Genomic DNA, 60,948 nt, shown 5'->3' on the forward strand with positions numbered 1-60,948 from the left:
CCGGCAAAAGGACCCTAATTCCATTCCCTTTCCATTCCTCTTAACGTTGACGCCATTCCATTCCCATTCCATTCCGGGGTCGTGAAAATGTGGAATGATTCCGGGAATCATTCCAACTCCGGAGTGGCAACTCCGCAACACTGTATGGGAGGGTGCTTCGTACCTGGTTGTAACCATTGCGTGGAAAAAGATTCTTGCAGTTTCCATACATTTCCGCAAGACCCCAAAGCGCGAAAGAACTGGATAAAAACATAAGGTGAGTTTACTACAGATTGTACTCGCATCGCGGGTTCCACGGAGATCTTCACCAAAAGAGCACATCCACGGAATTTGATGTATACCAAGGGAAAAAAAAAAGGGAAGTGCTTCCTCCGACGGGCGTCGGAGCAGTGGGACCTGTGTGCAAATCGTTCCTCCGACGCCGGAAGTGACGTAGTCGCGTCGGAGGAAAGATGGCCGTGTGGAAATCGTTCCTTCGACGCCGGAAGTAACGTATCATCCCCGGCCCCGGATGTTGCCTTTGTTATGACATGTGGCCGACCATGTGCGTCTGCCGCTGTAGTCTTCTGTGGTCGGGTCTTGGCCGCGCTGCTGTCGGCTCCGGTCACGCAAGCTATTTTGACTGATTTTTCGCACTCTTTGAAGCGTTTTGTTTAGCATTGTCTTGTTCTTTTTAGCAATACATTTTTCCGTATCTAGTGCTACTCTTTGTATTTTAGCTTTGATCGCACCCCCAGCGTGCCTCGAGTTTTGGTAGCCGGCGATTCGATGGTGAAGTACTTGCCATTGAATAGTCGGTTGGCTGTTGAGGTTGCGCCGTTTAGTGGTACTAGAATCGAGCACTTGTTTTCCCGGGTGTCTGAGAAGCTACCCGATTTTGATGTTGTCATCCTACACGTTGGCACTAATAATTCCCATATTAGTGCCAGCGTGTACATCGACAAATATCGTCGTCTAGCTGCCCAGATCTGTGAACGCAATCCAATGATGCAGATCGCCTTTTCTGCCGTTCTTCCGAGACGGGAGAATAGGTTCTGCTCATTGGAATGGCAGCGTAGTCACGCTGCAGAGATCGAGGCTTCGAATGACCGTTACCGAGAGGTGAACTCGCTGCTGCGAGAGTTGTGTCGCAGGGAAGGGTTCACGTTCCTTGACGGGCTAGCTGACGAGTGGCACCAGTGGATCCACCGCGACGGCGTCCACCCAAACCGGATCGGCAACAAGGTATGCACACGTGCGTTAAGTCGCTGCACTAAAGAGCGCGAATATAGGGCGGCTACGATTGCAAGGCTCACCGTAAAAAGGGGAACTGAAAATTGACCTGCGCACGTGGCGAGCTAAATTACTGGTTGGATTCAACTGGTTGACAGAACGGTGCCAACTCCAGCAACGAAACACGGCACAACTTGGAAGGTTGACCAGTTTTTATTGTCAAAAACCGAGAATGAAAATAAATAGGTTCGGTGACGTTCACGTTTCCGGATTGAAGGAAGCACAGCGTAGCTCTAAGGACCGCTTCAGTTGCCTCGTTAGCTAATTGCGACGATTGAATCGCCCTTTCAGAGCTAGTATTCGTGCGAGGTGAAAGATTAGCCGCTGGCGTCTGTCAGCATCCGTGACGACGTCCCTAGCTTCTCTTCATCGCGTGAAGAAAGGTGCTCACCCGTGTTTCCGCGTTGCGCAGGTGAAGCCCTGATAGGATGCGGTTGCGCTCCCACCTTACAATCAAACAATTCCAATTGCTTGTGTCACAACAGCTGCCAGTTCGGGTAGACTTTCCGCCATTTTTACCATTGTGCTCTCCGCGGCTGTTTTCTCTTCCGTCTGGTTTCTCCCTGGGTGCCCTCCGGTCGTTGAACTGCATCTTTCTGCCCTCGAAGTTCACCGTTGGGTTGCAAGAAGCGCAGATATGGTTTTGACATTTTCATAACGACACGTTTATCAATACACCAACTTTGGCGATGGTTTCCCTTCTCTACCGACCACTGGATGGACGGATGGATGAATCCGGCTGAGCCCTTTGGATCGGGCGGTAGCGTACGCCACCTAGCCATTCTGTTTTACCATTTAAGCTTAGAATATTTAAAGGTGAAAGCTATATTCACTCCGCACTGCAAAGAAAGTGAGGCTATAAAACACCCTTGCCATCAGTTAATAAGAAAATACCTAGTTTTCTCTCGCCTTCGCCACCATTCACTTAATATTTGCTTGGTAATCTCTACTGTCTTGAAATCCACTGTTCCTTCGCTGTTTCTAAAACCCAATGACTTTATTAAATCTATGTTCTCTTCGTATCAAGTATCAAGTGCTCAGCCGTCTCGTCCTCCTCTCCACAAGCAGTGCACACTGTATCCATTTCCTGGTACTTCGCTCTGTGTGTTCTGGTTTGCAGTACACCCGTCCTCGCCTCAAACAACAATGAGCTTCCCCTAGAATGGTCATAAATGCTTTCCTTGGCAATAACTGTTTTGTTTAATTTATAGTTTTCCAGAGCCGTCTTTGTCTGCATTCTCTCTAGCCACCAATCTCTTTCTGTGGCCTTAACTGACACCTGCTCTTCCTAAGTCCACTATAGCCTCAAAAACTGTCCTCCTAACTCCCTAGTGCACTGTCTCCAGTTTGTATCTATACTCCTCATGTATAAATAGCTGAAAACCTTTTGTGCCCATTGCCACCGATCCATTTGCCTCAACCAATCCTCAAATTCTATCTTGCTCACCGCTTCCCTGCTCTCAAATGACGCCCATCCCATGTCTCCTTGTACTAGCTCCCTGGTTTGGTGTTTTGCAATGTGTCCCCAAAGCCAGCCTACCTACTCTGCACTGTTTTATTTCTAGTCTCGCATGCACTTCGGATTTCACGCATAGCACTGCATTTTCAAAAGTCAAGCCAGGCACCATGACCCCTTTCCAAATCTCTCTCACCACCTCATACCTGTTGTAATTTCAAAGTGCTCTATTTTTCATTACAGCTGCATTTCTGTTGCCCTTACCTATTATATACTTTTCATGCTCACTGAGATATTCTGCACCATCACATATCCATACTCCTAGGTACTTGTATTTACTAGCTTTCTCAACTGTAATATTCTGTACCTTCAGCCTCTCAACTTCATCATCGTTAAAAATCATGATTGGTGATTTTTCACTGTGTCACATGTGCCATCTGTCGACAACGCGCAAAACTAATCCGCATGCGTGTCACGACGGCCTGCTGGGTCCGATTTAAAAAAAAAAGGGAGTAAGTCTTTGCTTCAATGTTTAATACATTTTATACATGTACATAAATGTTGATTTAAGTAAATATTTTTTATGCCACTAATTATATTGCAATTTATAAAAGGATATGTACATTAAAATTTGACATACTTTTTTAAATACATAAATGTATACCTAGTAATTAAAGGTTTATCCATTTCTGTAAATCTATATATTTAAGTTTTTTTTTCCTTCACTAGCAAAGATCAATACACCCCCATCTTGTCGAAATGGACACGGCATGTGAACCCTAACAGGGAATGGGAAAACAATTGAAACTTCCCCTGGGAATCCCTCCAACCAGTTAACTCCTTAACTGGTCCCAGTTACCCCTACCCGTTCCCCATCTGGGCATAGTCAAGCCAGTTGACCCCTCAGCTAGTCCCAGTTGCACTCCTATTGATAACAGCCAATTCCAACTTGGGACCAGTTAGTTCCAGTTGTAACCAGTCGAGATGCCAACCGGTCCCAGTTAGACATTTTGGCATAGGTGCCTTGTATGTAAAGCTAAAGGCGCAGCACCTTTTCTGTGAAATCTTCAAGGCAACATCTTTAACAATTTGAACGAGTGAGGTGACTGCAGCTGACAATCAGCTTTGGTGCTAATGTCAAGTACCGTGTGCAGGTCCTCGCTGGGTTCATGGGCCAGCAAGTATGGAGCATCCTGGAGAAGATGGCCAGGGCCAAGATCCAGCAGGACCACAAGGAGGCAATGCCAGGGACCCGCTCGTGGGATGGCTGGACCATCAAGGGTGCCCTATTGACCGCGCCATGTTGTCTCTTCAGAATTCTCCGACTTTTCCAGCAAAGTTTTGTTAATCTGATGACATAGTCTTTCTAAGAGGCTGGGGAAATTATAGCAAAAAGTTTGTGGGCCTCACATCTGGTAGAAAGAAGGCTCCAAAAACAAGGCCCCTTGAAAACTGAGCAAGTTGCTACTTGTGTAAATTGGCTCTGAAGAAACCAACAACTAGGCGCTGCACAGTCCGATGATTCTTTCCGAGTCTGAAGTGCTTCGAGGGAATCGGAATTTTGTGTTATAATGTGAATAAACTGTTCTGCATTGCAAATCGAGTTTGATGTTGTTTACTTACATTTGGGGGGGTGCCAATTTGTCTTATACCTTAGTAGTTACATCAACACACTGCATTTGATATCAATCCTGCCCCAACAATAGCTAGTGCACATGGGCCCCTTTTTTCCTTTCTGATCACTCCACAAATAATGCCCGGTGCTTCTCTGCGTGCACCAGAGCAACGTACGAAAGCTAACTGCGAGAGCACTGGCTTTTCACATGCACCGGTGCGATGTGGGAAAACTTACAGCGAGAGCACGAGTGCTTCTCCGCGTGTACTGGTGCAACAAGGAAAAGCTTAACACGAGAGCATTGTCGCAAAGTATTAAGCTTGATACTAGCATTGTATTGAGAACACCACAGTTTGCAGAGACGTGGTTCATTACTCCGACAAGCTGGAAGTGCGCTGTGGAGGCATTTGTTTACAGCATTTTCAAAAAAATTTGTTTTACTGTCGAAGGATGTATGGCCATATCAGTAGATTATACAAAAACTTTCCAACACAAAGAATGGAAAGAAACTAGTGGACTGCTTCCTTCAACCAGCAATGACAGTGATGAATTTTGTTGCTGGTTGAAATAAGGAGTAGTCGTCTGGAGTTAGTATTCTATTCCTTTTATGTCCAAAAGTTTGAAACCAACACTTTATTCTTATTTTCCTGCTAATCCTTAAATGAATGCTTTTCAGAGGCTGCTGGCCCAGATAGCTAACAATTTCTTTCTTTGCATTGTTCGGCCAAGCATCACAGCTACCAGATAACTGGGTTCTAGTTGCCTGGTAGAAAAGCTGTTTTTCTACCAGGCAACTGCACATGCCGTCTCGATTTTCTTTCTTGAATGGCATGGGATTGGGCCTGGGTGCCATACTGCAGGAAACAAATGATCCGGAGCCCAGGTACCACTTCCACAAGATGCAAGGAAATTCCTTTTATTGGGAGTGACAATAATAAGACATTAATATTTGGCTCACAAATTCATTGCCGTGGTCGACACGGGAGCCACAAATTCCTGCACATCACATGCAGAGTAATTACTACGGGCAACGAACACCTATTGCACATGGGTAATAGCAAATAGTTACAGCCTATGCGATGTGGAATGATGTTACTGCTTCTTGCAGGCATGTCCACCCTATTTAAAGAAGGAGTCTGCGAAGATGTCCACCGATGCCTTTCTAAACAACTACAGGCAAACTAGAGCAGAACTGTTTCATGTTCCTTCATGTGTAACCAGACATTTCGTATGCTTTTATGTGTGCTCACTGTGAATACCTCACGTCTCTCGGATTCAGTCATATGATGCCATCGCTCCACCTCGCCTTTATATATCTGCACCTGTTGCAATGTACCATCGCCATTTGGATAATCTTACATTTATTTGTTTGTTAACTTTATTAGTGTGTTTAGGATTTTTTTTGTTTGCTGGTTTTATTGTTTGTTTTGGTGCACCACGGGGCATCCAAGATAAAGACTGATGACACCAAAATAAAGATGATTATTATTATAAACCTGTTGCTGACCCTCTAATTCGAGGGCCACAAATGACAGCCCTTTTTTGCCAGCACTATCTACTATCGCTGTAGCGCTGCCAAATCATTATTTGCAAAGAAAAGTGGTGTAAGATAATTCCTTGTGTCTCTGCGGTACAAGGCAGCGTTTGCCTTTGCCTGATTGACACCTACACAGAGTCGCAAATACTTTTCCAGAAGCTTTTGTCTCCACTATAATCAACTATATAAAGAACATGACATTGCCACTCTTTCTGAGCATTTGTGCTACCCACTTATCTACACACTTGAAGCATAAAAGCAGCAATATTACAATATTAGTAAGTTAGCTATAAAAAAATTAAACAGTTTGGTTCCTGCATGGGACGTCCTGATTCAATCGACTTATAGATTCAGTGTCCATCCGATCGATTCCAGAAAAGCAGACCGTACCGGATTTCACCTGCAGGATGCAAAGTTATCTAATAGTATATCAACAAAATGTTGGAAAAAAATTGTTCAGCCCATCTTCATCCCTTGGCCATCCCCCATTGCCCTCATATAAAGAATTGAGGGCTCAATGTCGCATGCTGCAAATGAAATGATTGGCAGTGGTCATGCACTGACACACATATACACAGGGTGGAGGATAAAAATCAAGTTGATTTAAATCGAAATCATGATTTAGACCACAACTTTAATCATACAGGTAAATTACTTTTAAAATGTAATTTAATTACAATTACTTTGCTCCAAAAGTAGTTTAACTACAGTTACAATTAGTACTACCTGAGAAATAACTCATTGCAATTACAAATTACTTTGCTGATGACATCATCAGTGATGATGACAATGCTAATGTCGGTGACGTCATCAGTGACGTCACTGATGTCATCATCAGTGTTGATGATGCAAGGATTTGCGGTTGGCACCGGAAATCCTTGCAAAAGTAGTTGTAATTGTGCCTCAAAGTTTGTAATTACTGATGCTAAAAAGCAAATAAAGTACAATTGCAGCTCCCTTTAGCAGGAAGTGATGAATTACAAATTACCAGAAAAGTAATTAAATTACAGTAATTTAATTACTGTAATTAAATAACTACCCAAGTATGATTTGAATACCGATGTTTCAAATCAAACATTTTGATATATTAAAAAAAAAACATTAATTTTACCACTGGAACCTCAACTATTTTATTGTTTTCAGGTGTATTTATATTTTCATTCCATGTAAAATAATTATCAAGTAATATTGATATGGGGATAACGAGCAAATATAAGACTTCTTCGAGGCACAAGTAAATTGTAGGATTGAACGCTCCCTCTACTTTTCAGCTCGTTCTTCAGGTATAGCAAAACAAGGGAAAGGGTAGAGTCAACAAAAGAACTGCGTGTGTCAACAAGCATACAAACTCAAATACCAGCAGAGAGGTATAGAATCAGGCAGACAGACTAAAGTATATGTCTCTTGTTGATCTTGCATATTCTAGTGTATTTATTATTTTCAGAGAAATTATATTTCTCTCGAAAAATTATTTTGAGAAAACAGTTTAAATCTAATCAATGATTTTTTCTTTTTTTAATTTCGCCAGTGAGAAATCTGTAATTTGGTTAGTTGTAAAGTCATGTTCAGTCAATCAATGTGGCCTATTGCCATAAGTGCTCTTCGGAGGATGAGATTCGCGTATGGATTTCTTGCAATAAATGTAGATAATGAAGAATTATTTCTAGGTCGCTTTTCCGCAGTACACAACTTCGTAAGGTGAAGCGCACTTGCGGGTTTTTTGCTTTCCTGCAAAACTCGGTGTTTAAGGGAGAAGCACGCTTATGGAACGTTAGGTCTACTGCTTTCCCATCTTACTGCAACTGACAAGTACATTTGCTGGTTCTGCGCTTTCCCACAAGGAAAATACGTGCAAGGGGAAGCGCACTTGCGAGTTACTTGGTCCGCCGCTTTCCCGCCGTACAGCAAATAGAAGGGGGAAACCCTCCTTCCAGGGTACAAGCTCTTTTCTGAGTTTCAAACTGTTCCACAAGGCACATTCTCGTAGGAAGAACCGCTTTTGCGGGTCGCGCTATTCTGGATAGCGTGCGTTTTTAATTAGAAGCACGCTTGTGGGCTTTTTACTGCACAGATGTCATAGAAAAATGTCCTTCCACTGGCAAGCAGACTTCCAAGTTAATTGTATTTGTTCCTTGAAACCTCTACTTCAGCAATGTTGCTATTGTGAGGAAGCACATGTTTCCTCCCAATTATAAGGTTAGTACAAATAAATGGTGTACAAAACACGTCTTAGCTTCAGCCAAAACTCTGTACTCAGCATACAATGTGTATGTAAAAGAAAACACATGGTGGTATAGATTTGAATGATTAAATCAATATAAAACAGTAATAATAATAAAACTTTGTGGTGGAGGAACACTTCAAATGTTAAAATGTAAAGTTGCATAAGTAACGATGTACTAGAATAATGCTTTCTTTTTATTTCTTGCCTGTTTAATAGTTCCTACACTTGGAGAGTTCCTTTAATAATTAATAATCGCCACAATTCAGTACCATCTAACCTCTGAAACAATAATTACATTCAGGAAGTCATCTCCAGCTATCCCATACTCACCAGTTCAATCGATCATTCCCTTGCACAGACACATAAGCTACCCTAGCCTCGCATAGGACTCCAGCTCGACTGACTCAGGCTTTGCCCTTTCATACATAATTTTTTCTGAATAATCATACAAAATTTAAGGTTTCATCAGCAAATTTTAATGAGAAGGAGATGGTGGTGTTTGTGTGAAATATGATTAATAAATGAAAGATTGTGGAGAGAAGGTAAAAAGAAAGGATCAACCAATCTGTGGGGGGATAGAGGTAAAAGAGATGGAAGAATAAGCAGAGAAGGTGCTTGGCCCCACAGCTTCATGAATTCTTTCAGAGGGGTCAAATGATGGTGTTCCCTTCGGTCATAATCTCAGACATAATCTCCTACACCCGCTGTAAATGGTTTGGCTCTTTGCCTATCATCTGTGTATTGCTTGCTGTGCTTCTGGTAATCAGCAATGCATTGGCGGAGTTGCTGCATCTCGATGTGAACGGGCTCGTCAAAACTTGGGAAGCCTCAGATGTCCATACGGGTATGCATTTTACGTCCGTGGATGAGCTCAGCGGGGGAGAGCTTCGTCGCTGCATGTGGTGTACTTCGGTAGACACCCGGAAACTCAAGGCCTGTACGAACGTTTGTTTGTTCCTGCAGGATAGTTTGGACGTACTGCTTAAGCACTCGGTTGAAGCGCTCAACCTGACCATTGGCTTGTGGATGGTATGTCGGAGACCGATGGTGGTAAATCCCTCTGGACTTCAGGAACTCCTGGAATATGCGGGATTCAAACTATGGGCCATGATCAGAAACAATCACCTTTGGATACCATTCTCGGTTGAAGATTCTAATGAGGAATTCACATACAGCTTCAGCAGTAACTTGGTTACAAAGAGCTACCTCTGGCCACTTACTGAAGTAGCCGACTAGGGCGACTGCAAATCTGAATTGCGATGGAAGTTTGTAAAAAGGTCCGACAATGTCTATTCCTATTTGTTTCCATGCACCCGATAGGAATGGAACTGGTTGTAAGGGTGCCGCTGCCGTCACAGCTGTCTTGTCGTTCGTCTGACAGGTGTTGCAGTCTCTAATGTAGGTGTCGACCTCGATGTCGACTCTGGGCCAACAGAAGTGCTCGTGTAGAAGCTGCTTCGTCCGCACAATTCCAGGGCGTGACTCATGAGCTAGATCAATGAGTCTATGCCGTAGCCAAATAGGTGGAACCAACACTTCACCACGTAGTAGTAAGTCATCCACGGAGGAAAGCTCTTCTCGCAACTTGTAGTATGTAGATAGTACTTTATCACATTGTTCCTCGTGACCCCATTCAGTGCAGATACACTGGATTACTCGAGGCAAATTAGGGTCTTGCCTGGTTTCTTTCTTGAGCTCTTCTTGATCGATTGTGCATAGATTGCGTACCGGCAAGTGAATTCTTCCTTGTCGTCACTAAACTTGCTGCAATCCGAAGGATTCGGAGTAGGCAGGCGTGACAGTGCGTCTGCTACGACACTCTTGTTTCCTTTCTGGTAATGTACCTCGTAGTCATACCTGAGGAGTCTCATAGTCCACCTGGTTATCCTCATTGGTTGTCGACCGGATCCTCGTGTAGAAAGCAAAGTAACGAGAGCCTGATGATCTGTCTTGAGCGTGAAATGGCGCCCGAAGAGAAAAAAGCGCCATTTCTCGCAGGCCCAAAGGCACGCCAATGCCTCTTTCTCCCCTGCAGAGTAGTTGCGTTCGACGCTTGAAAGTTTTCACGATGCGAAAGACACCGTTTGAATTCCTTCCGGATGTACTTGCTGCAGAACCACGCTTAATCCGTAATTACCGTATTTACTCGCATATTGGTCGATACGTCGTATAGGTCGACCCCCTAACTTCGGGACCCCCGAAAAAAAAAAAAAGTTGAAAAATATAATACCGGGATTCGCGTATTGGTCGACCCCCCAGTTTTGATGAGGCGATTTTTGAAAAACAGGTCGACCTATACGCGAGTAAATACGGTAGATGCATCGGTTGTGACGACGGTGGGCAGCACCACGTCAGTCAGTGGATTGCTGTTTCGTATCAGATCCTTCACAGCAGTGAATGCCTCTTTTTGTGCCTTTTTCCATTAAAAGGGAACATCCTTCCGCAGGAGCACGTGCAGAGGCTCCACGATGGTCGCAAAGTTTGGTACAAACTTGACGTAATATGCGAGCAGGCCGAGTAATGATTGTAGTGATGTTATGTTTGTGAAGGGTGAAGCCTGCATGATAGCCTCAATATTATCTTCGCATTGCTTGATTCCCTGCGGTGTCAGCTCGTGTCCTAGGAATTGAAGCTGCTGGACTGCAAAAAAAAACATTTGTGCTAGTTTAGTTTCAAGCCTGCATCTTGAAGGCGTGAAAGAACTTGCCTCAGGCGGGCATCATGCTCTTCTCTTGTGCGCCCGAAAATAAGTACATCATCCAGGTAGACGATGGTACCTGGAGTACCTCAGAGTATGCAGTCCATCATTTTTGAAAGGCAGGGGCGGCGGATGCCAGCCCGAAACATACTCTGGTGAACCTGAAGAGACATTCATGTGCCACAAATGCCGTTAGGTCTCTGCTTTCCTCTGCCAGGTCCAACTGGTGATATGCCAATGAGAGGTCTAGCTTGCTGAAGATGTGGGCACCGGAAAGCTGATGAAAAAGTTTGTCGGGGCACGGTAGAGGGTGGGAATCCAAAACTATTGCAGTGTTCGGCTTGCATAGGCCCACACAGAGCCGGATCTGCCCATTCTTTTTGCGGGCCACTACGATGGGAGACACACACTCCGAAGCATCGATGCGCTCGATAACCCCGGAGTGTTCCAGCTTCACCAGTTCCTCAGAAACTTTCTCCCGCACTGCGAAAGGTAGTCTTGGTAGCTTTTGTTGGAAAGGAGCGACGGAATCTTTTGTCTTTACCTTATGTACAAATCCTTTCGCATGACCTAATCCCTCGGAGAACAGATGGGGGAAGTCTTGTGTGATCTCTGGAAGGTTTCTCGCGGAGACCGTTGCCACCTGTCCTCCGGTGGGAGGAGCAAAGTTTAGTTGGATGTCCAATGCACAAAAGGCGTTTAGGCCCATGACAGCCACGCCTGTTCGTACGACGTGAAATGTGCAGGTGCTGCGTCTTTGAGCAAACTGTACCGGTGCGTCGAATTTCCCGAGAATGGGAATGTCTTTTCCGGAGTAGTCCAGAAGTGTTGTACTCAAACATTCCAGCTTGTAAGAGTGGAAGTGTCTTCGGTAGACGTCTTTTGGCAGGATTGAAACGGATGAACTTGTGTCGACTAAACGTTTGGTGGGAACATGTGCCAGATGTATCTCGCACGTAACCGATTGTTTGGTAAAGCTGGTAGTTAGCACCTGGACTTGGTCGTGCGCTTGTTCCACTCTTCGTACATGGGATTTTGCTTGTGAAACACCCTGCTTGCAAACGGAGGCGAAGTGTCCCTTCTTGTTGCATTTTCTGCAAGCTTCATTCTTTGCCAACACTTAGGATGGTCCGCCATGTGGTGCGGTGATCCACATCTGTAACAAGTGCCGGACGACTTGCTGGGACTTGCCCTCGAATTTTTGGCTTTTATTTTTGCCACTTGTGAACTGGATCCCTCTTCCGTCAAGAGCTTGGCCTCCTTCATCGCTTGCTCAACTGGAGAGGCGATGGCAAGAGCAGATTTTAGGGAAAGTTCAGACTCATGTAGGAGTCCTAGAGTCCTGTCGACTGCACCAATTGTGTTTTTAATACGAACGCCTATGTCAGACAGTACAGAAAAACCAGCTGCTCCATCTCGTGCTCCGTTCGTATCCCCCTTCCTCTTCGTCCTCGTCTACCAGCAGCCAGGATCAGCTTGTAGACACAACAGAGAGTATACGCTGCTATTTAATAGAGTTGCAGGACGGTGAGGGCGACGCGCTCACTGAATGAGTCGAGTATCACATTCATACATTCGTCCCCTTCTGTGTTCCTGGGTCTCGGGTTTTATTACCATGTATCACATTCTACTCTGATAACACTCTACGCATTCTACTGCAGTGACAGGGCCAGGCAACATATGTGACCGAGTGGTCCGGTCAGCTTTAACCGTGAGTGTCATATGCTGGGCACACCTTTTCAGTACTGCTCGGTTTGATCGAAGGCGCAAGTGTCAACACACCTACACAAAAATCAGCCTCAGAAGAAAAAACTAAATCTGGTTCTATATAAAAACAAACACAAAGAACAAATGCATAATATGTAAAATTAATATGCATGATTACAAATTGAGTTATATCTGCAGTTACAATTCTTTGCTTCAAGTTGATTCCCAGTTAGGTCTCCATTGGTTCCCAACTGGAACCGGCATATCTCAGTAGTAGTGAATCCAAGTGGACCCAGTTTTAAATCTAACTGGCGTACCCGCAACGACCCCCCTCCCCCCTCCCACCCCCGTTCCCTCCCGGGGTTCCGCGGGAGGTCCCGGGGGTCGCTCCTATCCGTTCAACCTTTTTGCAGCTGGGTTACACACACTTACCACCTGTAACTGAGAACCTTAACGTAACTCAGCTGTTGGCTCGTTGAAAACTACTCATTAGGTGCGATAATCGATGATAAGGTCTTTGCAACAGCGAACACCCATCTAAGCGCGCGGGCGCACTCGGCCGGCCGTCACTACCGCCGGTCACGCCGGTGCAAGAAAGCATTGAGCGTCGTGCTATGTTCCGCTCGCTGGCAGTGTAACGAAGGCTACGGGCACGAGATCAGCTGCGAGACGTTTTTTTCACAGGACGAGCGCCCGGGCTGGAGGAGCGTGCAATGCACAATGCAAGGGACAGCCGATTCGGAGCACACTACCGCACGCGACGCACGCGCTAGGGCCACGGCAGCCACGCCCACGATAATAACGTCACGTGACACAAAGACAATAAAAATGTATTTATATGCATTAATACTATTTTTATAACTCACAACTTTTGTCAGGCTGCGTTTAAAAAGTTGTAAATAAACAAATGTTGTGACAAAAATGTTTAGTCACGTGACCTTTTACTGTAAAGCTACATTGAAATCGAACGGGTTTATTTTTATTTGTACTTATTTTCAAAGGCGCATTATATTCTGTATGTAGTAATGATTTATATTAGTTATTAATAATTAACAAGGTGACGTCACTTCCGTTACGTCACTTCCGGCGTCGGAGGAGTGATTTGCACACAGATGTCACTCCTTCGACGGGCGTCGGAGGAAGTGCGGCCCAAAAAAAGAGCAAAATACTGCGAAATCGCGATAGACGTGCCATTCTTTAAAGGGATACTTCAACGAAATTTGAAATATTCCCCTCGTGTTCAAAAATAGGTTGAATATGATCCACAATATCTGTAAATGACAATCGCACGTTTGGATTTTGAGCCTGGGTAGCTGTATTTTTCGTTATAAACGGCCCACTCTGGCAAGCGCTCGGAGAAGGCCCAGCGGAGACCACGTGACATCCAATGCAATCGTGACGTAGGTCGTCTCGGGACGAGCAAAGCTACGGCGAGGTTGACGTCGAGAGGATGGCCTAGTCGTTCCAACCACCGAAGCGGCTGCTTTTGTACGAATTTTGAGTGACGGGTTAATCTTCTATAATCTTGCAGGGGGACAATAGCGACTTCTGCGACACACAAAAGGCATTCTCGGAAAGAGGGGAGTTACCCCTTCCCCTCTTCTCTCGTCGTAGCCGGAGGCGAGACACTCACCGTCACTAGCTGCCAAGGTTCCTAGACGGGCATTACAAGCGAGGCGTTAGCGACATCCACCAGGTGCTCTTTGCTAATCATTTAATTTGTTTTAAGATTCCTTTTCGAGACTTTTTTAACAAGATATTGGTATGTTCGATGTGATGCTGCTCCTTTGAACACATATAGGCCAAAAAATGAGCGCCTCAATTTCGTTGTAGTATCCCCTTAATAACCTCAAAACCTCAATAATGATAACAAACGACTTACCCTGACGGCATACGATTTGTTTCTCATCCTGGCCTGCACTACGCCGGTAATGCACTTCAGGTCGTCGTCGTAACTGATCTGCATGACGTGGTTTGATTTTACGGCATTTTCACCCCTTTGAACTAAGCTGGGTTCTTTACAGAAAAATAAAAAGCACATTGCGGAGGCTTCTACGGCTATGGCGATGCACTTGTTTTTGTCGCTCGTTTACCGACGCAATTCAATGAAGACGCCCGCTGCAACAGAGGCCAGTAAATCTATCGTGTTGTCTGCTACCGAAGCAAAGCGGAGTGCAATACTTCAGAAATGGCTTTCATCGTTGCAATACGACACTGAAACGACAAGAACATCCTCATAATTAGATATGAAGAAGTTAGGTAGCTTACAAAAGTGTTTACCTACTTGTAAGCAAAAATCTAGCCTCATGTGGAGTCTAAATGCATTAGTCCATAGCAACGTTCCTATCAATGGTTTGTTTGGACCCAGACGCCATGTTGTGACGTAGTCACTTACGGAGTCAATTTACTGTGGAAACGCAAGCTAAGGGCAGTGTTGCCAGATTGGGCTATATATAGCCAAATTGCTACTTTTTTTCTAGTTGGCGTTAAAATTCCGTGACTGGCTATGTGGCTATTTTTGGGCTATTTCTAAGAATGCGGCAAACTTTTGTCGGTCCTCAGTTCGACGTCGAACTTTGATGTTCGTCTAGTTAATTTTCGAACTTCTAATCAGTTTCAAAAACAAGTGTTTCTCTTTTGGCTAGTCGAGAGGAGAGTGAGAAAGGAGAAAGGCTTTAAACTTCTACAAACTTCGGGGTTCTCATAATGTGCAGTGAAGCAATGCTTGCCGAGTTCAAGCAGTCTTCCCATGGTGCAGTGGAGCAAGCCAAACAGATTGCTCTATTACCACAGGCACGGTAGCGCCTCTTCAACCCGGACGCATATGGCTCTGCCCGGACGTAGACTGAACTCTCCAAATGCTGCTTTCGTGCGCAATGTGAGAATCCTTACTCACCCCAGCTCGTAAAAATGAGAAGTCCGCAGCTTCACCACTTAACAATTCACTACCTTCCAGTTCCTAAGAAAGGAAAACACAATCAGAAATAGCGTGAACCAGAATGGGGGACACTCATATTTTACACAAAGAAAAAGAGACAGACGGGTGGGATATTGGTAAGGACCTCATATATTGGGGTTCTGGTTTGGAACTCCCAGTGTTCTTACTCTTCTGCTTCTGTATTCTGTTCTTTTACTGTATAATCATATCTCTCAGGTTTCACAATAAAGCTGTCTGTGTGTTTTGTACTTCTGAAAGCTGCGAAGGAAGGGTCAGCCTTGTATGGATTTTCATCCTTCCAAGCTTTTTTTTTTTTTTATTCACAAGTGTCAATGTACACAAAATGGGGCACATCTGAGGGTTGAAAAAGAGAATGTAAAGCGTTTTCTAGGCGTGTGAAAAATTGTCAATAAAAGGCCGCTCAAGTAGTCAGACATTGCCAGGCAGACGTAGAATCAATAATTCGAACACAAAAAAGAGCACGGGGACTCACACCGACGCCAACAACATCGCATTTCAATGGTTTGTTTATGGGCGACGGCGAGCTTCTTGCCCACACTCCACCGTGCATGCGCGGTGCCGGTGGCGTCCGCTAAGGGCACTCCGGTTTGTTTGGAAACATGAGTTGGTACATATAGAAAAATTCGACGGAAATCGAATTTTTGAATTTGTTAAACTAAGAAGTTAGACACTTTTCGAAATTTCGAACTTTGCACGTTCAGAAATGCAATGTTTTTCGAACCCTCAAACTTATCAGGCCCATACATCCCCAACTGAAAGGGCAGATGCTCGATAAATCAACACTTTATTCCAACAAGCTTGTTTCCGTCAAGGGCCACTGCAATACAGGCAACAGCCGGGGTAAAATTATGAAACCGCAGGCACCACTTCCTCCGGCACATTTGATAACATAAAGGAACAGCCCACAACTGCCCCATAAAACACTCGGATAAAGACCGGTAGAAAACAGGAACCCACCAATGAGCCCTATCTTTCAGGGCACTTACACAGGCTCCATTTTCACCCTCACCGGAGCACTTTCGTCCTCAACGAGACAATTTGGAACAACAAACTCGTTTTCTTGAGACACATTGTCCTCAAGCTTGAGCTCGATCTTGTCCAAATGCCCGAAGTTGCCAGGTGTCCGCACCAAACTCTTTGTGAGCAGAGCTGGAGCCGTTCCAGTCCCAACACAAGACACGAGAGAAGACTCGTTGTCCGCCTTGGATCCGCTTTCTGTGGCAAGTCCCACGAATTGAACGGGTATGGGAGTAGCACCCAGCTCTCTGCGCGTGATTGTGTCTACAGCGACGACTTCTTGCGGCTCTCTGCTTTCGCTAAGGAGGAGTGTGCTGGGTTCCACGGTTGGAAATCCGAGGGTGATGGCAAACGTGCCACGGCGGTGCGGACGACGGGTCTTGACTTGGGCCTTTTTTTGTCCGCGCTGGTGCAACGGCCTCTGCGAGACACCAGAGCGGAGCCTTGATGTCTGCTTGTTGACTCGCGCCCGTCTGCGACGGCTTTGACCGGCCGACGAGAGCGTCCGCTTGGCAACTTTGATGACACAGACACAAGGAGGCCCATTGGCGTCGTCATCGTCGATGTCACCTTCATGCACCTCTGAAAAGAGGACCAAAGGTGGTGCTCAAAACGCATGTCTGGGCAGGGTTCGCTAGCGTAACTTTATTCATATATTTATTACTCGACTCGCCGACCGCCTACACAAAGGCCATGAACATCAATAGCTTTGAAACAAAAAGAAATAGAACTGCTTAACACTCCCCAGAAAAAAAATTTTCTGCAAAAAAAGTTGATTTTGAAAAATGACATATTTACATCCACCAACATCTAGAGAGTATCCCCATAAAGTTTAATTAATTTCCATTGTATCATTAATTCAGGGGTCAGACAAGTGAAAAAGGTTTTGGAGCAATTTTTGGAGCAGAAAAATCTGGATTTTGAAGCAGCTTAGGAGCACAAAATTCTCGTTTCGGAGCAGCAGTTTATGCATTTTGGAGCAACTTCGAAGCACAAAAGTCTACAGTTCGGAGCAGATTAGGGGCAGAAAATGTTAGAGCAGCTCATCAGCAATTCAAATCATAAAAAATCTGACATAAATCACATAAATCTGACTTTTAGTTTTTAATCGTTATTTTTGTCCACCCTGGTTCCAATAAGTCATCAGTGCCGATATGCACCAAGATAAAATATAGAAGAAAAAAAAAGAAACGGAAAAGGCAAACGCAAATTTAATGTGCACAGATGAGGACAGGAAACACAGGCTTGCTGCGAAGTTAGGGGGGGCACCAGGTACCTCAAGCTTCTACGAACTGGTGCCAAAGCGCAATTGTAGTCCAAAACATTTTAAAGCTGTGATTCGAGAGCATGAACAGGGAAGCACGGTTTGCTACAACCAGACATCGATCGGACGCTAGTAGAAAGCACCCGTGCAGATAAGAAAAACTCCCCACATAAGTGAGTCCCAAGGTAAACAGTGAATTGATAGAAAACCTATGAGCACCACATGCACGCTAAATATGGGTGTGACTGATTCATTCGATTGCTCACGCACTGGAAGCATGTGTGTGGTAACCGAAAGTACTCACGGCGACAGCGCCGTCCATTTTGACGAGATTACGGACACGAATGAATGATTACACAATGGAGGCGCTGAATAGCACTTTTAAGAAAAGGTTCACTCAAAACGAAATACATAGTTTTGCTCATCTTGATAGCCTGTGTGCGTCGTACCTCCCGCGGCCAGACAGCGAGACCGCGTGACAGCGCACCGTTAGCATGCAGTCACAAATGACAGCGGAAAGTGGTAGAAAAATCGGGAAAAGAGCACGTACCATAGGTACAGAAGGGAACTACAGCTGAAATCTTCGAATCTGGCGGTTGCTTGCGCCACCCTGTACCCTTGCCGTGTACTTTACTACGACGAGATTGAATGTTGCCAACCAAGTTGTGGTGTTACTGCAATCTAGTTGAGTTTGGACTTGCTAGGGTTAGCCGCATCGCGTTGGCATCAGTCTGTGCCGTGTGTGTTTTTCTTCCTTTTTTGTTTTGGACTCGTTCGATCTGGGATCACCATGTAACGCGCTACTACGAAGCACCGTCTTTTACGGTGGTTGTTATGGATATAAAAGTACAGTTTTTTCTATGACATCCAGTCGTTCGCTACCTGAGGAGTGGCCGCTCGGAGGCGCGCCATGGAATCAGAACAGTAAAAGACGGTGAACGCCAAGTGAGCGCGTCGGAACGTTAGGCCTCGCCACCTTGGTTCAGCTCGAACTCGAACGCGGGACGTCGCCACGCAAGCTTGGACGAGATGGACCCTTCGGACGGGGACTCGGCGGCTGGTCACGTGAGTGAGAACGCCATAAAGGATCAACCGCCACAAGACTCGAGACCGCGAAGAAAAAAAACGTTGTCGCAGAAGGCCTTGCTTAACTACGAAGCGAACCGGGACGAGCAACGTCAAAAGCTCGACTGCGTCTGGGAGCGCATCGCAAACGATCTTCGGGAAGTTGAACAGGCTACAAACGCCGAAACGCAGCAAGCGGCGACGGGCCGTATCCGAAAAGAGTACGGTCGTTACCAAGCGCTGTCGGAACGCTACGTGGCCTACTTGTCGGGGATCAACGCGGAACAAAGCCAGCTAGAGCTAGCCCTTCAGAAGACAACGGATCGCGACAGAGCTCGCGCGGTTCAGAAAGCCTTGATGGACACCGGAAAGACGCCCGACCGCGCCACGAAGTCTCGGGACTCGGAACACGCTAACTCGGAGCACTCGTCGAAGTCTGCCGGGCCACGACTTCACGGCTCGAGACGTTCTGGAGGATCGACGCGTTCGGAACACTCGATTGCGACCACGACAAGCACGGCTGCAACGAGGGCACGCGCCGAGGCCGCAGCGGCGCGCACTCGTGCTTCTTTCACCAGAAAGGAAGTGGCCATGAAACACGAAAGAGCAAGGCTCGAAGAAAAGGAGAAGAGTGCGGCTGCGGCTAACGAGCGCAGAAAAGCAGAACTAGACGCTGAGTTACAGATCCTACAGCTGGAAAGGGAAGCGGCTGCTATGGAAGTTCAAGCAGAAATCCTGCAAGCGGCTGCAGAACAGCACGGCGGGGAGCATCGCTCTGACCGAACCATCTCAGATGTATCAGAAGTCCGTGCTCAGCGCACTGTAGACTATGTGCACAACCAGGCTGCCGTCCACGATGGCTCAAACGAACTGCCTGCTGGGCAGGTTGCCCCAGAATTGAGTGGTGTGCTGAAATACCTGGTCCGTCGAGATTTGGTCAGCACAGGACTCGTCAAGTTTGATGACCACCCCGAGAATTACAGAGTATGGAAAGCCACATTCAAAAGTATGGTGCAAACTCTGGAAGTTACAGCAAATGAAGAGTTAGATCTTCTCGTGAACTGGCTGGGCCGTGAGTCTTCGGTCTATGCAAAGAGGCTGCGTTCAGTACATGTCGACAACCCCGCGGCGGGGTTAGAGATAGTCTGGGAAAGACTGGAGGACTGCTACGGGCGACCCGAAGTAATAGAAGATGCGCTCTTCAAGAGGATCGGAAGCTTTCCTAAATTCTCCGACAAAGACACTCACAAACTACGGGAACTGGGAGATCTGCTTCTGGAACTGGAAGCCGCAAAAGCTGATCCCCACTTGACAGGACTCAGCTATTTGGATACGGCAAGAGGGGTGAACCCCATCGCGGAGAAGTTGCCACACCGTCTCCAAGAGATGTGGATCTCGAAAGGCTCAAGGTACAAAGAAGATCATCACGTCTCTTTTCCCCCTTTCTCGTTCTTCTCGAAGTTTGTCCGAGACCAGGCCAGGATGCGGAACGACCCGAGCTTTGCTTTTGGCACAACGGGAAGCACCTTTCCGAGGTTCCCAAAGAATGAGAAGGTCACGGCAAGAGAAGGCTTCAGAAACACGCCCGTTTCAGTCCATGCGACCGACGTTACTCCAGAAGCCGTCGACCATTATTCGCCAGCCACAGCCGAGAGGATGGAGGACCCTAACAGACAGTGCCCGCTTCACAAGAAACCTCACCCTCTACGAAAGTGCCGTGTGTTCAGAGAGAAACCACTGCAAGAACGCAAGTCTCTGCTGAAACAATTTGGGATCTGCTTCAGGTGTTGCTCCTCTACAAACCACCTCGCAAGGGACTGTAAAGTTGTGATCAAGTGTGACGACTGTGACAGCACTGAACATACCAGAGCGCTTCACCCGGACAGTTCCAAACCTTCGTCTTCGAGCCTCGGACAGCATCCCGAAGACGACACCATTCATCACAGACTATCACCTGACGTATCTTCCAAGTGCACCGAGGTGTGGGGAAGGTTACGGTGGAAGGTCCTGTTCCAAGATTTGTTTGGTGAGTGTGTGTCACTCAAGCACACCTCAAAAGGCTGTGAGAATGTATGCCATCTTGGACGACCAAAGCAATAGGTCACTGGCAAGGACAGAATTCTTCAACCTCTTTGATGTCCAGGGAGAGAGTTCGCCATATACCCTCAAGACATGTGCTGGAACAGCAGAAACGACAGGAAGGAGAGCCTCTGGGTTTCTGGTTGCAAATATTAATGGCAGCGTGAAACTACCTCTCCCAACCCTGATTGAATGCAATCAGATGATCCACAACAGGAACGAGATTCCGACACCAGACGCTGCACGTCATCACCCACATCTAAAGGCTATAGAGAGCCTCATACCTCCATTGGATGCGGAAGCTCAGATTCTGCTTCTACTGGGAAGAGACATCCTGAGAGTCCACAAGGTGCGTCAGCAGTGCAATGGGCCTCCTGATGCGCCCTTCGCTCAACGACTAGACCTAGGATGGGTGATCATAGGAGACGTCTGCCTAGGTCGCACACGCAAGCCGGACTGTGTCACCAACTTCAAGACCAATGTGCTTGAAAATGGACGACCCTCCCTTTTTGAACCATGCCGCAACCATTTTCTCGTCAAGGAGAAATTCACTGGTCCCGTCAATCCAACCCAGCACGTACCACCTACCCAAGGTGTACCCATCAAAGACTACTTTGTCAAAGAAACGACAGACACGTTGTTCCAGACGACGAAGGACGACGACCAACCAGCTCCATCGGTGGAGGACAGAAAATTCCTAAACATCATGAACAATGAAGTCTTCAAAGATGAGTCATGCAGTTGGGTAGCCCCTCTCCCTTTCCGCGTGCCAAGACCTCGGCTTCCTAATAATAAGGAGCTTGCACAGTCTCGTCTTGCATCACTGTGACGCACACTGCAGAAGAGACCAGAGATGAAGGAGCATTTTGCGACATTCATGAACAAGATGTTCAGGAATGGCCACGCAGAAGAAGCCCCACCGCTAGGAGAAGAAGAGGAATGCTGGTATCTTCCAATCTTTGGTGTGTATCACCCACGCAAACCAGGCGAAACCAGGGTCGTGTTCGACTCAAGTGCTCAGTTCAAGGGAACTTCTCTGAACAATGTTCTTCTCACAGGACCAGACTTGACCAACAGCCTGCTGGGCGTCCTGATTCGTTTTAGGAAAGACCTCTTCGCTGTCACAGTGGACATTCAGCAGATGTTCTACTGCTTCCTGGTACGAGAAGACCACCGAAACTACCTGAGGTTCTTGTGGTTTCGCAACAATGACATCCACGACAAAGTGGTGGAATATCGGATGAGGGTGCATGTCTTTGGTAACAGTCCATCACCAGCAGTGGCTACATATGGACTCCGGAAGACAGCACAGGAAGGAGAGGAAGAATTCGGCAAAGACGCCAGGGAGTTCGTCGAAAAGGACTTCTACGTAGACGACGGGTTGAAGTCTCTCCCTACGGCAGATGGTGTCATCGACCTGCTGAAACGCACGCAACAAATGTTGGCAGTTTGTAACCTAAGGCTTCACAAGATAGTATCAAACAGCAGTAGAGTGATGGAAGCTTTCCCCAAGGAGGACCACACAAAAGATCTAAGGGAACTCGACCTGAGTCACGACATTCCACCGATCCAACGCAGTCTTGGAATTTGCTGGGACGTAAAGAAGGACGTCTTCACCTTCAGGGTTCCAGTTCAGGACACACCATTCACCCGGCGTGGTGTCTTGTCAATGGTGAACAGCGTGTACGACCCATTTGGATTCGTGGCTCCAGTTACCATACAAGGGAAGTCTCTCCTACGAGAACTCGTCACAGAAACCTGCGAGTGGGATTCACCACTTCCTGAAAACAAGAGGAAAGAGTGGGAGAACTGGAAGGATTCCCTTCAGGCTTTCGAGCAACTAGAAGTGCCTCGCACTTATGCGGCCGTTTCACTTAGCACGGCTCAGCAGAAGGAAGTGCACATCTTCTCAGACGCCTCGACCAAGGCTGTAGCAGCTGTGGCGTATCTGAGAGCCACAGACTCGGATGGTGCGTGTCATGTCGGCTTTATAATGGGCAAGGCTAAGCTAGCACCACGTCCACAACACACCATTCCAAGGCTCGAACTGTGCGGTGCGGTGCTGGCCGTGGAGCTGGCAGAGCTCATTCAGAAAGAAATAGACACACAACTAGATGTGGTGCATTTCTACACCGACAGCAAGGTGGTTTTGGGCTACATACACAACCAAACAAGAAGATTTTACGTGTATGTCGGCAACAGGGTCGAACGCATCAGAAAATCTACACAACCAGAACAATGGCATTACGTTCGGACCGATGCAAATCCTGCAGATCTTGCTACAAGATTCGTGCCCGCAGCCCGGCTACAGGAGACGGCTTGGCTGACTGGTCCAGAGTTCTTAAATCGTCAAGAAGAGTCTTCATGCGTCTTGCAGAACGAGTTTGAGCTGATAGACCCAAACACTGATGCCGAAATCCGGCCCGAAGCAAGCGTCTCAGCCACCAGTGTGACCACAAATGGACTCGGGACTAATCGTTTCAGTCGTTTTTCAAGCTGGTTTAGACTGATGCGTGCAGTGGCATACCTCATACGTGCTGCTGGCGACTTTCGGTGCCCTTCTCGTGCCGACGAAGCTGACCTGCCACGTGGCTGCCTTCAAGCAGGATAGCTATCTGTCGAGCATTTGTCTCTTGCAAAGAACCTCGTCATTCGCTCCGTCCAACTAGAAGCATATGCAAATGAGCTCGAGTGTTTGTCACAGGGGAAAGGAGTCCAGAAATCAAGTCCACTTTGGAAACTGGATCCTCGTATTGATGACAAGGGCTTGCTGAGAGTCGGTGGTCGCCTCAACAACGCACAGCTGAGTCAAGAGGAGCGGAGACCTCTAATCATACCTGGTAAACACCACGTCGCCTTGCTGCTTGTAAGGTACTACCATGAGCAGATCAAGCACCAAGGTCGACACATTACTGAGGGAGCAATCAGATCCGCAGGTTTCTGGATCATCGGAGCAAAACGCTGCATAGCGTCGTACATACACGGGTGCGTCATGTGCTGCAGACTGCGAGGAAGACAGCTGGACCAGAAGATGGCAGACTTGCCAGTTGATCGACTCAGTACAGAACCCGCATTCACATATGTGGGGGTTGACGTTTTTGGACCATGGAACGTGGCTGCACGTCGAACTAGAGGTGGAGAAGCCAGCAGCAAACGGTGGGCTGTGCTGTTTACGTGCATGAGCATTCGGGCGGTTTACATTGAAGTCATAGAGTCCATGGATGCTTCAAGTTTTATTAACGCTCTCAGGAGATTTTTCGCACTCAGAGGACCTGCGAAACAGCTGCGATCCGACTGTGGAACCAATTTCGTCGGAGCATGTTCAGAGCTCAACCTGAGAACTAGTGGTCTCGACAACGACAAAGTACAAGCATTCCTTTCAAGCCAAAATTGCAGTTGGGTGTTCAACCCTCCTCATTCTTCCCACTTTGGAGGAGCTTGGGAGCGGATGATCGGAATCGCACGTCGTATTTTGGATTCCATGTTGTTGGAACACGGACCGAGCCGTCTCAGCCATGAAGTTCTGGTGACATTTTTGGCAGAAGTTTCAGCAATCATAAATGCTAGACCTCTTGTTCCTGTTTCGATGGATCCGGAATGCTGGGACATCTTGTCTCCGTCTACACTCCTTACCCAGAAGGTTGGTGGAGACACGTTACCACCCAGCGAGTTCAACGTCAAGGATCTCTACAGAAGTCAGTGGCGTCAAGTGCAGTGGTTGGCAGACTCCTTTTGGCACCGTTGGCGACGTGAGTTCCTGACAACGCTTCAGAGCCGTCGCAAGTGGCAGGATAGCCGTCGAGACCTCAAGGAGGGTGACATTGTGCTCCTAAGGGACAAACAGGTTCACCGCAACGAGTGGCCTATGGGTGTGATTGTGAACACTTTCCCGAGTGCGGACGGAAAAGTACGGAAAGTCGAAATCAAGACGGCGACCAGAGGAGAACTAAAAACTTTCCGACGGCCAGTCACTGAGACTGTCCTTCTCATCTCAAAAGAAGACTGATCCAAAACTTCAGTGCGTGTCCAGTTTGTAAACTTTGCGTTATGGTGTCATAGTGGTATCTCGTGATACCAGACGGGGAGTGTGGTGTTACTGCAATCTAGTTGAGTTTGGACTTGCTAGGGTTAGCCGCATCGCGTTGGCATCAGTCTGTGCCGTGTGTGTTTTTCTTCCTTTTTTGTTTTGGACTCGTTCGATCTGGGATCACCATGTAACGCGCTACTACGAAGCACCGTCTTTTACGGTGGTTGTTATGGATATAAAAGTACAGTTTTTTCTATGACATCCAGTCGTTCGCTACCTGAGGAGTGGCCGCTCGGAGGCGCGCCATGGAATCAGAACACAAGTTCTCATTTCCCGCTAAATTTAGCGTCGCCGCGAACTTTGTTTTTAGCTTTTGAGTTACTTTGGCGCAGTGTGGCGCAATTTCAACCAATTTCGCGTTTTTGGCGCAACTAGGCACAGAAAATTGAGTTTGTATCAAAATGGCGCAATTGGCGCACATGTCACACCCCTGTTAATTTTCTTTATAAATTATTTTCTCTCCCCCAAAGCTAAAGAAAAGGTAGGATTTGGAGCACTTTGAACGCATTTTTCTCCCTTCCACTTTTTGGTATAAATCCCATTTTAGTCAATCTATCGTTTGATAATGGCAATACAGGGAAGGCTCGTTCTTCACTTTTCCTGACTGAAATTTAATAAGGAAAGCGGCTATGGAACTTTTTTGTCACTTTACGAATGTCTTTTAAAAAAAAGAGGACATTTTGTCGAAGACACAGCTAGAAGACCAAAAAGTTGACCAATTTTGCAAAAGAGAAAATTTATATAAATAAATGACTTTTTACAAAAATCTTTCCATAGCCTCATCCCCTAAGCATTCTGCTACTTATCTAGCGAACAAAAATCTTGAACATTGTTATAGTTTTCCGACGACAGATTAAATAAACAATGTAAGCGTATTGCTGATAGAAGCTGCTCTAATTTCCTTCCCATTTAAGCGACAGACGTGAAATTTTGTAATGCCCTCTCTAGCATGACCACCAGCCTACCCTGTAAATTTGATTCATTTTAACCCAAGGGTTCAAAAGTTGACCCTCCCAGGGGTTATGTCCCTTTAAAAAGATTCCGCAGCGCAACAGGGCGAACATCAGCTTCAGGGTACCAGCAGCATAGTCACACACACCATCAACACCAAATGTCTAGAAATGACATTAATCGTCCGAGTCCTTTCCACGATTTGTCAAGCACATAAGCGTCATCTAAAACTCCGGCATTTCTCCATTTCCCAAATACACCGTGTCTACAATAGACCGATCTCACAAGCCAGTTTGACTACGCCACCGCTGCCGCAATGCATCAAGGGAGCTTTAGTCTTTCTGCGCGTGCGACAACCTCGATGGAGCTCTGCGTGTGCAGGGCTCGAGCGGTCTCGTGCACTGCCGATTGCCCCCTGTGAGCTAAAGTTATGGCTGCCTCGCACATGCGTCGAACGCTTGGTGAGATCGGTCTATTGCCCGCAATGACACTAATTTCCAACTCCGAGAATTATTAGGCAACCTTCATCCTTTGAAACAAGGCTATAAAAGAGGAAGAAGAAACAAAAAATAAACAGTTGTTAGTCTGCACTTTCACAAGTATGTCATGTTTTTATCTGTCTACCATAGCATCACATAGTTTACGTGTTTATGTCTTCAATGTAACTTTGCAGTGCAGTATACCTCATAAGGAAAGATAACACAAGCAGTAACCCGTTCAGTGACTGCGAGATTAGCGAACGTCCCATATCCCGGAATGTAACCGCAGAGTGTAAGGACAAAGTCCGCCTCCGCCAAACGTGCTCCTTCTCCCAGAACGTCGCGACCGTGGTTGGTAAGGTTGTGCAATGTTTGAGACGAAGTCAACAGGTAAATGAAGATTTGCTGGAACGCCGCACAGACGTTTGTAAAGCGTCTCATTTTGAGCTGTGTTCGCGCTGCCGTCCACGCCACGCAGCAACGCCGCCTCAAACCATGTTGATAGCATGCCGTGCGTGGACACAAAACACGTATGCATCAAACAAGAAAGTTGCACAAGAGCCTCGGTGATTGATTGACAAGGCGCCCAACTTGCCTTGAGGGCAAGGTATTTGTTAACTAGATCGCCGGCTTTCCCACTTCCCCAGCATCGCTCTTCGTCGCCTCTTTCGCCTGCTCATTGCGCCTAAATAATTCTATTTTCTTGATTTTTTTTTTTTTTTTAACTATTGAAGACAACAGCGAAAACATGCTTTCACGAACAAACGTTCATGCTGTATGCCGATCCACGGTGTTCATCGCGCACATGCAAGCAATGGCCTTTGCAAGAGTAAAACATTCTTTCCCGAGTATTTCTTGCATAATTTGAGTTTTGAGTTTAATGTATCTCTTGTGCAGCTGTGCTAGATATGTACAAGAAATGGGCGTTTTTTGTTTTTGTTTTAGCTTTTTCTAATCTTTTTGTGCTTACCTCCAGAGACATGGGTCACCCTTTTTTTACGAATTGGTGGATGATGACTTGGGATATTACGGTAGGGTCATTCCAAAACTGCCAAGGTTCCAAGTTCCACTTTTTCCAACTTTTAACGTAAAATTGGCAAAATTTTGATAGTTTTAATATATTTGTGCATGCGCATACATTGAAAACAAGCTGATGCCCCCTCGTGAAGAAAAGGTGCAGGATTTCAACCCACCAAAATCAATAAAAGTTAATGATCTATTAATAGATTCACAGATCTTTGCAAGGCAGACCTCCAAACTGTTCATAATTACCATGTTTAGTTACCACCACCTATTGTTCCTTATTGTTTAATATGTGTGTGTGTTTTTTCTGCATTTCTTGCTGTCGATCCTTGTATACACCATGTTCCTTATTATTTGGCTGTTTTTTGTTTTTTTTCCGGATATACCTTAGGTGAAATTTGACTTCTTGTCTCCACTCATGTAATGTACTTTCCATGAACACCCTCCTGCCATATGAACGACCCATTAGAGAATTATTTTACGGTGGATCTGCCGTATTCGCTTTGACGGGGACATTTCTTAGTACGAAAAAATTAATTAACCTTTGTTCTTTCTCCTCCCTCAAATTTATATGTGCCTAGCATGTATGGGCTTAACACCAATGCATAAACTGAATAGGCGAATGGGTCTTTCATATTGCAGGGTACTGTACCCCTGAGGGATAATGAAATGAAATGAATGAAATATTCTGTAAAATTTAAAACGAGCTATTATATACACCTTTTTCCCAAGACTATGTTTTAAAGCAGAAGTCGGGCAACATTGTCCAAGAAGTTGAATTCAGAACTTTGCTTCAAGTTGAAAGGTGTGCCGAACCAGTTGAACCTCGAGGTTTGGTGTCAGACCTTGGATTCGACCAAAGTTTGCAGCCCCCCAACCCTCAACCGCTTCCGGTGCCTGGAGTGTGTCTCTGACTGGTGTTTACCTTGCCCCAAAAAAGCGGTTCCTCGATTTCAGCCCGAAACCCGCCAGATGTCCGCACCAAACTCATAGCGAAGACAGGAAAGCAGACTTGCCGTCCGCCCTGCACCCGCCTCCTGCGACGAGCCCGACAAACCTAACGGGAACGGGGGCGGCGCCAAGCTGCCTCCGCGTGGCAGTGTCCCAGCCCTCGGGCTCTCGCGGCTCCCCGCTGTCGCCGAGGAGCAGCTGGCTGGGTTCTACGGTGGAAGGTCCCAGGTCGATGACGGACTGCGCCTCCGCGACCCTGGCGGCGAGCTCCGGCTTGGGCCTCTTCCTGTCGGCATAGGTGCGACGACCAAAGCGGGACGCCAGGGCGGCGGCGTGCTCCGGCAACTCGCGTTTCTCCGTTTTGACCGACCGCTGCCGATTGGAGTACGTCTGCTTGCCCACCTTGACGACGAGGAGGTCCGGTGTTGCCGTCGTTATTGTTGTCGCCGTCTTGCATTTCTGCAAACGAGAGTGAAAGGTGATGCCAAAGGGTGGTGTGGGCAGGGACCGGTGTTTCAGAATAAATAAAACAAAACAAAAAAGAATTCCTGGAAGTGTGAAAGCAGTTACTCTTTCTGACGGGGAATTTGAACTTATTACTCGTAGTGGCCCATTTGTTTGAGTGTTGTACGGAATGACTTCATATTGTTCTTGCTACTGTCGGAAGTAAGCCGTCTGGATTTCTCTCCTCTTTTATATCAATATATTTTACTAAACTGGACTGATGGGCTAGTTGGACTGTTGGGCTAGTTCATGACGAAAAACAGTATGAAAACACAAGGACCCAGAGGAGGGAATAACACGGGACAAGGCACCTTGTCCCGTGTGTTACTCTCCTATGTCCTTGTGTTTTCACACCGTTTTTCATCATCAATATATTTTGCTGTAAAAAAAGGAATCAATGGTCAGCGCCATCGTTGTCTTCTTCTTGTCCCTGCATCCTTTTTTAATCAAACTATGCAGTTTAATCAGCAGAGGTGTATCTACACGGCAGTTAATGGCGCTATTCAGTCATAGAAACAAAAATGTTTAAATAAACCGACAAACAGGGAAACTTTTCACAAGGATGTCATTAGGTGGCTCATTTATCACACTCAAATTCTAGGGGTGTAGGTTTCTGTAACAAACAGCAAGAAAAGAAAAGCACGCCACTATTATGTGTAGGAGAAAAAACGGTTCAACTGGTTGATGCTGCTACTCAAAGCTGGCACCAGACAAAACAAATGCTTGAAAGCTTCTTTGATATAAGCAAATCTAGCAAATCTAAACATGCTAATGATGATAAACATTAGGGTTTTAATAGGTGATGGGCCAAACTTTTTCGGAATCAAAAGTTCAGCGCCGAATCTTTGGATTCAGCAAAACCAAATTTTCGCCAAACTTTTTTAAAGATTTGGCAAATATTCAGCAAAAATACATCATTGCCAGACCTAAAAGTTAATATATTGTTTTTTGTGTGCAAAAAAATTTATAGCTTTTTTTTTGTAATGTATAATGATGCAGTTATTACTAAATAAGGTGATATTCTACAAGATAATTGTATCAGTCATTTTTGCATGTTTACTGGTAATTTTAAATTGACTTTTTTGCAGAACTGGCGTGACAATGGGGTTGCGTAGTAGTGAGCGCAGCCAGCACAGTCACGATACGCGAGTTTCGGTTTTGAGGCCTCATCGGTGCACGCTTGCAAGTGTGTATTGTTGAAAAAAAAGGCAGTGACACTATGTTCTACAGGGTCTGTCCCAAAACTTCCCGGAATGATTTTTTGTGGTCGGCAACGCCGCCTGGCGGGGTGGGGCTTCAGGTGGAGAAGTTAGTGGGGGATATAAGCTTCGAAACGAGACCGGTCTCAGTTGTCTGCTATCAGTTGCTGAGGCAGGTCACGCTCCGCGCAGAGGCATCTACAGCACCCTCGTCGAGAAAAAAAATGGACCAGTTTTTGGAGCAACGTTATGCAATTAAGTTTTGTGTGCAACTAGGTAAAAACGGGGCGGAGACGCTCAAAATGCTTCGGACAGCCTACGGCGACGACGCAATGAAAAAAAGCCAAACTTTCATGAGGCACAAGAGGTTTCGGGAAGGTCGGGAGTCCGTCAACGACGACGACCGCTCGGGACGCCCGTCGACATCACAAACGGATGACTCGGTGCAAAAAGTGTGTCACGTTTTGGACAAGGACCGGCGATTAAGCGTTCGAATGGTCGCAGATGAGTGTGGAATACCCAAAACAATCGTTCATCGCATTTTAACAGAGGATCTCCAAATGAGGAAAGTCTGCGCAAAAATGGTGCCAAAGGTCCTGACGAGTGAGATGAAGGAAGAGCGTTTGTTGAAGTGTCAGGAATTGCACGAACGCTTCGAAACAGACCCAGAATTTTCGGACAGAGTGATCACAGGGGATGAGACGTGGATTTTCGAGTACGATCCCTAATCAAAGCGTCAGAGCAGCGAGTGGCACACCACGGAGTCCCCTCGCCCGAAAAAAGCAAGGATGAGCAAATCGCGAATCAAGGCAATGCTCATTGTGTTTTTTGACAGAAAGGGTGTGGTTCACAGTGAATTCGTGCCACAGGGACAAACAGTCAACAAGGAGTTTTACTGTGAAGTGCTTAAACGGTTGCGAAACAGGGTTCGACGAGTCCGAAAAGAAATTTGCGACAACTGGATCTTGCACCATGACAATGCGTCAAGCCACACCACGCTCATTGTCTCCGAGTTGCTGGCCAAAATGTGTGTGCCAATGCTGCCCCAGCCACCGTACAGCCCCGATCTGGCACCACCGGACTTCTTTTTATTCCCAAGAATTAAAAGAACCCTGAAAGGAACTCAGCATGGGACGCTGGAGACGGTAAAAGCAGCTGCGACGACCTCACTGAAGGAGGTTCCTGTTGACGGCTTCCAGGGTGCCTTCAGTGATTGGGTTCAGCGTTGGCAACAGTGCATCGAAGCAGGGGGATATTACTTTGAAAAGTTCTGAAAAGATTGTAAACTGATATTGAATAGATGATTTATAAAAAAAACAATTCCGGGAACTTTTGGGACAGACCCTGTATACTTCCTCTGCGAGTCATCGTTTTGTGCACAAAAATGAAAGCAACAGCTGTTGAGCCTTCACCAGAAGAGATAACAATAATATTGTAAATATACATATTTTTCAATTTGAGTCACTTCAGCTTTGCATGAAAGTGTGCATCCCATATTCGCAACGTCTCATTTTAGAGCGCAGCTCTTAGGCGCCCGTTTCTGGCTTGAGCGGCGTCGCCGTCGGCGTAACCGCGCGGTGCATTATGGGTAAATTTCCCCGCTAAATCTAGCGGAAAAATTTCCCCGCTAAATTTAGCGGAAAAATTTCCTCGCTAAATCTAGCAGAAAAATTTCCCCGCTAAAAATTTCCTAGCTAAATTTAGCAGAAAAATTTCCCCGCTAAATCTAGTAGAAAAATTTCCCCGCTAAATCTAGCGGAAAAATTTCCCCGCTAAATCTAGCAGAATATTTTCCCCGCTAAATCTAGCGGAAAAATTTCCCCGCTAAATCTAGCGGAATATTTTCCCCGCTAAATCTAGGGGAAAAATTTCCCCGCTAAATCTAGCGGAAAAATTTCCCCGCTAAATCTAGCGGAAAAATTTCCCCCCTAAATCTAGCGGAATATTTTCCCCGCTAAATCTAGCGGAATATTTTCCCCGCTAAATCTAGCGGAAAAATTTCCCCGCTAAATCTAGCGGAATATTTTCCCCGCTTAATCTAGCGGAAAAATTTCCCCGCTAAATCTAGCGGAATATTTTCCCCGCTAAATCTGGCGGAAAAATTTCCCCGCTAAATTTAGCGGAAAAATTTCCTCGCTAAATCTAGCGGAAAAATTTCCCCGCTAAATCTAGCGGAAAATTTTCCCGCTAAATTTAGCAGAAACATTTCCCCGCTAAATCTAGCGGAAAAATTTCCCCGCTAAATCTAGCGGAATATTTTCCCCGCTAAATTTAGCGGAAAAATTTCCTCGCTAAATCTAGCGGAAAATTTCCCCGCTAAATTTAGCAGAAAAATTTCCCCGCTAAATCTAGCGGAAAAATTTCCCCGCTAAATCTAACGGAAAAATTTCCCCGCTAAATCTAGCGGAACAATTTCCCCGCTAAATCTAGCGGAATATTTTCCCCGCTAAATCTAGCGGAAAAATTTTTCCGCTAAATCTAGCGGAAAAATTTTCCCGCTAAATCTAGCGGAATAATTTCCCCGCTAAATCTAGCGGAAAAATTTCCTCGCTAAATCTAGCGGAATAATTTCCCTGCTAAATCTAGCAGGAAACCCGCTAAATCCAGCGGGAAAATTTCCCCGCTAAATCTAGTGGAAACATTTCCCCACTAAATCTAGCGGAAAAATTTCTCTTCAGGGCAGGTGACCTTCCGAGGCCACGTGACCCTCGCGGTCACGTGACACCCCCAAATCACGTGACCTTGGCGAGGGGGTCATGTGACCCCTCCAAGGTCACGTGACCACCCCTCCCCCCCGATAACATGTGAACCTCAGTACCCCTCCCTCCTCCTCCTCCTCAAGAGCTGCGCTCTAATTCGGCGTTACAGGGAGTTGTAAACGGCTTTCATTTTTTTTACTTTTAAAATAATGGTTTATGATGCTAGTACACACCGGACGTTTAGGAAGATGGGAAGAGTTTGGAATGTCGGATGTGCAACGTTGAGAATGATAGTTCTGTCTTTAGTTTTATGCGGATATATGAAAACCGCGAAATGACGCTAATTGAAAAGCAATATTATTTTGTTTTGCCACAAACTACTTCTGGCCTGAAAACAGGATTGCTAGAATGGCGAGGAGTGCTTTAAAGTTGTCAATCAATGTTGCAACTACCTCGTTGTATCACTGGAAAGATCAAATGAAAATCACGTTATCTCGAATGTACCGCATCAATTGTCTTTGCACAGTGGACTGCATTATTTTTGCGTCCATTTCTGGTCGACCTTCTCTTCTTGAGGCAGAAGATATTGAAGAGAACAACTTACAAAGGTTGACAAACAGACAGTTACCATGTCGCCTACACCTCACCTCACCGTAACTGCTGGTAGTACTACACTGTACGATGGTAACCGCACGACCGCACAGTGTCCATTTGCAATCCATGGCCCCGTCGCATTCTTGCGCGTGTGCAGACGTTTGCCGAATTTCTGCCGATGTGCCAAACTTTGCCGAATCTGAAGTTAGGCAGATTCGGTCCATCACTAGTTTTAATGGCACAATGGAAACATAGTGCACCAATAGACCCCTTTTGAAAGTCTGCCCTCTGTTGGAATCCCTCTACAATGGCGGGCACAAGCGCGAGCTGGTCGCGCTCAATTGCACCTCGGCTGCACGAGTCCTCGTGCAGCGGAAGCACAAGTCGGAGCTACCGCAATGTCAGTTGTTATGCCGTTGTGCAGCGAGTCAGATCTTCTATGAATCAGCATGCGACTTTCAAAAGGGGTGTATTCAAAGTTATTTAGAATATGCTAAAAAAGAGCTTTGAGATAGTGGGATAAAAATAAACAACTGATGTAAATCACAGACATATGACTTACGCTTAAAAGGGTAAGAAAAGGACCCCTAAAAAGTTCAGGAAAGCCGGAGCTACGCAGTTGGTGCTGAGAGGGACAATGCCATAGAATGTGCAACACTGTCAGCTCTTTCCCACAATGGGCACAGAGCTCTTTGCCACAAGGAAGCTGTGGCAAGCGTGAACGGCCAATCCTCGGGCGGCAGAGCAGAACCTCGGTACGACGTTCCTTCTGGAACGAGCAAAAAAAGGGCACTTTCTGAAGGTGGCAAATGTCGACAGCCCCACGTCATCCAGCCGCCTCTTTTACGTCACAGACCACTTAATCAAACTTTGTTACCTGGTCGACACTGGAGCTCAAGTTAGTGTTGTTCCCCTTTGTGGTTCTCCTTAGGGCCACTGCCTTTGGGAGTACCACGTTCGCAGCGAGACGCTCTACCGCAAAGCAGGTTCGTACTCGTGTGGCATGCTGCTCGTGGAGCGCAATCAGACACCAGTCACGTTGGTCACGATGATAACCTCTGTTTATTAACAACGAAACAAGTAACAAGAAGACAGCAGCTACCAGCTGGTGAACGCCGCCGGTGTGGAGATTGCCCACGGCCGAACGGTTGTTCGCAAAGATACAAAGGATGGGGTAAACGCTCACCGGTGCGCCGGACGGTTCCCCGTTGTCGCCGCCACTAAATCCCAGGAAGAGAGAGAGCAAGATACTTCTGTTTGCTGGTTTTAGGATACCGGCGGGGCGAAGTGGCCAATCAAGGAGCGACACGTCAATCTCCTTTCTGCGGGGGTTCATTACGAAAATCGCCCCTAAGGGGGAGAGGAGGAAGCCGCTCACAGTGGTAAGCAGCGCCACCTCTCGCTACGTCAGCGCGGCCGCTATGGCGCACCAAAACACTGACGTGACAGAATGTTGAGGGATCACAATCCCCCCACCCTACACCGTCGATATTGACAAGAACCTCCTCCTCTTCAAGCGGTCAATGCATCTACTATTAGGGCATATGGAGAAAAGTCGTTACCTTTTAGACTTAGAACTTTGGCGGACATTGTGCTGGATATTAATATTTACTGACGTTTACCAGGCACAAACTTCTTACGGCGATTTGGACTCCCTGTTGATCTAGGTGATTACCAGCTCATTGATACTGAGACACAACTTCGCATCCAAGTTTTGAAAGCAAAAACACCGCCTCTCAGTCCCTTTCTCCCAGGAGCAGACACAAATGCACCATGAAGGCTCATCAAAGATGAATTTCAGTCCGTGTTTGGACCAAACGCCATTCAACAACTGGTCAAATATATTATCAACCACCACATTAACCTTCTAACCACCAAGTGGTGGTTGGTGGTTTGGTGGTTTTGGGGTTTTTTGGTGCAGCAGCATCGGGGCCATAGTGCACCAGAAACATTGTGTAAAGGAAGCCTACATTCTTTAAGGACTGACTGAAGCCTCAAAGCGGACCTTACTAGGAACTAGACTTATAATTTCCGCAGAATATTAGTTTCTTCCAAAAAATTGAAAACTTGTGAGACTGGGACAAGAGGCTCGTCACCCAGTAAAAGTGCCAAGTGAAATGGTACATGTTCCCGATAGAATATAGAAAAACAGGTTCGACGGTTCTCTTCAAAGTGTGGACAAACTATCAAAATGTGAAGTATACTTAATGGTTCAGAACAGAAGTCACAGGTCGGTTCACTCTCCCTACGCAAGAGGTAGCTATGGGTAAGGTGGGCATGTCCTATTCTCAATCGGCATAAAACTACTTCATAAGAACGCTCTCGGTGTCTGGCACTGCGCCACTCGCTCAGGATGGGCTTAATCATATGGAGTTTGTTTTGCAAAATATGCTTGGCACAGGGAATCCCATTCCCTGTGCCAAGCATATTTTATTTGCCTTTTTAGTGGTACTCGGTAATCAGTAGCAGGGATGCTGTTATGGTCAACTGTCCTATCTACACACGCAGAAGCTGCACGGTCAGCTAGCTCGTTGCCTTCAATGCCAATATGGCCAGGGACCCAGCAGAATTCTATCTGTATTTTCTTTGCCAGTGCTTATGTTAGTGTATTACAAAGTTGCACAAGCAGAGGGTGCTTCCAAGATGTTGGAGAGTTGAGTGCTTTCAGTGAGCTCAGAGAGTCGGAGAAAATGACAGACCTCCTATATCGATGCCTGACAATGTGGTCAACTGCAGTTATCAAACCAAAAAGCTCGGCAGTAAAAATTGAGGCATTTTCGTTTAACCTTTTTACAGATCTGTAGCCCTCGCCGATAGCAGCACAGCCAACGTAGTCTGTGGTTTTGATCCATCAGTAAAGAAGTGCTTGTAGCCATTGTACGAGGTACACAGCTCTAGGAATTCTTGCCTGAGAACACTAGGGTCAACTGTATCTTTTTTGTGCTTGGTCAAAGAAAGATTACAACAAGTATTGGCAACTTTCCAGGGTGCAGTTCTTTGTTGAATTTCAAGGACAGGAGAGAGAGCATCAAAATTGTATTGTTCTGTAGCAATTCTTACACGTAGTGCAAAGGGAGGGGTTACAGATGGTTTGTGCTGAAATAAGCGCTCATAGTTTATGTTCTTAATTATTTCATAAGCAGGATTTTGTGGAAAAGAACGGAGTCTTAGAAAGTACTGAACAGCGAGAAAAAGTCTACGTCTCTCGAGCGAGCACTCATGCGATTCAGCGTACAGGCTAAGTACCGGCGACGTACACAATGCCCCCGTTGCCAAACGGATCCCCTTGGTGGTGAATAGGATCAAGCATCTTGAGGGTGGATGGTTTCGTAGATCCGTAAACAAGGCTTCCATAATCCAGGGTAGAGCGCACTACAGCCCTGTAAATTCGTAAAAGACATACCCTCTCCGCGCCCCAGGTGCGATGTGAAAGAACTTTTAAAATGTTTAGTTTTTGCTGGCATTTCAGTTTCAGTGCCTTGATATGGGGGCCGAAAGTAAGCTTGCTGTCAAACTTCACACCGAGGAACATGTGTTTCGGTCGGACGGGAAGGGGTGTGCCATTTATGTGAAGCGATGGTTCGGGAAACATTCCCCTTCTCCAGGAGAAGCAAACAGCCTCGGTCTTCTCAGCAGAAAACTTGAAACCATTCTCATCAGCCCATTTACTCATTTTATTAATGGTTACTTGGATTTGGCGCTCACAGATAGCTAAATTACATGACGAAAAGCAGACCTGGACGTCATCAACATAAAGCGAGTAGGAGACCGAAGGTGGTATTGCTCGGGACAGAGAGTTGATTTTAATAAGAAAGAGGGTAACGCTCAGGACACATCCTTGTGGGACTCCATTCTCCTGGATGAAACATGACGAAAGGGTTGTTCCCAATCGCACCTGAAAGGTGCAATCCTGCAAAAAGTCTGCGATGCAATTAAACTTATTCCCGCCAATATTCATCTTGATAAGGTCTTGAAGGATACCGTACCGCCAAGTGGTATCGTAAGCCTTTTCAAGGTCAAATAAATACTGAAAGGCAAAACTGCTTGTTTATAAAGGCCTCTCGGATGGCCGTTTCCAATCGTACGAGGTGGTCGGCAGTGGACCTGGCCGCACGAAAGCCACACTGTAAATTGCTTAAAAGCGAGTTCCGTTCAAGAATGAGGATAAGCCTATTGTTAACCAGCCGCTCGAATGTCTTTCCCAGGCAGCTAGTCAGGGCTATAGGCCTATAGCTGGAGGTTTTACTTCTGTCTTTTCCCGGTTCGAAGATAGGGATGACAATAGCTTTTTTCCACACGCTCGGCAGCTTCCCCTCTGCCCACACTCTATTGAAAAACTGGAGGAGAATGACGAGAAATGCTTCAGGCAGATGGGAAATCATAGTGTAATGAATGTCATCAACCCCGGGAGATGTTGCTTTTGCTGTGGCAATGACTCGACGCAGCTCAGTAAGAGTAAAAGGCCGGTCATATTCTTCGGCACAGCAATCAGATCGGCGGATCGGGACCTTCTCAGTTTTGGTTTTAAAGCGTAAAAACTTTTCCGTATAATTCTTAGAGCTGGAGACCTGCGCAAAATGTCTACCCAGTGCATCAGCCTGTTTCTGCAAAGATGAAAACTCCTCTCCATCGTCGGCTGATAGCAGGGGGATTGAAAAGTGGGTGTAATCACCATCCATTCGCCTTACCCTGTCCCATACAATTTTGGCTGGAGCAAAACTATTAATGGAGGAAGTATACGAGTGAAAGGAACGGCGTTTCGCTTGTCTCCTGATGCGTCGGGCTTCTGCTCGCAGGCGCTTGAATGCGAGAAGGTTGGTGGCGGTGGGATACCGCCGAAACTTTGCCCAAGCGCAATTCTGGCGATTTCTGGACTTTCGGCACTCCCTATCCCACCAAGGCTTTGGGCGCTTGGGTAGCTTACCCGAGGTTTGTGGAATAGCAGCAAGAGCTGCATCAACAATGGCAGTTGCGATGATTTCATTTTCTTCTTCAATAGTGTGCTACAGGCAGGACAGAAGACGTTACACATTCCTGGAAAAGTTCCCAGTTTGCTATAGAAAGTTTCCATCGAGGAGGGCAACAGGGGAGAATAGGTGGGGGCTCTGTGGGGATGAGATGGATAGGGTAGTGGTCACTGCCACGTGGGTTGTTCAGGACAGTCCAGGTAAAATTTGTGAACATGGATGAAGAAACAATGGATAGGTCAATGCAGGAAAAGGAGTGGTGAGTCGAGCTGAAATATGTGGCCTCACCAGTATTTAGGAGACTGGCAGCTCTTCGGGAGAGAAACCTTTCTATAACAGATCCTCGGCTGTCGACCCGTTGACTTCCCCAGAGCGGATTGTGGGCATTAAAATCTCCTAGGAGAACATGGGGTTCTGGAAGCTGGTCTGCAAGGCGTTCAAGATCGGTCAGCGTCAGGGAAGATGAAGGGGGTATGTAGAGGGAGCATATGCTAATAAGGCGATCTAACATCAACCATACTGCGACAGCCTCCAGAGAAGTGTTCAAAGAAATTTCAACAGCTGGTACCGTTCCGTCCACAACAATGGCAACTCCTCCGGAACTGCCAGACGTTATGCGATCTTTGCGAAAGACTTGAATTGATCGCAGGAAATTACTATTCGACGGTCCCAAATATGTCTCCTGGAGACATACTGCAGAGGGGGGTGTGTACTCCTGAAGCAAAGAGTAAACATCATCCAGGTTGTGAAAAAGTCCTCTGCAATTCCACTGTAAAAAGCCTCCTGCCATAAAAATGTGTTCAGCTAAAAGGGCGTTAGGAATGTGGACCAAATTTTAAAATCGCTAAAAATGGATAATAAAATTAATATTAAAAAGCAAGGTTATTCTGATCTCAAAATATTTATCACAATGCAATACACATAAAAAAGTAGACAATGTGAAATTGGAGAGCTCCAGAATTAAAATATATGGGGTATATACATGAAGAAAAATACATGGGGTGAAATTAAAAGCCTTGGGTAAAGAGTTCATTTCGGAGGCTTAACAGGCATTTTTGCTTTGTTCTTGGGTTTTCGGGTCTGCCAATCCGTGTCTTCGAAGTCAGACAGGTTTGTGGATGGATCAGCAGCCTCAGCTGCTACTTCCATCTCCCTAGTTTTGCAGGCAGGTGTGCCTGCAGGCTTCGGTTGATCAAGTGTTTGAGAGGGCGGTTGCCGCCCTCGGCCCGATCCATAGGGAGGAGTGGAGGAGGAGCTGAGCAAATTGTCCTGCTCCATCGGTTCCACTCCATTAGAGCCAGGGGCGGTGCGAGAGTCGCGCCGCTCCCTAGAAGAAAAGCCCCTCCCAAGCGAGTTGGAGCGAGGGTTTCGCTCCTTCTCCCTCCGGGGGGGTCCAGAAGGGACAGTGGGCACGGCTGCCGCCGTCCCACTCTGTGACAGGGCAGCTTGCGTGCTCCCTCGAGGTGTCTGAGGGGGCAGCTGCCTGCCTTCAGGAGTTGGGGCCTTGAGGGCCACTGCCAGCATCTCTGGCGAGACCTGGGTGGCCCTCGACTCCGAGCGTGGTGCAGGGCCCCTGCGCACCACCTCGGCATAGCCTCCCTTTGAGAGGAACGACAACCTTTTCTTAGCCTCTGGGTATGTGATATTTTCCTTGGCTTTTAGTGAAAGAATTTCTTTTTCTTGTTTCCACAGAGGACAGGTGCGGGAGTAGGCTGGGTGTGGTCCACTGCAGTTACTTCAGCGGGCCACTGCGTCGCAGATGTCAGCGACGTGGTCCTGCCCTCCGCACTTTGCACAAGTCTCTTTTCCTCTGCAACTCCGTGAACTGTGGCCAAATCGTTGGCAGCGGAAACATTGTTGCGGGTTGGGGATGTAGGGACGAATGCGGCAGTTCAGGTAGCCTGCTTTGATTGTTGCGGGAAGAGCATGTTTCTCGAAGGTCAGGATGACGTGTCTTGATGGGGTTTCTCTGCCATCTTTTCGGAACATTATTCGTTTTACAGCGACAACACCGGCGCCTTTAAGTCCTTCAAGGAGTTCTTCTTCACTTGTTTCCAGAAGGTTGTCCTCAGAAAGAACTCCACAGATGGTGTTGAGTGTGCGGTGAGGACTCACCGACACTTTCACATCTACAATGTTTGTGAGCTTACATAATGCTTCGCTATGAAGTTTCGTATCCACCTCAACAAGGAGGTCTCCAGAGTGCAGTTTCTTGGCTTTATACGAGAAGCCGATAAGGTGTTCCGGAACCTTCGACGCAATAAAAGGAGATATCTTTGCAACGGGTTTTTGTTCATCTAAAGAATGAACAACAAAGAACTTAGTAAAGTTTTCCACAGGAGGGTCTTTTTCGATGGTTTTGTGCTCAAGGCAGCGCCTTTTCCAGGGCTGTCGTGAGCTGGGTTTAGGAGGAGGGGCAGCCATAAGAGGCGGAAAGTGTTCAGAACCTGTGATGTGCCGCCCACCACGGAGCCCAACAAGGGAATAGTTAACGGACCATAAAAAAAAGGGCTTTGCTGGAGCCGTTACACTATTAGCACTGCCCAGGTACTATAACCAAGTGTGGTTTTGGACAAGGGGTCTGTCGCCACCCAAGGTTAGCCCTTGCCACCAAAGGAGTTGAAAAAGGAAAGAAGAGAAATGAGGAGAGTGAAAAGTATGAGAAGATAAGGGCGAAAGAAGGGAGGGGATAGTAGAAGTGGCGACTTACTGAATCATCCTGGCCGGGCCTTACGAGGACTCCCGTCTACGAGAAGCGGGGGCCGAAGTGGTGTATTGCCTCGCCCGGGGGGCCCCGAAGGGTCCGAACCTACCCCGGACTCGGCTCAACCACCAGGATGCCCTTTTCCCCGGACACGGGAAAGCCACGCACAGCCAGACGTGGGCAGGCGAACCCGCACGGCTCGGGGTCCGTGGAGACGCCACTCTCCAAACACCTGCTTTCACAGGTGCCCCCTGCGGGGTTAACCACCAAGTAATCTTTGAAAAAAATTTACAAACTTTCCCAAATTTTTTTATTTGCACATATTTTTTCTTATGTGGTTCTGATTTTGCAATTACATTACTTGATTGGTTTCTGATAGGTATTAACAGAAAATTTGAAAAGAAAATGTTGATTTATATGAAAGCTTTCCTTCAGTGCATGTAAGAGTGAGAAGAATACATGCTTAAATGCGCAGTATTTATTTGAAAATACGCACCATAACAAAAGATCAAATGCCTAGATGTTTCTCCGTAGTAGCGCTAACAAAGTTCCGTAAGTAATGATTCCTTGCAGAATTATTAGCGCAAGGAACACCATCATCTTTTCGCGGTCCACCGGTTTCCATCACGCGCTGGGAAATGCGGAACCGCATAGCAATTTGTCTCTGTCACAATGAAGTTGGGAAGGTCCCAATCAAAAAAAGAAAAAAAAAACCTTCAACCAGCCGAGAATGTCTTTTTCGTCAGTGGGTTGCCACAGAATCCCAGGCACTGCACAAAACGGAAACCTCGGAGGCGCGGCTGGCGGGTTTTCAGCGTTTACGCATTGCCACACTCGAACACTACCCAGCGCGTCGTCCAATTCGTCACTGAGGTCATCGTCATGTCCGACTCACTTTCAAAGACAAATTCAATGTCTTCATCGAATTTGTTCGAACTGTTCGAACTGCCGCAAGAGAGAGCCCGTTTCCGAGGGCCGTCACCGGCATCACTCAAGCGCGCTGCCATCTCTGATCACTGTTTCAAGGCTAGATACATACCAAAGGCCAAAACACGCTATATTTGCGCGACCTCTCCTGCCCTCCAGTGTTAAAAATTGAAACTAAAGCCGATGGACGAACCTGTCTCGTGTTTGGCAGTGAAAGCAAACCATGATTTTGACTGGACGAGTGTGACTCGTCATCGGCGATATTGGTACAACCTTCTATGACAAGTACAGCTCGGGTTGAGTGGTTAAAGGGTTAAAACCACAGACCCTCCCCTCTCGTGCCCACGAGGCCTTCCGCCACAGTGGCTTCAGATGGCTAAGCACGAGTTTGGGAGCATATTAGAACTCGAGTATATACGGCCATCTTCGAGACCCTGGTCCTTGGTGCTCCACATGGTACCAAAGAAAACAGGGGACTGGCGACCACGTAGCAATTATAAGGCACTAAATCAGGCATGGTTCCTAATCGCTTCCCTATACCACAGCTGCAGGATTTCGGTGGTTTTCTCCACGGCGCAACAGTCTTCTCCCAAACTTTCCAATGCTTTGTAGACCAAGTCCTACGGGGGTTACCCTCCTGCTTGGCATACCTGGGCGATATCCTGGTCGTCAGCTTCACACCTGAAGAGCATGCCAATCACCTTGAACTTGGACGACTAACAGCATACAGCCTCGTTGGGAATGCAACAAGGTATGAGTTGGCAACAAAGATTTCCTCGGACACCATGTAGATGCTCATGGATTTGACAAGGTGGCCGTTATTCGCAATTTCCCACGTCCACACACTGCTACAAAACTTGAGAGAGTTTCTGAGTCTCGTCAACTTTTACCGTCGGTTTGTCCCTCCCTATCTCCCAGCCTTTGTACCAACTGCTACAAAACCCGAAGCCAAAAGCGACACCGCTGCTAGGGACTCGGCAAGCAGATGCATGCTGTTGCATCCTAGATGCTGCTAGATGCCTCGGATGCTGCAGTCAGTGCCGTTCTCCAGCAACTCGTCCGGAACACCTGGCATCCCCTCACATTCTTTTCCAAGACTTTCAACTACTGAAACTCGCTCTTCTGGCCGGGAACTACTGGCTATTTACCTCGCCATATGACACTTCCAACATTTAATTCAAGTCCACCAATTTTATGCCTTAACATCAAACAGCACATATACCATGAGAAGTCCAACAAGTGCCGTATATATCCCAATTCACTACCGACATTCACTTTGTCAAGGGCTGTGACAGTGCCGTTGCAGATGCACTCTGTCGACTAGGCATCAACCTCTGCGTATCCGACTAAACCCGGTTTTTGTACCCGGAACTGGCAGCAGCTCAGCAAGAAGGTATGCAGCTCCAACGCCTACGAAGACCCTTATTCTTGAACATGTCCATAGACACGGTTCTTCTGACACAGTTGTCTACGATGTGTCGACCCGCCACCCCCGCCCGTTTGTTCCTTTCTTGTTCCGCCGTAAGGCGTTCAATGCCATACATTCTATGGCCCATCCTGGTATACGGGACACCCAGCGACTTGTTGGCTTTCGGCTCGTCTGGCATGCGTGAACACCGTTGTGCGGGAGTACATGCATTCACTGTCAACGTAACAAAGTTCAACGTCACACGACTCTTTCAACTCTTTCACAACGAAGTTCAATGTCACACGACTCTCTAACTGCCATGACCTCAAAAGAGATTTCCTCAAAAGCAGTTTCAGGTCTTGGTGGGTAAGCAACACATAATGTTATTAAGGAATTCTTGGCAGATGCAGCCAATCTATCTGCTTTCTTATTCCCTGGAACCCCAACTTGGCATGTTGGGATTACGTGTTCACTTTATCTGCTGAGTGCGTCTGATGTCCTCGCTGCGCCCCTGGTGCCAGTGTTATTTTCCTCAAGCCTGCGGCACGTTTCTGCTTCTTTCTTTGTTTCAACTTACAATACACTTGAGTTGTGATTTAGCGCTCGTCTGTCTTCTGTGTTCCGTTCCTGTCCTTGACTGTTTATGCGCTATTTTTTCATCATGTTCAACCAGTACTAACTCACCCAGCTTACCACCTTACTGTTGATTGCGTATTCTCCTCACACCATAATAAACCACCTGGCAAAAAAAAAAAAAAGAAACATTGTTGGGGGTGGTAATGACCCTTGCATTTTAACTCCTTCAAATGGGGCACAAAAGTCTTCTTGTCAAAGATTACACCAAGAAATTAGATGCAAGGCAGAGTCCAAATGCAATCCCCGGCGCAATGGAGAGAAGACTTGAAACCATTTTCATCTGCCCATTTGCTCATCTAGTTGATAGTAAGTTGTAGTCGCCGTTCGCAACTGGAAGGGCTACACAAAGAAATCTGCACTCACAAAATTTGGGTATGATTAAGGCACCACCTAGACGTTTCATTGAATGCCATTCATGGACTTGTTTATATGGTATTTTTTATGACTGAATAGCACTTGCGAACACCCAGTACAGCATGTCAGTGGAGACCCATGAAACAAGCCCACGATTGGATATTTTACCAAGAGAAGGACCGATCTTTGAATGTGAGTGATCCACAAGCAACAATAGATCACTTGCTATAGGCTGTCACACATCCGACAGTGCCCTCTGGTTTCCGCACTGAATTGCAGGAGCAGGGCATGTCTCAATCTTTGATCTTGTTTTTAACAGAAAAATTGGACATGTATCAATCTAATCTTGGGTTTTTTTAGAATGTTTGGAGGCTGTAGATTGAGTGATGACCATAGAAAGATAAGGATGCATCAAACCACGACTCAGTTCTAACAAGGTCTGGATTGGTAACTGATTCAGACCAGCAAGATCATCCGATTTATTTAAAACACTTTGATAGTTTACAAAGCGAAGAGGAATGTTATTTATGAAAAATACTAGTGTCATAGAACCACACTTCAATTGCCAGCAATGTGATTCCACAACAAACTGGAAACCTTCATCGAATATGCGTGCAAATCGTCTCAAAGAAATCTTACTAAACTTAGCTTGAATGGCATGTCTTAGCTAAACTTAGCTTGAATGGCACAGCAACTTAGCTTGAATGGCTTGGATGAAATCTACCTAGTAGTGCTGTTGCATTCTAGTGCCTCTTGGGTGAGAATTAATTGCCAAGACCAAACTGTCTTTTTTTTTTTAGAACTAGGGTTTTGCCTTTTTGGTAAATACTGATAAACCCCAATAATTAAACCCCAAGATGGTTTTCTCAAAATTGGGGAATACAGAAAACCCCTAAATGAAGCTGCCCTTGAATGAGGAAAAGCCAAGCTTCACAAGAAGGAAATCTTAATCTAGTTTTAATCTTGAACTGTCTGGGGAGGCTGCTTCTTCCTTGGAAACCACACCGGGATATTTTCGAAGTATTTGGGTCATGTGCATCTGACCCGAGGGAATCCCCTTTGTGTGTCCTATTTTATTCAAAATAAGCCAAAATAAACTAAGTGTTTTTTTTTGTTTTTTTTTTTGTTTTTTTTTTGTTTTTGTTTTTTTGTCAGACACAGAAAAGTGACGTTGAATCTGTGGGAGAAAATAACACCCCCCGAACTCGAAGAACAATATACCTTGGCAACACGGAACCCTGTTTATAATCTAACACGTAGCAGGAAGTTTAGAATTTTGGTTCCACCATCATGTTGCAATTTCGATAGTTGCCTCAAATTGCCTCAAAATTGGTTGAACACGTTAAGGCTGCGGTCCCACGGCAGCCATCTTGAACAAGGCGTTAGTTCAATTAATAGATGGCGACACGCCTGTGGGGTGGCCGAAACATTGGTTCACAGTGGGATGGCTCGAGCACCATCACGTTCCCCTCGTGGCCTTGCTCGCGCCGCTGCCAGCTGTGCTCAGCTAGCTCAAGTAGCGTGGCCCATCAAACTGATGTATGCGATAATGTCAGGCTGGGTATAAATTGTTCTCTGATATAAGGACATACGGTTCGGCGGTTGTAACGGGCTTTCGCAATATATCTTACCAAGAAGGAATCAAATGTTGATTGACGTGTCAATATTCTATCAATGAAAATTTCCTCTGCAGGAATGCACGCTCAGTAGACTCAACCAGTGGAAGCAGACGTCAAGTAAACTGCTTCGCGATTTACGGTACTTACCTCACCATTTTAATGACGACTAAAATAACGTCACGAAATATTGTGTTTCACGGGGTCCGGAAGATGTTGTAAAGGTTGTTACATTATAGTTCCCGGAAAACAAACGCCGTTGCAATATTTTCGGAAGTACCGACACACATAATGCTGTAAGTACAGCTTAGGAAAACCATCAGAAGAAATAGGAAGACGTTTATTTGCAATGAAGACGCTAGACGCTATGAATGAACGGCGTTTAGTGACGGCAAGTTATGAGCATTCGGGAATTTATAAGTTGACGTGATTGCTAACTATGGACATGCGAACAATGATGACCAGTTTTGTCGGGAGATGGTGTTGCGGTGATGACCTGATATCGGACGACTCATGGCAGATGAACAAGCAAGTTTCTTCTCAGCGAATGGTAAGTGTCCAGTGTCAAGCACAACACGTGGCTACCGACGTTGTCGACGTTTCGAACACTTACCGCTTTCAACAAAAGTCCTGGCACCTGGGCTAACTTTGTGGAAAGACTCAAAGTCTTCCTTGAGTCTAACGCCATCATGAACAGTAACTGAAGACGATCCACCATTCAGTGGGTGGGTGGCGAAACGTATCCGCATCTATGGAGTCATGGGCGATGCGTGCTCTAAGTGGCTGGAAGTTTACACGATGCCTGCCACGACGTCCAAGCACGTCATTGACGTTCTACGGTCTCTTTTACCTACTTTTGCCCTACCGAAAATACTTTTCTCTAATAACGCGCAAAATTTTGCTTCAAATAAAATAAACAAGTTTTTGAAGAAAGAAAACCGGCATGAGGCATCACATTAGTGCACCATACCATCCTGCAACTAACGGGCGAGCAGAACAGATGATGTGCGAAACGAAAAAAAAAATAACCTTTTGAAGCTTACGGAAGAAGCAGTTCAGTGAGGAACCGCCAGGTTCTTGTTCCGGCAGCACGCGACGGTCTCATCTTACACGAAAAAAAAACCCGCCTAAGCAATATTCGGCGAACGAAGAGCCACACCCCTCGATCTCATAATACTGTGGCCTACGAACAAAGATGGAGAGATTCCCAGATAGAGAGTAATGGCAGTTTAATCGGTCGGACAACTCGTCTACGTGAGGAATTTCAGCGGAAGTGGGGCCTTCCATGTAAAACTTGAGTAGAAAAGGCTCTATGTTGGTTGACCAGGAGGTGTCATCTCTCTGAATAGGTTGGATATCGATGCCCTTAAGTGTAAATATAACTAAATCACAAACCTTTCTTTGTGTATTGTGTAACTGCCCGTGTATTTAACAGTAGAAGCTATGGTGGTGATTTGGACCTTTCACACAAGGCTCCTTTTTCTTATTTTTCGCCTCATACTCCTTTGCGGTTTAAGTATGCTTCAAGAATCTTTTGGAACGGGGACACTTTACGTCAACAAGGCCATTTGTTCCAAGTAGTCAACCAGGAAATGCTGCTAGAAATCCGCCCCTCATATTAACGAATAAGCCGCACTTCTGCACAGTGCAGTTTTCCTGTTCAACGTACAGTTGTAAAAGAGCATCCTCATTGATTCTGCCTTATACTGTTGCGGGTGAAGAAAGTTTTTGGGTACACGATACTTGAAACAAGTCTGGCACTGCACGTTGTGGTTCGACACCCACTAATGTCGTCGTCCTTATGGAGCCTCATCAATTAATAATTACCTCGTCACCTCATATTGCTCTTCATCAACAGTAAGTACAATAGGCTACCGCCATATTACAATCCAAGAATTGAAAAATTTAGTCGTTCAGTCCTTCAACAAGTTTATTATTTATACTTTGTTATTACGTTACATCACCTCGAGACGATCGACGTCCATCGTCGATCTTCAAATACTTATACCTGTATATAAATTAGATGCTCAAGAGGGGGGGGGTCGGTGGCCGAGTGCATGGTCTAGCGCACACCAGCTCGGAGCACTTGGAGCAAAAGCTCGCGCTGCAGAAGCCACCCCGCCCCTGCCCGTTTCGATCTGGAAGAGCATCGTACCGGCGTGCGGTCGTGCATCACTACTGCGTGGCGCACGTTGAAGACCCTAGGTTTTTGGTTGTACCGCACTGGCTAAATTGCTCATCTACAGCTGAGACACCAGACGCCCACTAAGGCAGACTAACTTCCGGCTGAATAAACATACACACAACAATTTGCAATTAGACACATAATAACAAAGAACACAGTGTGCCGCCTCTTTTCTTTGGATGCCTTTTTTTCTAAACCAGCGCAAGCTCGTGCGTTCTCTCTTTTGAGACGGTTAGAACGGTCGCGTATAAAACCCGCGTTTCTCCTACCCGCCCGCTTCCTCCTCTCGTTATGTGTATTTGGTTATAACTAAATAAGCTATAATAATGGTGTATTATTCATATTTACTTTCAGTTTCAGTCAGGGAAAAGGAGTTTCGCGGCAACTAGAGCCAATAAATGAGCTGCGCTTAGAGTATCGGCACTCTCTTCCCCGACAGTGTTGTGAACGCCGCCATTTTGTTGCTTGTGCAGAGCAGGCGCAACTGCCGATCGTCATGATTCAAAAGTGCGACATCCTCAGCATTAGATTCGGTGTTAGGAAGCTCATGTAATGTTGCTTTGCTTTGTCGAAAACTGTTTAAAGTGGAGGACGAAAAAGCGTTTCTTGTGATTTCAGATAAAGCTTCAAATAACTGGCAACCATGATTTTAAGCCACAATAAGGCGAAGTGTCGCTACTCTGAAGTGTAGCTTATTTAATGACACTATTCATGCTCTTGTTCAAGAGGCTTGTAATACCTGGAGGGGCCATGACGTAAGCCCCGTGGATTCCACAAGCCACTACTTTTTGACACCTGCCTCTTCTTCATTGTTCCCGCTTGTGCCAGTAAATTAGCTGCGGTTCCGAGTAACGACACTTGGCTTAAAATTGTGGCTTAAAATCATGGTTGCCAGTTATATGGAGCTTTATCTAAAATCACAGGAAACGCTTTTCCGTCCCTCACAAATGTTTAAACAACCCGCGACAGAGCATTGCAATATTGCATCAGCTTCCTAGCACCGCATCTAATGCTGAGGAAGTCGTACTTTTGGATCATGATGATCGGCAGTTGCGTTTGCTCTGAGCAAGACCCAAAATGGCGGCACCCAAGCCAATTTTGGGGAATTGAGTGCAGATACTTTAAAGGGGCGGTGCAACGATATTCAATTGGAATGTTTTTCACTTTACACGAGCTTACTGGCACTAGCGGGACTCAAGGATACTCACACGCAACGCCACTGACTAAGAAACTCCTTTGTTGCACTCTAATTTGGAGGACAAAACAGAGCGTTTTCATTCAATCTCTCCTTCGCAAAACCTGATGACGTAACTGGGCGGTAGCAGTACCGCCCAGTGACGATGTTTGAATGCGGCTCATAGATTGGACCCGAGCATTGCGTCGGCACTCGATTTCGGCTCATGATAGTCTATAGCTCGAGAAGCATTCGGGTAGTGTCCTGTGTCCAATCGCTGCAATGACGACAACAGCCGAACCATAACAATGTCTGGAACGCAGCGCGTGTCCTGTGCCTTGCCAACCCCAGCGCATGGCTATGATCAACATTGGCGGCATATAATCGGCTCTATATCACGTGGCCGCTTGTTCTGGCTGCGAGTTGAGGGGGTGAACTCTGGTTGTTTTTCTTTATTTCTTTCTGCGACTTCGATTGCGTGTGGTGAAAAACGAATGGGTATTTCACAGGTCATTAACGTCAGGGATCCGCTCTAAGCGGTATTTCCGCAAAATACAAAACTCGTTGCATCGCCCCTTTAAAGCTCATGTAGTGACTCTAGGCATAAAGTGAACTTGGGTGTATTCTTTTCTTCTTCGTCTTCATTGTTTATTGATTTCAATCATATCGAATAATGAACGCATTATATCAGGCTACGCTTCTGTAATTATTTGTCTTAGATTTATTAGCCTGAACCAGTACTTAAACCATTCATTTATCGATAGTAAATCTTCCATTATATTTTTTAAATGTGAAGGTAAGAAGACACGGAGATTGATGATGATACAGACGCCAACGCCGCCCTCGGAAATTTTTTTAACACTGGAAATCAGCAGTTTGTCTGCCATCCGCAAGGTGGCGCAACAAAACACCCAAACAGTTTTTAATTGTTTTTAAAATTAGCTAAGCTCTACACCTATTAAGAAACCAAAGCAAGATCATTGTGAAAATTTAATACATCGCAATGTATATCTATTCCAAACAATAAATGTTATTAAATGCCAATAAATCTGTTTGATGTCCAAAACAGATATGCGTCAAAAACAGGTAAGTTTGAAAGGCTCCTGGAGCGTTATGACTAGAATGTGCATTCTCCGGTTTTAACCGAAAAACACCGATAAACATCCGTCGGTGCCGAAAATATAAAATCGGTTAAAACCGAAAAACACCGGTGGTTGGATATTTTCGCCCTGGTTAAAACCGAAAAACACCGGTCGTTGCTAGTTTCCGACCTAGCGAAACCCCTTCCCCTTAGAGGTTCGTCAAACGTGTTATCTTGTGGATCCCGCACTCTTCCAGTGTTTATACATGGCTTGCAGGTGGCTTCAGTCCGCCCTCCTTTCTGGGAGTCAAAAGCGTCTAGTGAACGCAGTGGAAGCTAAGCTCTCATACGCCTTTCCCCTATTGTGTCTCCCATGGCACCCTTTTGTGGAAAAATTAACACAGTTGAGGGTAGGCTCTCACGTGCCTCTTCCTCATTGTGTCTGGCCAAGTGATGTTGGTGCAAGCCATGTATTCAGAGGTTGCTGTGGTTCCTGGAAGACACTGCCAACGTCCGTGTCGTACAGGAGCGTGCGTTTTCATAATTGCGGGTTGCGAACCGCAAGGAACGTGCTGCCATGACGGCAGCACGTTCCTTGCGTGTAGATGCAAGCATGAAAGTATGCTCGCATCTACTATAATAACCAAGTGTGAGAAATAGTTGCTTCCTAGAGAAGAAGTGTATGAACTATGTGAATAAAATTGGAACTCTCTGTCTGTGATTAATCGCTTTTTTTTCACCGATAATCACTGTTTTTAGCCTCGTCGTGAGGCGTTCCACCGAAATACACCGGTGTTTTGAAAATAAATAAACACCGAAAAACATCCGCCGATTTTTCTCACAAATAAACACCGGAAAGTACACATCCTAGTTATGACTTTGGAAATGAAAAAAAGCCATCGTCCACCTCTTGGGAAACCATTGTAGCTCTAAATGTTATAAAAGATTTTATCATAGTTTAACTATTTCTTCAGCGGCATTTGAACTACCATGACTCGAAGCACAAAAAAGTGCTACGTTTGATATAAAATATCTAAACAAAAAAATTTTACACAACATTAATTTTTTTTTTGCATATTACCAATTAAAAGCACTATATCTGTAGCTAATTTCATTGCCCTAGCGCTTGTCATTAAACACATATTTGTGCTGTAACATGTCAATTTTAGGGCAATATTTGGAGGGATGAAAAAAACAAAGTAGTGCAAATACCAAAAAAGTGTATCGTTAGATTCTGCTCCGACATCATCTTAACAAAACTGCTATATTGGAACCGTGCTATCTTTAATGAATCGTTCATAAAACATGAACTAGCGGAGCAAGTGAGGGTCCGCGCCATCATATTCGCAAAGCTACAAATGCGCATGAACAGTAAAAACCAACACATACATAATATCAAATGAAAGAGGATTGCATTGCCTTTCGAATGACATCAATCCCACAAAACAGTATTTAAAAGGAGATGAGTAATGGCCTGCCAAAAAGTACCTAAACTGCCACATTCAGTGGGACCGTGGCCTTAATAGAGAAATCCGGACAAGTAACCCAAATTATGAGTCAGAATCATTTTTTTCCACAAAGCTACTGCATTTTCAAGTTTGGTGCGAGAGGCCGACAGGCTCTGCTGGCAATACTGAAAATGTGACTTCTGATATACGAGGGCAGCACAGCTTGTTCCCGACAGATTACAAGAAGTTGGATGGTGGGAGAAAATGCTGTAAAAACTAATGCCAGAAAACAAAACAAAAAAGTGAAAAATACTGTTTTCCAGACTGCCTATTGGACTTGCAAGTTATACAATGTGCGACGTCACACCACTGGAGAGCTCAGGAATATTTTAATGTTGGCTTTGGCATTTGCCGTTTTTTGAATAGCTGCTACGAATTTAAAGATGATAAATAGCACGCTGGGAAGAGTAAAGCCCGGATACTCCGAGCCTGTGTTTAGTTGGGCAGCCCAAAAAACTGCCGGAGTTCCCCCTCTTGCAGGCATGTTGACTGGCCCCATTCGAATTTCGTACGACCAGGTAGCCCTTTCACTACTTCCGTTAGTCGCAAAAACTAACCTGCAACTGGCTCCGACGTGGGCCCTTCGGAAGCGTGCCGGTCGACGGATCGGCGAGCCGCCTCTTCCGAAGGCGTGGCCCCGCCGACGCATCAGCTCCTTGCGAAGCAACGTCCATGTGGATGGTGAAACTCGACGACAGACGCACCCCTTTCTCGGTGTCGAGAGGGCGCGCAGGATCGTCGGCTGCACCGGTTCCACACGAAGGATTCTGGAACAGAAACAAGCCAGACCGCACAGGATACACATGTCGGTGCCTCTAGTCACCGACGAGAACGGCATCTCTTTCAAACGCCTTCAGCATGCGCTCTTTGCATTTCGCCTTGCTTGGGCTGCGCATGCATGCTCGAGGCCTTAACCAAGCACTGGAGACAGCACCCCGTCAATCTCCTCCTCTCCCAACACCAGAGGCAACGCACGCAGTGAGGGACTTGATCCGTCTCTAGCCATCGCAATCATTAAAGCGGTACTCCGGCATTTTCTTCACAGTCCCCGATTTGCCAAAAAACTTGCTAAAAACACCAACAAACATCGCTGAAATAGTAACCCAGATATTTGGCCAAAATAACTTTTTTCGCAAAGTTTTAGAATTTACAATTTCGGTCATCATCGTGTTTTTCAAAGTGAAAAGCTCTACTGGCAACATTGAAAAAGTGACGTCATGGGAAGGCAGGGGTTCACTCTTTGGGCTGTAGACTTTGTTCCCAACTGATTACAAACAGTTTCATGGTGTCAAATGAATGCTTTGGAGGGTCGCTCCAGCTCCCGTGCAGCAGCACGAAACACTAAGACAGCCCGCTCGAACCGCAAGCCTGCCGTCCCATGACGGAACGTCACGGCAATGAAAAGCGCAGGTATATTCGAATCTTGGTTTTGGCGTCATTTTCATTAGGGATGCCGCGAACTTTTTTCGAATCGAAGTTTCGATGATCGAATCAAGCGGTTCGAAAGGTTCGAAAGATTTCGATTTTTCGAATTGTCTATATCGTAAAATTCGACGGAGGTCGAATTTTCGAACTTGTTAAGCTAAGAAGTTCGACGCTTTTCGAACCGTCGAACTTATTACGCTAAAAAATTCGATCTTTTTCGAACTTTCGAACTTATTGCGGTGCAAGGTTCGATGCTTGTCGAACTTTCGAACTTGACTGACCAAAAAATTCGAATAATTTCGAACTTTCGAACTTATTTATCAAGAAAATTCGAAAAGTTTCGAACTTTCGAATTCTGAAAAGTCAGAAGTTCGACGAACTTCGAACTTTTAGGGTAAAAGTTCGACGTTCGTCGAACTTCGAAAGACCGGCGGACGGTTTCATTTGATTTCAAGTAGTGGGGTACATTCGTAATTTTTTTTTCTCGAACTTTTACACGCGGTGCTGCGTTTCTTACGAAAGACAATGTCATTTATTTCAATGTTCTGGCATGCTTAGGTTTAAAGAAATAAATCCCCGAAGGGGCGAGGACGGACGACGGGTTTTTGACGATTATCGTTTGTGCCAGATTTGAAGCACGCTGCAGCCGGAGCTATTTATGGCAGATATGTTATACTTTTTTAAGAATGATCTATGTATAGCCTAGGTAAGTGCCGTCTTAAGATGTGATTATTGTTATTCAACGTGAGTTTCGAAGAAATGTCCAAACATGTATCTGCATGCAATTATGACCTAAACTTGATATTTATTTTCGTCTAAGTTGTTTGAGGTATCGCATTTAAATTAACACCACAGACAGTACATATCATTGCCATCTGCAGAATACAAAATAATATATTTATTGTTTTTTCACGTTAAGGAATAAATTAACTCATTGAAGAAGATTTTTAGTAGTGTTCAAGTTCAGCACGTCATTAAAAGAAAACGTTTTTTTTTTTTTTTCGCTTCACGTTCCTGGGACGTGTTTCTTTTAGCCTGTACACATTTTAATAAAAGAAACTTGTTTCGAAGTTCTGAACCTCTGAATATGCAAGAATAGAACACTTCCGACGAATTCTTGATAGTTTTTTTTTTTTTCTCCTGCTTTTTATTCCCGCATTTATTCTTTTTTTTTTTTCTTTTGTTACTATCGGCACAGGTGCTTAGGTCGAAAAGACATAGCTTTGAACTTCCGAACCACTAAGCATGTGACGAGCAGTGCCTTCTGACAACGAGTTTCTAACAGTGACCATCTACGCAACATTTTATGCAGTGAAGAGCGACAGTAGCTATACATATGCATAAATAATTTCAGATTAAAATAAGCTCGACCACGCCCTCTTTCCCCGTATTGTTTTCTTTAACAGTCCGAAATACCTGCAAGAGGAAAAAAGAGGGTGAAGCCCCCTCCCCTCCCCCCCCCCCCCCCCCCCCCCCCCCCGCTACCCTCTTTCCCCCCGTTTTTCCTCTTCCGACGCCACTTGTATGGTAGAACGCTCCTCGACCTCGAGTTGTGTCGGCTTTTGTGCTTTTTGCGAGGCGATTCCTCCGTCCCAGAAAATAAACCTCCAGGACAATTATAAACTTCACCGGATCGGATTACTACCAGCGCGCAAGGGGTGGCGAGGTAGTTTGCCAGGTCGCTTCCAGGTTTTTCTGAGCCTCAACCTCCTGCTCGCCCCTGGCCGTTTCGAACTGGATGAGTCTCGTAAAACAGTGCGTTCGTGCAATCACTACTGCGTGATGCAGGTTAAAGACACCCCCCCCCCCCCCCCCCCCCCGCCCCGCCCCCGGGGCTGGCGGTCACAATTCTGCACTGGCAAATATTCTAGCACGTCCGGGACACTCGTGTCTCATTTAATTGCCTGACCAACTTCGCAGAATCTAGATATCACACCCTAACTTTTCTAAACTTGATTTTGTGAAAACCAGTGAGTCGTGAAAACGTTATTTGAAACTGAAACTGTAGAAAAACTTGAAAATCGGACTTCAAACTTTGAAAACTTGGATTAAAAAAAAATTCAAAATCTTCGAAGGTTTTTTTTTTTTTTTTTTTTTTAATTTAGCGTTAAAAGAGAATCGAAACTTTCGAACTTTTCGAACTTTATGCCAAAAGAAATTCGAAATCTTCGAATTGTTCGAACTTTATGTCTATAAAAATTCGAAGCGTTCGAAGTTTTCGAATTTTTTTTACAAAGAATTTCGAAATCTTCGAATTTATCGAACCTGAAGTAAAAAAATATTCGAAATATTCGAATTCGAAATTTTAGAAACCGTGAAAGCTTCGAAATTTTCGAATTCGAAACTCCGCTGTTGACAAAAGTTGCGAATTTTTCGAAATCGAACCTCGGTCGGTACGAAAATATCGAAATTTTTCGAAATCGAACCTCAGTTCGCTTCGCAAATATCGAAACCTTTCGAAATCGAACCTAGGGTGGTTCGCGACATCCCTAATTTTCATTTGCCGATTACACAATAACTATATTGAATTTCGCGGTACTAAATAACATACCAGAAAGAGTAAAAGATGGCAATTTCAAAAATATAGTTAGGTGGGGTTGCTCAAAAAATCACCGGAGTACCCCTTTAAGCGGATTCGCTTCTCTCATCAAGCTACCCTTAACAGCTCCCAATACACGTTCAAATGATAATACAGTCAAGCCTACTTATATCAAACAGCATCAATATAGTAAACTATACTCCGTTTCACCTTCCGTCCGAGCACAGCGGACGCTAGGAGCCATCCCAGCCAATGCGGCGTTGAGGGAGTGTCATACGACCTTGAGCTCCCTGTGTCGCCCCACCCCACCGGCAGGTCACGTGACTTTCTCCCGGCGCTGGATCGGCTGGGATGGCTCGTGGCGTCCACTGCGCTCGGACTGAAGGTGAAACAGAGTATAGTATGACAAAGCGAAAATTCAGTATACAAAATGAAGTAAAAAACGCACGTAAGAGCAATGCAACCGACGCAGTTGCAAGCTAACTCGCAGCTCTTACCAGCCTCCACTTCACCATAGAGCGGAATATTTTCCCGAAAAGATAATCATTATCTGGGGTGAAAAGAACCACGCAAGTGGAGCCTGTTCTGTTGAACGCGTTGTGTACCTGGTAACGGCCTGCTCTACAATATATGAACAGCCGACGATGCAAGTCCGCCACCCTCGAGGGCACTGCAGTAGCAATGTAGCAGAACCACGGCTGCGACGACTTCGCTCAAGCTCAGCAGTACAGAGTGCTTGGCGTCTGCGGTACTGGGCTCATGGCTTGCAGCGGGCCGCTCTCGAATAACGTCGTTGGCGATCTTGACGCTGGTCAGCTCCGCCACGGATTCCATGACGTCGCTATCGACGATATCACGGGAACCATGGCAGAGCTGACCGACATAGAACGAAACGGACATCGTCGCCATCTGTTTCTACACACAGGCAGCCATCACGATTGGGAAGAGAGAAGCGAAACTAACCGACCGAGCCACCAGGTTTCGGGCAGCGGGTGACAGGGACATGGGGATCGGCGACACCACAGTGTCCTACAGTTACAAGTGCTTGCCGCACCAGCGCCGTGCACCGGTGTATTGTGGGGAGGCCCGCCGCATGTCTCTGGAGAGCGCATAACTTGGTACGGGAGAGTTTTATATATCCATTATGAGCCGGATCAGATTAGATATAAAAAGTTCAAACTGCATAGAATTTTTATCAAATTCTGCGAGGGTTTAATATAGGCAATAATTCGATATACCCACGTTCGATATGATTGGGTTCGGCTGTACAGATTGGGTTAGAACAGATGGAAACTCGGGTCGGAGAACTTGAGATGTCCCTTTTTGTTTCCTTGTCTCAAGGTTTTATTTTTTAATTATGATAGATACAATACTGCCCGAGCAAAATACATGTGATCAACACAATGAGGCATCATGTTCAAAATTGCTTTTCACAATGTCAGTGTGCTGCGGCACACTGACGGCAGTAAAACATTAAATTGTGCATTGCCGTCAAACATTGTGTGTAGAGGGGAAGTGCATTTAATGACACACTGCAAAAGTACAGCTGATCAGAATATGTAGTTTCAATAATGGACCCAAAAAATAATAACTCAAGAGGCACCTTGTCTATCTTATCCCATAAACTAGAAGAAGACTGTGTACAAATTCTAGATTTGTAAGGCACCTTTAGACTACAACGACAAATACCACACCTTGTGCTCCAACAAAACAGAACTACGCCGGCGGGCTGGTTCGTACCCGTGCTGGCCTCTAGTATGAGACACCTGTACTGTATCTCTCATGGTCAGTCGTCAATCTCTTTATTATCAATTTTTATGAAGTTTTTTTTCTGTGTAGGCACTGCCATGTTCATCTTCACACAATGTTTTCCCACATTTAAATTCCCAGCATCATATTTTTACAATATTACATGACACAGCAGATTCCTCCAAGGTTGTTGGCATATCATTGTGGATTTCTAATTCTAGCCAGCGCCAACACCAAGAACTTGTTATTTATACTCTAACTTGGTTGAAAAGAAACAATACTTTCATTTCATTTATTTGCACCTTGAAGGCCCAGTTACAGCATTACATAAGGGCCCCCCCCCCCTTCTGTAATAAGTTTAATAAAATGATACAACAAATAAATGCAATAATGTAGAATAGTACAAAGTAGGAGTTATACAAAATATAATACAACTGAGAAAGCACTCGCACAACATGGATTTGAAGAGCATTTAGGAACGCTGTTGAGTCATTGATGGTAACTATACATGATGGTAGCTGGTTCCATTCGGAAATGGCGAGGGGAAAAAAAGTTCATTAAAAGCATTGGTCTTTCCGAAAATTTGTTTGATAGAACAAGAGTTGTTTAGGCAGGAAGATATTCTTTCTGGAGGCGATAGTAAAAAAAGTCCTTGAGGTCTGAGCAGTGATAATAAGATTTGTGAAGAAGGCAGAGTTGGGAGAGTTTCCTTCGGCGGTGCAAAGGGGTTAGTCCGAGTTTATTTCACTGGTGAAATGATTGTATGATGATAAGGTGAAACGAGTGGTTCGGTGTGCACTCATGTGTCGACAAGGTACGATTGATGGGGGTTCCAAATAGCGGCAGCATAACGTAAGTTTCCTAAGCCATTTTTCGAACATGTGGAGGGGCATCTCGTAGGGTTCGTCTGATGAATCCAAGAGTCTTGAATGCTTCTGCAGAAATGCTTTCAATATGGGTTTTCCAAGAAAGATTACAAGTTGATCTGACACCAAGATATTTGCACATGGAAACGGGTTCAATCACTTTGTTGTCTATGGTATACTGATATGCTCTCAAGGATTGTTTTCTGGTGAATTGAAATAATTTGCACTTGGATTTATTTAGCGACATTAACCATTTTCGGGACCAGTGGCCAATTTTCTCTATATCACACTGAAGTTGATAGTTGTCAATTACTGATGAAATCTTGTTATATATGACACAATTCTCTGCAAAAAGCCATATCTTAGAGGAAATTTTACACGGAAGATCTTCAGTGAATATTAAGAAAAGCAGAGGGCCGAGAATAGAACCCTGCAGATGATTGTGTGTTGAACACGAGATGCGAGAAAATGGGTAATTAAGGACAGTACCAAGGCGTCTAATTGTAGAGGCTATAGCTTGGAGAGAAGATGTTGATGACGAACACGGTTGAAGGCTTTTGAGAAGTCCAGAAATAAGGCGTCAGATTGTGCATGACATTCAAAATTAGCATCTAACTCGTGAAACAAATTCGCACGGCTGGGTCTCGCAAGATAAACCCCTGTGGAAGTCTGAAGAGAAAATTGTTTGCAGACAAGTGCGCCGTGATGTGCGAATACAAGACATGCTCTAGAAGTTTAGACGACATGGAGGTTCAGGAGGTGGGACGATAGGGGCTGAAGGCCGAATTCCCTGCGTGTAGATTGGGAGAGCCTTGCCGATCTTCCAGTCAGAAGGTAGACAGCTTTCAGACAGTGACTGGTTGAAGAGGAGATTAAGAAGTTCGCTGAAAATAGCAGTTGTATTTTTAAAAATTTTTGCATGCATATTGTCAGGGTCTGCTGAACATGAAAGTTTAAGTTTCTCAATAAGTTTAATTATTCCGGTTGAGTTAACAGTAATTGGCGGCATAAGATCATTACACTCTTCACATGTTATTGTAAAGCCATTAATGTTCGCGAGCAATTAATTTCCACAAATTCAAAAATTTGCGAAATTTAAGGGCACGCAAAAATTTCGGTCCTTAGGAGTTTCAGTGCAGGCGTCTGGAATTTGCGAAATCTGGTGGCCACGATTACGTCCTCAGTGACCGATTCGCAAAAAATAGGGGCCACGAAAATAAAGGGTTTTACAATATGTAGGGGTTTATTTGTAAATACGGAAGTAGTCGTTCAGGAATTCAGGGCAGTCACTCTCCCCGACTGGTCCACCGTTGTGGTCGTTCAGATTTATGGTCCTGGGAGTGGTTTCGGGTGACATAAGTTTCCAAAATTTTGTTGATTATTGCACACAAATGTCAACAAGTCTTCAGAAAAAAAAATTTTATTTTGATGATCTAAGGTTTTTTGTATTGTTTCCAAATGCAGCGTAGCAAGAGTCCCAAGCATGTGATAAGTTAGTTCGCTTTACATTTGAGAAAATGCATTTTTTATTGTCACTTAATGAGCTTCAAGTTTCATAATACCATGGGTTGGGTGAGTCTGTGCAAATTCATATAGTGGGCACATATGTTTGCACCAGGTCAATAATCTTATTTTTTAAAAGAACCCAATTTTATTCTACAGATCTTCAAAAAAAAATTTGGAATCAAAGGTGTTGTAGAAAGTTGCTAATTCATTTTTGATTGCTTCATAGTTGGCTTCATTGTAATCATGAACAGTTTTGAAGATCTGACTTTTCACAACAGGCAAAGAAAGAACAATGCGCAGGATCTTCTTAGGTGGAACAGCTGAACAAAGGAAGGAGGGAGACAGGAAAAAAGAAGGGCGAACTGACCGCTGGACTACATCCTGTTTTATTACATCTTCCTCTACTATTAATTTATATCCATTCCACCTTTTCTAAAGCACAGCTCCTAGGCACCCATTTCCGGCTTGAGCGGCGTCACCGTCGGCATAACCGCGTGGTGCATTATTAGAAATATCCCACAATGCACCGCGGTGACGCGCGCGTTGCATTATGGGACGTTTTCCATAATGCGTCGCGTAGGTGGGAGGAGTGGGAGGAGGAGAAGGAGGAAGGAGAAGGAGAAAGAGGAAGAGGGAGGAGGAGGGAAGAGAAGAGGGGGAGGATGCGAAAACCACGGGACGAGTAGATAAGAAGGGAGGAGGAGAGGGTACAGATGAGGAGGAGGGGCATACCGTTCCCTCCGTCCCCTCCCCTCCTCCTCCTCAAGAGCTGCGCTCTAATTTGGCGTTACAGGGAGTTGTAAATGTCTCATTTTCAGAGCGCAGCTCTTAGGTGCCCGTTTCCGGCTTGAGCGGCGTCGGTGTAACCGCGTGGTGCATTATGGGAAATGTTGCATAATGCACCGCGCAGGACTCTTGTGGCA

The 60,948-nt window shown here is 45.7% G+C and overlaps 2 protein-coding genes across 2 annotated transcripts; one reads left to right on the forward strand and one right to left on the reverse strand.

Moving 5' to 3' along the window:
- The first annotated feature begins 451 nt into the window (after positions 1-451).
- Positions 452-4,089, forward strand: LOC121838332 (GDSL esterase/lipase CPRD49-like). The gene is made up of 2 exons (XM_042294522.1): positions 452-1,224; positions 3,883-4,089. Exons 1-2 carry the CDS (start codon positions 769-771, stop codon positions 4,087-4,089), a joined length of 663 nt encoding a protein of 220 aa, XP_042150456.1. The 5' UTR covers positions 452-768.
- A 12,146-nt stretch (positions 4,090-16,235) lies between these two features.
- On the reverse strand, positions 16,236-52,701 carry LOC121838382. The gene is made up of 3 exons (XM_042294585.1): positions 52,498-52,701; positions 28,450-28,843; positions 16,236-17,067 (listed from the first exon to the last, which is right to left on the reverse strand). Exons 1-3 carry the CDS (start codon positions 52,612-52,614, stop codon positions 16,451-16,453), a joined length of 1,128 nt encoding a protein of 375 aa, XP_042150519.1. The 5' UTR covers positions 52,615-52,701; the 3' UTR covers positions 16,236-16,450.
- Positions 52,702-60,948: the final 8,247 nt, after the last annotated feature.

The sequence above is a fragment of the Ixodes scapularis genome, unplaced genomic scaffold (assembly GCF_016920785.2).
Source record: "Ixodes scapularis isolate PalLabHiFi unplaced genomic scaffold, ASM1692078v2 PGA_scaffold6__148_contigs__length_123643588, whole genome shotgun sequence".
Taxonomy (NCBI): domain Eukaryota; kingdom Metazoa; phylum Arthropoda; class Arachnida; order Ixodida; family Ixodidae; genus Ixodes; species Ixodes scapularis.

What these genes read in the sequence shown, in the direction of transcription:
- LOC121838382 (XM_042294585.1), bottom strand. Translation starts at nt 52,614, where the DNA reads ATGGACGTTGCTTCGCAAGGAGCTGATGCGTCGGCGGGGCCACGCCTT. An exon ending in CACGTCGGAGCCAGTTGCAG is followed by an intron (nt 28,844 to 52,497) that starts GTTAGTTTTTGC and finishes TCTCGTTTGCAG; the next exon opens with AAATGCAAGACGGCGACAAC. An exon ending in AGGCGGGTGCAGGGCGGACG is followed by an intron (nt 17,068 to 28,449) that starts GCAAGTCTGCTT and finishes TCCTCTTTTCAG; the next exon opens with AGGTGCATGAAGGTGACATC.
- LOC121838332 (XM_042294522.1), top strand. Translation starts at nt 769, where the DNA reads ATGGTGAAGTACTTGCCATTGAATAGTCGGTTGGCTGTTGAGGTTGCG. An exon ending in CAAACCGGATCGGCAACAAG is followed by an intron (nt 1,225 to 3,882) that starts GTATGCACACGT and finishes TACCGTGTGCAG; the next exon opens with GTCCTCGCTGGGTTCATGGG.